General features: G+C 34.3%; 1 protein-coding gene and 1 non-coding gene across 2 annotated transcripts; both read left to right on the top strand.

The window, feature by feature from the left end:
* The first annotated feature begins 15,949 nt into the window (after nt 1-15,949).
* Nucleotides 15,950-19,367, top strand: LOC149532414 (cytokinin dehydrogenase 4-like). The gene is made up of 5 exons (XM_089804581.1): nt 15,950-16,836; nt 16,956-17,083; nt 17,193-17,471; nt 17,731-17,993; nt 18,588-19,367. Exons 1-5 carry the CDS (start codon nt 16,218-16,220, stop codon nt 18,925-18,927), a joined length of 1,629 nt encoding a protein of 542 aa, XP_089660707.1. The 5' UTR covers nt 15,950-16,217; the 3' UTR covers nt 18,928-19,367.
* An 11,915-nt stretch (nt 19,368-31,282) lies between these two features.
* Nucleotides 31,283-31,403, top strand: LOC149532413 (U6atac minor spliceosomal RNA). The gene has a single exon (XR_016358247.1). It is a non-coding gene; the product is annotated as a U6atac minor spliceosomal RNA (small nuclear RNA).
* Nucleotides 31,404-72,089: the final 40,686 nt, after the last annotated feature.

Raw genomic sequence — 72,089 nt, 5'->3', positions numbered from 1 at the left:
CTGATTAATTTAATTAATCATCTATAGTCCTAATTGATAAATCAAATAACCTATTATTTATCAATTAAATCCTATTCTTCTATCTAAATCCAAAATCTCCATTTATTAAATAAACCTATTTGATAAATAAAACCCTCAAATCTAATAACCCTTAACTTATTCCTAAACCCTCTTTTTAGCCTAATCCACCCCATCCACCCATACTAACTAAGCTTAGTCACTAACTCACCCACCCTCATGAATGCCATCCACTTGCAAATCTCTAACAAGCCTAATCTAATCCTAAACCCAAGCCTAATCCACCCCCTAATGTTGTCACATTCCCTAAGCAAGCTTAAGACTTTCTTAAGCCAAGGAAAGTCAACAATCTCAACTCCCTCCAAAATATCCCAACCACCCAACAATGAATGCTCTTACAAAAGCCATAAAGACTCTTACAAGCTCTTACAAGCCATAATGAAGGGTCTTTATGAAGATATTATCCTTTGAGCCTCCTTTGTCGACTCATCCTTCCCCTTTCCTCCATCCACTCACCTTGTGACATGTGTCACTCCCTGATTGGTGCTAAACAAGCACAATCCATGTGCTCCCTTTTGAGTGCATCCTAGCCCTCCTTAAGCTTTCATCTTTCCTTCCATCTTAGCCCTCCATCTCTCAAGCCTTTAGCCTATAAATTGGATCCCCTCCCAAGCCTTTTCAATCACAATCCATCAAGTAAAGTTATAATGCCATTTTGAAGCCAAATCCATACTTTTGCATGCATCCACACCAAAAATCCCAAAAATCTCCATTGAAGCTAGTTTGAAGCTTGAGCATACATCCCAAATCCTATCAAATAGACTCATCCCTAAATCAAGTGACTATCCTCATTGGGAGAGCCATTCCATGGCTCATATTCTCATTTGAGGGTTTCACTTTGTCTCTCATATATGTTATGTCTTTTATGCTAGTTAATGCTCTGTTTTCTTAATAGATTAGTATTACTTGCTAACATATTTCTCATATACAATCCCAGGTTGTGATACATCCTATTGGGAGGTGTTGAAACTAGTTAGCTGCATTGTCAACCAAGGTTTCTACAAACATCCTCACTACTACAACTTCATATTGAGGAAAAATGACACTGGATGCAGCGAAGAAAGCCACGATGTGCTCATCAATAGAGACCTTCCCATCACCATTGAATTTTGGGAAATTATTTCTAGAAGCTCTAGGAAAGTCATTATTGGTAGCAAATAGAAAAGGGCCAATATCATTACCCTAGGGAACAACCATTGAGGTAGGGAGGATTACTAATACAACCTAAAAAGTGACAATAGTAGGGGTAACAACTCTGTGAAGAGTGAGTACGTTGCACAATGATGGGATTTGAGTGCAAAAAATAGGAGGAGAAGATGAATGGCTATGTATTCAGGAAATAAGGTGAGGAGGTGGAAAAAGATCACCATGGATAGCTTGATATACTGAGTCCTAAGAGCATGTTCTCCCTCTTCCTATAGGATCTTCCAATATAGGGAACTCAATTTTCTACAATTCTTCAAACATAAGGTCAACTTTCCCTTTAGCATGAGTGCTGTGGGTATATGTAGAATCCAAGGTGAACTATCTTAGCTCACAATGGGCGCGCTCCTCTTAATCTTCTTTCCTATAAAATGCCCTCCCAATATTCAACATTTGCTTCCTCTCCTTCAAGAGAAAAACTTACTCTTCTACGTTGGTCAAGGGACTTTTGGCCTTTCCATGCAAGGGTATTCAACTACTTTATGATATCCTCTTGTTCATTTTGGAAGCCAAGATTAGGTTGCACTATGGGGATTTTTCGTTCACGAGGCAACACCATTTCTTCTTATAATTTTTTATACATGAATCAACTATTTGAGTGCCACAAAGATAATCTCTAAGTTTCTTAGTAAAGCCACAGACAAACTTAGTTAAGAGAACATAGGATGTATGAGTATCATCCCCAACAGAGTCACCAGAAATTGTTGGTTAATAATTTTTCTTCCTTGATATTTTGGTTTATACCTTGACTCTTATACTACCCAATGGCTTATGGAAAACAAAGAAGTTAACAACATTATGGGTCAATGTAGTAATCTATCAAAGAGCCCTAAATTAAAAGACCTACAACTTTCTTATGAATGCAAGATACACAATGAATTTGTCTTTTGGGTTTTTGGGGTATGCTCTTAACCAAAGAGTAGAAGAGGCAAAAACCAAGTTACTCAACACCTTAAACAACTTGGGTAGTTAAAAGGGGGACTAACTCACAATATGCAATCTATTCAGACCTACAATGCAATAGATGGACAAAAGCATAACCAACCACAACAATAGGAAGAAAGGAAGAGATGACAAAAAAGGTAATTCCTGAAGTGCACAATTAGCTGATGTTTTGACAAAACTTGGATTGTTTCTCTCTCTCTCTCTCTCTCTCTCTCTCTCTCTCTCTCTCTCTCTCTCTCTGCTTCTCCACACACTAGTTTTCAGCTTTCTCATGCAACTAACTGCTCTAAACACAAGAACAACAACAGACAACATAAAGAAAAAATGAGATGCTGATGTTAAAGAAAGTAAAACATACTATCTATTGAACGAAGGAAACAAAACCAAGTTCATTCACATTCATTCAACTTTCAACATTAGCATATTCATTCCATTCACTATGCATTAAATTAATGAACAACAAAACTTAAAATGAACTTAGAGTCACACACAATAGTCCTAGCTACAGGGGTTTGCCCAAAGTAAATTTTTTTCGATCTTATTAACATCACAAAAGGTCACATTTATAGGCCTTCTCAAAATGGTCATTTACATGGATGATTTCTTCACAAAGCATCTGTAAAAAAAGACTAAAAATAGGACAAGCTTGAATCATTATCCGTTACAGAGACTGACAAAATACCAAGAATGGATAAAATTAGGAAATAGAAGAAGGAGAATGACAGTTGTCTAGAAAAGCATTAGAGCCATCATGCCTTAACTGATTTGGCTATGTAAGCTTTCATGGCTTCAATTACTTTTTCTAGCTCTTCGATATATGAAATGATGATATTGTTGGCTCAGACCATCCAATAGTCATGCATCTCTGTCAGTTCATCTATGTTAGCAAGTCTTGACTAGAATTTCTTTGTTTCTCTTTTACAATTGCATCTGCTACTAAGAGTTCCTGGATCTTGGACACTTGGAAGTTGAGTGGGTCAACAACTTCATTAAAAAATAACAAAAACTTTGATTTCATTCTCTCAATGTCTACAAGCTTGCCATTAGTGGACATAAAGGACTCTATGTGCAAGGTCTTCAAATATTGAAACAACTTTTCAATGACCTTTTGTAGTAGGTTATACACATCCTTGAGCTCATTTGCAGATCTCATCGAGCTTTCTATAACAAACTCCAAGGATTATTTCGAGTGAAATAATGAATCCTCGCCCATCTTCACAATCCTATGAGCAATGGTCACATTTGTCTTCTTGTCAATTACTTCTTGTAGAAGGGCCAATTGCTCTGTCAGCTTGTCTGCTACTTTCTGTATGGTTTTTTGATGGTTTGAAGCTACTTCCTTGAGCTTGTGAGTATCCAATACTAGGCTTCCCAAGTTTTCAACTAGTGGGGGACCTTGAGCCTTCATTTGATCTACCCATGCTCGACCTACCTACCCAAATTGCCTTTCTTATTGCAACTTTAGGAGTAAGTTCTTGTTCTCCTCTGCATTCGGGTCTAATTGACTCAAAGAAGTGATCCTGAGTGCAAACCTTATGCATTCCACTAACTCTCTATTCAAGGTCTTCAATATCTCCTTCTCTGCCCTAAGCTCTTCTAGCTTGTCCTCAATTTTATCATTAGTAAACTTCCACATGTTCGCCATGGAGTCCTGAACTAGGATGCCAAGGTCCATTGTTCTAATCTAGAAACCATCCTTTGATAGCTCATAAAATCTTCCTTCTTTCTATGGCTTAGCAATCTCAACTAGCATATGGAAATTTTTTGAATCCGTAGCCAGTGCAACAATCGTCTTCTGCTTCTTTGAATTCTTGGATGGCTAAGAGGAGGTGACTTGTGTGATCAAGTCCTTTGATGGGGCTGCATCCTCATATCTCCTCTTCCTTCTATTAATGGTCTCTTTGAACCATGACTATGTAGAAAGCACATTGATAGCTGATGCAAGCTAGTGGGATCAAACAACTTCCTCAGGATTAATGGAGTTGGCTTGCTCTGAGAAGCAATAGGAAAGGCAATGACCTTAGTTACCGAAAGGGCTAAGGCATCCCCTTGCTGAGATGCATCCTGTTCTTGACCATCCACGGGGTTAGTGTTTCCATCCAAATTGATGAATTGAACAAGGGAAGATGGCTTGGCCACTGATTTTTCTTGTTGTTTCCCTTTATCCTTGTTATCCTCCTTCTCTCCAACTTTCCTAATGTTCGAAAGAGAGCTAGCTCTATAGGTAGAAGTGAGTGACATGATCTTTTCTAGAGACTAGTCTCCACCTTGGCGAATGGATTGTAATGGCCTTGCAGATGTTGATGTAGTGGCTACAGCTATGGTTGATTGGGTGGCTCTAGTTGATACTTTGCCTATAGAACTAGTACTTTCGGTCCTCTTTTTCCTCGCTTGGGTCCACTCCACCCATTTGTCTATTCTCTTGATTATCCCTTGCATAAGAACCTCCATAGAGTCAATGACTAGATCTGTAGGTGGGGTAGTAAAAATTGGGGTGCATCTGATCTTCTCATAATATGTGGGGTGCATGTAGGCTTCATCATCTACAAGGTAAGAAACATCAACATAATCATTATATAATTTGATATCATCAATGGTTAGTCACGACCAAAATCTCTCCCGAGTTTGGTACTCACTGAGACACCTAGACCAGAAGTCTTCTATATCTAGAACATGCTGGTAGGTATATCCCAACTTCAAATGATGCCTTACAAAGTTAATTGAATCATATTGAGGCCTGTGCACATCATAGTCTAACAACTTAATTTTTTTCTCAAAGCTATTTAAAAAATTTTGAGCCTCTGATATGGAGACACATGAATATGAGCCAACCACTATAGGGAATGGGATCTCAATCATCTTCTTCGCATTAGAACACATGGTGTTCACCTCAAGGATCTGTCAACACAGTTCAACTAGAACCACCTTGTCCTCTGGATATCTTGACAATCTCTTAGGAAATCTATCATAGGCTCCTATTCACAAAAAGGAGAAACTTTAAAACTGGATGAATGAGCATCTAAACTGGCTTATGGCCAAAATTTCCTCTAGTGAGAATCTTCTTTTAGGACATCCTTTCTATTCTCGACATAGCTTCATTGTGAAGGTATCGTTGACAACTACGTACTCCTCATAGCTTCTTTGCAATTGTAGATGTGGGTAAAATTCATAAACTTTGGTGTGCTCATCATAATTTGGGATGCTAGGGAGACCAGACCACAAGTGGTGAGTTTCCAAATCATAGATCAAATAAGAGGACATGTAGAATTGCTTGAATCCTTTGGCTGAATTTAACCACGAGGTGAGCTCATCACATATTATCTATGCCTCATCGATTTGCATATCCTCAACACATATTTCTTGTACTAGGAAGAAATGATGCTCGATGAACTCAAAAATTTCCTCTTTTCCTTTCAGTCTGAGGAGTGAGAGGATATCCACAATCTCTCATTTCATATTTGTGCCAAACAGAGTCTTTGGCATTTTTCTCTTCTTTGAGCGGGTAGTCTAGAGCTAGGTCCTCTGCATGTCTTTTGGTCTGAGGGTCTTCTTCTCATTGAACATGGATGTGAAGGACCTGAAATCGACATCACAACACTACTTCTTCACAGGAATGCCAAATGTGGATTGTATTAGTGCCTTGTTGATTGATATGAGAATAGACTGGTTGGAAAAAAAATCTAGTTTGTTTCCTGGGTTGTATCTCTCTATGCATTTCTTCACTAACTTAGGTGCATGAACTGCCATTGAAAAACTGATTGCTTCAACCAATCGACTCTCTTTATGTTTCTAAGTGGGTAAATGGGTTGAGAATTAAGTCTTCTATGAAGATCATCCAAATTGTAGAATTTGAAGAATGTGTCTATAAGCTCTTTTAACTCACTCTCCAAGCCAATTAACTTATCTTAACCAAAATATTTGATTACCATTTTCTATGATTGCACATGATGCAGTTCTCAATAAATAACTATTTAAATATACTTGAACAAACCAATTGCATGCAATTCTGATGAAATAGCTTAAGGAATTAGAATGTTGGTGCCACATGAATGAAATTAAGTTCAGCCAACGATTATAACGACAAGATTTGCATTTAATTCCATGAGTAACGACTATTTAAACTTTCTATTCATTTGCATATAAAATACTAAGTTTCCAAAAGCTTTCTTACTTTACTTAAAGTAAAGTGATATGATTAAGAATCACTTAATGACACAAATGCATTAGCTTTACGAAAAGTGCCTTACTTTGCTTCAGAATTCAGAATGCAAATATACTTAATAATATTATCACATGGTAGAGAGAGAGAGACACTTAGCTTTTCACAAACCCATTTTCCTTCTATTTAGAGTTGCATCACGGGAAGTACTCCTTTTGCTAGCTTGTGCACTCCATTCTTCCACTTTTTGCCCAAGGCTTTTAACATTGCATTTCCACTATATTGGGATCACATCTCCATCACTAACTTCTCTGGAAGTATCTTTTGAGCATCTCTGACGGATATTCACATTTTAGAGTAATTTGAACTTCTATTTTCAAGTCCTTTGGAGAAGTGGCCCTTTGCACTGCCTTGGGGTAGAAAACTCCTTTCCCACCAACATTTTCTGTACTGGAGCACAACAACAACACTTCATCCTTTCACCTCAATCTGATGGCCTCGAAGCTAGATCTTGAGCATGCCTTTCTGATTATGAGCCCATAAATGGTTCATTCAACATCGTGCTCATACTATTTGATCATTGGGATTGAGATTTGGCTCAAGTTCATACAAATTCTGAAACACAACTAAAAAACTTCATTTCGATGAATATGCAACTGAAAAACCATAGACCCGTATTCCCTCATAGCACTTGATCTTATGTCCACAAATTTGAATGAGATTCATTCTAGCTTATATGGCCTTTCTAGCATGACATAATCGTATTCTCAACTTGGTAATCACTGCCATTGCTTCATCCCTTAGATTCACACTTAATGTAGTTTTCTTAAGGGGAAAGTAAGCTCAAAAGCTCAGAATTTGTGGGACATGGAATGTTAGGGCAAGATAACAGATAATGAGGTGCAAAAAAACTTACTTCTCATCGAGAGAATGCCAGAACACATCCCAACCATGCCTAGATCACCTAGACCCCACATGCACTGAAAAAATAGGAAACCCTCTTAGGTGATGGGCAAAGGTAAAGGGAAATTGACAAACAAAGAAAGTAGAGTACTTTGGGAAAGATGAGAAGTAAGTTACCTATGGACACTTAGACATCACACTCACTTTCATACCAAAAGACTTTAAGCATTAAGGGTAAGACTAAAACTTGGCAAGAAAAAGTTACATATAAAATTAGGCAAGAGCCTTCAACACAATAGTAAATTGTCAGTCTCTTATATGGGAGATCTTAGGTTCAAGTCTATTCAAATTTGATACATAATTATAATTAATTTCAACAACAACAACAATAATAATAATAAAATAATAATACTAAAGGCTTCAACCCATTACGTATAAAATTAATTATATATATATGTATGTATGTATGTATGTATGTATGTATGTATGTATATATATATATATATATACATATATGTACATATATGTATATGTATATATATATATACATATATGTACATATATGTATATGTATATATATGTATATATATATATATATATATATATATATATATATATATATATATATATATATATATATATATATATATATATATATATATATATATATATATATATATATATATACATATATATGTATATATATGTGTATATATATATATATATATACATATATATACATATATATGTATATATATGTGTATATATATGTGTGTATATGTGTGTGTGTGTGTGTGTGTATCAAAGTTTGTTAAAAGAAATATATAATCTATAGACAAGATCTCAAAGATTGTTAGTTCACATCATCTTAAAAATATTAGTAGTTTAGTTACAATTGGACAAAAAGTAAATTTTTACTAAAGATAAATATTGATTTCAATTTTTCATTTTGACCAAAGAAAAATGAAACACACTATTGTAAGGTCATTATAAAATGAGTTATAAGAATGTAATAATGAGAACTACAAACATATACAATAATTTGTTACCTTCCACACTAATTTAACCATCTGTACACTATTTAATACATTAAAACTGAACTTATTATAAATTTAAAACATAAAACAAATTCATTATAAATTTAAAACATAAAACAAAGAAATAGCCTAGGCATATCATTACATAATATTAAAATATGAAAGATAAGATTAAATACATATTTTCCTAAATCCTACTGACACATTAACTTAAAAATATTAAATAATATAAAAGTTATCATGTGTCAAAATCTAATAATTGGGATTACATTTTGTAGAATGCTCATGTGACATGATTGCCTCCCTTCTCTTAAAATAACTATTATAATAGTTTGTTTGGTTCAAAGTACATAGATAAATATTTACTAATACTTAATCTTATAAGACAAGATATAAGGAATTCTTTCAACTTTTTAGTGTAGGGAACTATTCACATGCAAAACAAAAGATGGAAAAGGGTGTTCTTAATAATATAATGAATGTGTTATGACAGTAATATTTTTAAATTTATGTCAACTTGAAAAGGAATAAATAATGAGACATTTCACCTACCTTTAAATCTTCCCATCACAAGATTAACTACTTTGACTTATCCTACCTACCTTTTGATCTCTCCTAATTCAAATAAGAGTCCAGTCATGACATTATCTCAACTTAAATATGTCCCCATGGACATTTCGATGAGATCACCATATCCTCCCAAGAAATCACTAAGATAACTTTATTACTATAATCTTCTATATTCTAAGTTTTTAAACTAAAATTATACAATCACCTCTCTAAACAAACACTTTAGTTCTACTGAATACATCTTTTTAAATTTATAACATATTACAAAAGAAATAGCCTAGCCATATCATTGCATAATAAAGTATAAAATATAAAATTAAATGCACATACCTACACATTAATTTAAAATTATTAAATAATATAAAAGTGATTAAAAACTCTTTATATGTGTCAAAATCTAATAATTGGGATTACATTTTGTAGAATGCTCATGTGACATGATTGCCTCCCTTCTCTTATTATAACAACTATTATAACAGTTTGTTTGGTTCAAAGTACAAAAGATAAAAATTTATGATACTTAATCTTATTAAATAAGATATAAGGAATTCTTTCAACTTTTTAGTGTAGGGAACACTATTCAAATGCAAAATAAAAGATTGGAAAAATGTGCTCTTAATAATAGAATGAATGTGTTATGAGAGTAATGTTTTTAAATTTATGTCAATTTGAAAAGGAATAAATAATGAGACATTCCACCTACCTTTAAATCTTCCCATCACAAGCTTTAACTACTTTATCTTTTCTACTTTTTAATCTCTCCTAATTCAAATAAGGGTCCAATCGTGACATTATCTCAACTTAAATATGTCCCCATAGACATTACAATGCGATCACCTTATCCTCCCAAGAAATCACTAAGATAATTTTAATACTATAATCTTCTATATTCTAAATGCTTAACCCAGATTCATACAATCACCTCTCCAACCAAACAATGGAATTGTAATGAATGCATCTTTGTTAATTACAAAAGTGTCCAATCATAATCTTATCTCCACTGGAAAATGCCAAACTAATAATAGTTATAGGATTGGGATTTGCCTTATTCTCTAATTATCCTCAATGAATTGATTATAAACATAGGAAACATTCTTATACCTCTAGATTATTGACATGCCCACATGTTTTGGGAGGCGAGGAAAAGACAAAGAAGGAAAAAGAGTGATTCCATCACTACTAATAATAACAACAATAACAGATGTCGTAAGACGATGAGGTTAACACCGTCCCATAATACTGCCAAATTGGACCCTTCTCACCAACCGTCAATTTTGCTTTCATTTCATTGGTATTTATTTATTCTAAACACAGCGCATTTGCACATGCCATGGAGATTGTCAAGCCTAGCCATTTAAACCTTACCCTCCAATTGTTTTTTTAATTAATTAATTAATTTTTTTTTAACACCGTATGCAAATAAAAATAAAAATAACTTCGCATAAATTGCTCTTGATTGAGTCGGCCGGGGCGGCAAATGCTATGTTTCAATTAAGTTTGCCAAGTGTTGAAATAATGCGGTAATTGTTAGATTATTTTTTACAGTTATCTTTTGTACACTGGAATTTGCGAATCAGAATACAGATTTGTATATTTATCTTTGAAAAAACCCAATTGCTGACGCAAGCGCTTGTTAATAAATATTAAGAAATGTTTTTTATTGATGGGGTCTCCTGGCAACAAAAACACCACAATCATAGCCTGTTCGAATGACGTCATGCGGGCAGAGGCGGGCCCCACCGATTGTCGGCCTGCGATGTTAATAAAAATACGTGGGCGGGAGCGATCGTGTCCGCGATCTGATTTTTCCCGGTTTCTTAAATAATCTTCTACCGAAAGGGGCGATTTCACATGAAGGGCGGGGAAAGCGGGCAGCGGGCAGCGGGCAGCCTTGGCGCCGGCTTTATTCACTTTGAATGTTTGAATGTTTTGAGTTAGACTTAGTGCCAACAGTCAACGAATTAATTTCGTTTTCCCGTGTTCTTTTATTTTATTAATTTTTGTGTGTTCCTTTATTTTATTTTATTAATTTTGTAAACGAGTCTTTAATGGTGAAGATATTCCCCAGACCAACGTTAGCACTTGCAAACAAACGTGAGAAATGAATTTGTCATTTAGGTGTGGGAAAGACAATGTGAATATCTTGGGCGATATCTTTGTCCTTTTTCTTGATTTTCTGGAAAATATATTTGTTCATTTCTACCCAACCTTCCACCCACAAAAACTAGAATAATTTGTCCATAAGCTTCCGAGATGTTTTAGGTTATTGATGTCACTAAAAGACATTAGGAATAAAAGTATTGAAACCAACAAAATAAAATTTGATTCTACACTATATGGGGAATATAGAAGATTTTGGTTGTAGCTTGTAGTTATGTGAAATTATAATGGAAGAAAAATTTAAAATTTTGTAATAACAATGAAAAATAAAATGTTTCATAATTGTTGAATTGTCTATACAAGCATTAGAAAGGTATTAGATAAGACATTTTTCTATTTAGTTATATTCTGATTTTTTATTCATTTATCTAATGAAAAGTTGTCTTATTCAACATTCTTTTGATCCCTCTATAGGCATTATTCCTGTTTCATGAAACATCTTTTGATTTTACATAGAAAAATAAAATCTATTCAAAACAAATATTGAGTCCAAAAACTAAACATTGCAAATCCCAACGACACAATAATAATATTGGCACTTGTATGACATTTTTAAAATGAAATTAATATAGCATTAAAGTGTCAAACTCTTGAGAAGTAGTTATTTTATATATGACAAGTTTCCATTTTTTTATTTTTTTTAATGATGAAACTAATACAATAATGAGATTTGTTGTTTTGGAAAAATTAAAAAGCATGATTGAGGAGAACAATCTATTGAGTTGGTAATTTTCAAGCAAGATCTTTAGACACCTTTGGAGAAGTTAAGTTATTTGAAAGGTAAAGACAAACAACTTTTAAAGTGTACATTTTGCTTAAACTATATAATATTGCGAATGAGGAGAACCCATTCACTTATGAGTTGGTAATTTCCAAGTAAAATCCTTACACATGTTTGAAGAAGTTATTTGATAGATAAAGACAAACAAGTTCTTGAGTACTTATGTCTCTTAAATTATATAATATAAATAAAATCCTAACAAAAGATCCCATTTTTGATACTCATGATTGAGCTCATTATGGATGTAGAATTTTATAGAATGATACAAAACTTAAGCCAATAATGAAACACTAATAATTAACTTGACAATGATGAATCCATCATATACAACTTCAATGCCATTCTTCAATTATTAACATCAAAAAGTTGTACCCATGTAGTTATTGCAATTAGTTAGATAACTTTAGCTAATCATAATCGATTATAATTTTCTGAGTTATTCCAGTTAATTAGATAACTTTAGCTAATCATAATTAATTATAATTATTTGAAATTTTCTACATCAATAAAGCATTTGCCTTGCTCACTTCCAAGAAGCTTGCAAAGTTTGAAAAGATTGGGATTAAAAACACCATCTCCCAAACATTGATGGCTTCTCTAGTTTATGTTTGTTACTATTTGTTTCTATTTGCCTTTATCCTAAAGTTGATCATTCATTATGGTGTGTTGATGGGTCATGGTTAGTTGCTATATAGAATAATATCAAAGTATATTATAATAGATTTGAATGTCAATTTCACTGGTTTGATTTTCATAATTGACCTTAACATTAGTGTAAAAATGTAAAGAACTAATAGTATTAGGTGCCGGTTATGCTCCAGACAAAATGCACTAAAAGTCAAAAATAAAAAAAAACTTTTATATCTCTGAAAACATAGTAATTTTTTTAAAATTTTAATTTTTTTTTGATTATAAAACATAAAAATTATGAAAAAAAAATGTTAAAAATTTCAACAAAATTCATTGTGTTTTCAATTTTAATCAAAGGTAAGGTACATTATGTGGGGAGAATAGCCGCACCCACACTATCACAGAGTATTCTCATGCTAATATATATGATCAATAACCAATGCTTTGTTGATTTGTGGCTTGTCGACTTAATCAAGATGACCTCTAAGCTTGTTTAGAGTCCTTTCGAATCAGCGAATCTCCAAATCTCTGAGGAGTACAGGTAAACAGCAATATGGTATCTGGTGAAGATCTCTCGAGAGGCTCGCAGGCAAGTGGAGGAGGAAGAGGAAGACAAGACACGAATGGAAAAGTTCAGGTGTTGCCCAAAACTGGGTTGTTTAGGAGGAGCCAAAGGCGTCAGTAGATCATTCCTTTCTAGATATAGGCAGACAATTTTTTGTGTACGTTTACGAACAAAATATTTAGAGAGAGCAAATGCAAAATAGGGGCATGTGAAATAGTAGCATCAAGTGTCTATGTGAAATAGTAGGAAATGTGTAAGGGCATCGGGATATCCTGAGGTGGTACATGACTAGACGTTGTTTGTTTTTTTGTTTTGCTTGGTCATGTGTGTGTGTGGTGAATGCATGCTGTGAAAAATATTGTCTGCCCATATCTTGACCACATAGAAAGGCGAATCTTCTCTTGCCTTCTGCCTAGTGATATTCTGGAGTGAGGGCAATGGGAGAAAGCGAAGGTTTGGCGAGTGCGAGAGGGGCACGTACTGAAGGGATTTAGGGCACAAGGGTCTGAGATATGGGAGGAATATATGTGGTGCGTGTGGGCGAGGGAGGAAGCAGAGAAATGACAGAATGGACGTTTGTGTTGCCGTAAAATGGACAGTCCATTTGCGTTTTAAGTAGTTTGCGTTTGTGGCAGCGACATGAATGTTTTTATTCGCATTGCGGAGGGAGAGGGGAAGGAGAGTTAGTTGGGCTTGCAGGCCACGTGAAAAGGGTATGGCTCATGTCCCCACGCAGATATCCCATATCTTCCATTTCAAGATGATGTTTTTGTTGCCTTACATGGACCAAGTCCCTGACCCTCCCTCCTAGTGCTCCAAATAGGAGATGGGGGAGGAATCTGGACTACTTGCTCCCCTCCTCTCTGCTCTTCTTACCCTCCCTCCTCCTCCTGCTGCCGCTAGGGTTATAATGCACGCACGCTTTTTGGTCGCGGGCCCGAAAAATCCGATTCTGTTCCAGAGCCGTGAGATCAGTATATCTATCGACCCGTACGCCCGAATCGGACGGACGACATTCGCACCGGGGAGAGATTTCGTCACGTATCTGGATGGGATTCTCAAGAGGTGCCCCAACCCACCTTACTTTTGCATAATTCCCCGAATTTGTTCCTCAATAATTCCCCTGAATCTGGAAATGACGTAATCCAAAAGGGCCCCAGCCGGGAAATGGGGAAGAAAGTGTGGGAAGAGGATGTGATGGGCAGGCGAAAAAATCGTCCGTTAATGTGAAAGAGATCAATGTATTTGGGAACATGATGAAAAAGGATGGCCACTATGGCAATTAAGAGTTGGGTTAGAGGAAGATCTTATGACCCCACTACTAATTCGAAAGAGTTCTTAAAAAAGGATAATGCACTTACCATTATTCTATTATTATTTTTCAGCTTTTTAAGTTCATAGTTAGCTGATTTGAGTCTTATTAACATTTATTCAGAAGTAATGTTCAAGTGTGTATCGAGGGATACTTTGAAATAACTACTTTTTGACCCTTTAACTCTTGATGACCTCTATATGGAGTTTTGTTAATACCCATAAGCAAAGAAATAAATTGAAGTCACTTTGCATACAAAGACAACCCAGAAAACATTGTTGAAACTCGATGTATAGTTTAGGTTCTATAGGTGCGCAATGTTAGAGTGTGCGAGTCGTGGTGGTCTTCCCCTAGATTGTTAGTTTTGCAAGAAAAGAGTCTTTCATCAACTAAGATGTGAGATAGGTAGATGGATGGACTCCCAAGAGATTTGAAAAGAAAGATTATGTACTTTTTGTAGAAAAGAAGTAATCGAAGCTGAATGTCATTAGGGGAAGAGACCTAGTAACTCTTAGGGTGTCCAACGACCGTGAGGATTTTGTGATAGATACCCCCAATTACAAGATGAACGACTTAAACATCATATTCTAAGGTTTGATTTGTAGACTAAAAGTGTTAAATAGTCAAAGTTGACTTATTTTTCCAAGTTTAATTTCTTCCTTAGTGTGTGATGTTTAAGGGTGCCCCTTATTACCGCTCATAAAAAGTCCCAAAAATGATAACACGTGCTAATAGCCGATCACACATGCACTAATAGTTGATTATTTCTTAGCTTTTTTGGTTGCTGATTGGTCCACTTGTCCAACATATACTACTTTTTTGGAGCGATTATTGGGGGGTGGACATAATGGGTATTGGATGAGTGTTTTAAATGACACTTTTCAACCACTTCACACTCCACGACCTCTACAGAGAGATCTGTAAATGCCTAAACGCTTAAGCCTTAACTTTAAGCTCTTTAGTCACTTATAGAGGTACGATGAAAAAAATGCCATAATTTGACTTACATGTAAAAGATCTAGATACATGAAGTTAACCTCAATGAATAGTGGGTCTCTTCCCTTAGATGGTTTCCTAGAAATTTAAAAAAGAAAGAACATGTACATATAGTCAATGTACTATGTAAGAAGAAGATATTTGTGATCAATATAAGATTAGCTTAGGCTTTACAAAACTGCCCATGTCCATCGTAAGGATCCATGATAAATAGAAACTCAATTCCTAAAATGACTTGGCATATGATTTGTGGTCCCTTACTCTATTCATCCAGAAGATGCCCTCCCTCCATTAAAAACACTTAAGTAGGCTGACTAGGCCTAGGAGGAGGTCTGACAGCACCAATGTTGCATTGTGCAAGCAAGTCTACGTGTACTTCTCTCCAACTGCAGTCTACGGATTCTACTGGTCCCGCGTGGGATCCACCAGTGCCTTCCGTTCTGTTTCACCTTAGTTGACTTTGTCTTGTTCAATGCAGTGACTCTCCCTCCCTCCATTTGACATAAATAAATATATGCCCAATGGCAATGGCAATGGCAATGCCAATTTCTACCATATGCCCATGCATTCAATCTCTCTATAAATACCCCCTCCTTCCACCCACTCTTCCACACATTTTGCCTTGCTCTTCTTTTCAAAATCATATTCGCGTCGTTTGAGATGAGCTTGCTTGTTTGCCTTAGGAAAAAGGAGGATTCTTGCCTGTAGAAAGTGTAGATTTGCGGTCTGAGGCAAAGATTGTATAGCTTGCCCAATTCGAGAAAGACAGTGCAAACCCACATTCTGGCACGTCTTTTGAAAGCCTTTCCCAACACCAACACCCGTGCCTTTCTATAAACTCCCCGCCCATCGTTACATCCTGCATTCGCTGGTTCCCCATGGAAAACCTCCAAGTAAATTGGCTCATTGAAAACCGGACTTCTGTTCTGGTGTTGATCTTCGTGATCGCCAGGCTGATTTCGGCAGTAGGTTTGACGTTAGATTTAGGAGTCTGCGAGGGCTGCCCGCCTCTCACAATGCTCGATTTTGAGGGGTATATCGATTTCCACAACACCCATTTCGCTGCCACTGATTTTGGGAACCACAAGACAGCTCTTCCCGCTGGCGTACTCCATCCTCGCTCTGTAGCGGACGTTGCAACGCTCGTCAGATCGATTTACATGTCGGGCCCGGGTTCGAATCTCACGGTCGCCGCGAGAGGCCACGCGCATTCTCTCAACGGGCAGGCCCAGGCGGAAGGTGGAATTGTGGTAAATATGGAGTCTTTGAAGGGCGGAATCAGAGTTGACAAGAAGGGGATGTATGTCGAAGTGGGAGGAGGAGAGTTGTGGATTGATGTTCTCAATGCGACTTTGGAGGACGGATTGGCTCCAAAGTCATGGACAGACTATCTCTATCTCACCGTCGGGGGAACTCTCTCGAATGCGGGCATCAGCGGCCAAGCTTTCCGCCATGGCCCCCAGATTACCAACGTTCATTACCTCGAAGTCGTCACAGGTATTATATGCTTGCTCTTCAATCTTCTTGTTTAATTTTCTCTGCCCAAAACGTTAAAACTGAATTCTTGTTCTTTGTTCCTTGTTTGTGTTAATCTATAATCTGTGTCTGTTGTTCAGGGAAAGGTGACGTCTTGACATGTTCGAAAGGCCACAATGCCCAGTTATTTCATGCAGTGCTCGGCGGATTGGGGCAGTTTGGCATCATCACCAAAGCTCGGATTGCTCTGGAGCCTGCACCCCACAGAGTGCGTTCATTGTTGAGAATATTATTATTGTTCATGATGACATGCATTTTGAATGAATTGTCCAACCCAATATTGATGCCATATTTGGGTCTGTTTTTTTAATGGACAGGTGAAATGGATAAGAGTGTTGTACTCGGACTTCAAGACGTTTACCTCAGACCAGGAACATCTAATCTCTCGCCCGGCGGAGGGCCAAGTGACGTTTGATTACGTTGAGGGATTCGTGATTGTGAACAACGGAGGGCTGCTGAGCAATTGGAGGTCGTCGTTTTTCTCGCCGCAGAACCCAGTCAAAGTGAGCAGCTTGAACACCACTGGCCGCGTCTTGTACTGCCTAGAAATGACCCTCAATTACATGCACCACACCCCCATTAACAAAGTTGATGAGGTATTATTATTATTATGCCCACTTGATGACAATTAAACTCTCAATCTTCTTCTTGTCTATGGATAAACACCCAAGTTATGTCTCCATTAATATATATGCGAAGTTAGAAGCACACAAACAGTAGCTAGGTCTCCTAACTCTACAAGTTGTTGAACGGTGCAGATTTCTCTATGCGTTTAGATTGGAGATTATGGGTGTACCAAGAAACGAAAACTGCAGCTTTTTAACACTAGTTTTTCTTTTTTGGTCCATCTCGCAGGATGTTACGTGGCTGTTATCGCTTCTGCACTTCATCCCGGGGACGGTGTTCACGACGGATCTCTCATACGTGGAGTTCTTGGATAGGGTTCACACCTCTGAGATTAAACTCCATAAGCAAGGCCTCTGGGACGTGCCCCACCCTTGGCTCAATCTCATGGTCCCCAAGTCTAAAATCCATGATTTCGATGCTCACGTCTTCAAACACATTCTCCGCAACACCAGCAGCGGCCCCATTCTCATTTACCCCATCAACCGCAACAAGTAATAACAAACTTCTTTCTCTTCCTCCTGCTCCTCTTTCAATGTTCAATCCACTCTGATTCCTTTTCACTATGTTTGTTGTTTGGGGGGTCACCTTAGAACTTGGTCTCTTGGGAGGGATGTTATATAGAGAATAGCTAGATGATCTCTTGGGAGGGTTGTTATAGAGAATAGTTAGATGTTCACTAAGAACTTGCTCTATAGGGAGATATAATATTTGGGTCTAATGTTTGGAGAATAGTTAGATGTTCACTAAGAACTTGCTCTATAGGAAGATATAATAGTTGGGTTTAATGTTTCACTTAGAACTTGTTCTATAGAGAGATATAATTGTTGGGTCTAATGTTTCACTTAGAACTTGCTCTATAGAGAGAGATGTTATAGAAAATAATTAGATATTCCATATATGATGTTTCCCTATATTTTAAGAGAGAATAGTTAGATGTACGATCAAAGAAATTCATTGGAGATTATGAGAGTCTTACTATTTGTAAGGTTAGAGGTGAACACTTTGAAGATAGGAAAAGACGCAGGAGAAAATGAAAATAGCTAGATTTAAGATGAAGATCTCTAATACATGATGATGAATTGCAGGTGGGATGAGGAAATGTCAGCGGTGACACCGGAGGGGGAGGAGATATTCTACCTGGTGGGCTTGTTGCGGTCAGCACTTTGGTCCGAAACGAGAGGAGGACCGAAGAGCGAAGGGTTTCTGAGGGAGCAAAACAAAGGGATATTAGATTTCTGCAGGAGGGAAGGAATGGGTGTGAAACAGTACCTCCCCGAATACAGCAGGGAGTGGGAGTGGAAGAAGCATTTTGGGAGCAAATGGAACAAGTTCTCAGAATGGAAAGCAACATACGACCCCAGCGCAATTCTAGCGCCTGGGCAGAGAATTTTCCCACGCCCCGCTAGATCCCCGCTCGCATTATAATACGAGTTAATACCATTTGTAATCCTCTAATGTAATGTAATCATCATAGAGACCTGTAAATACAAAGTATACTGGCCAAAATTTGTCAGTCTTGGCTGGCATCGCTGGCAAGACGATAATTAATCATATACAAATACAATGACAGAGGGAGAGAGGAAAGGAAAGATGAAGATTTCCTTTGCAGGTCATTCATTTTTCTTCCCACTCGAGAGCATTACGTGAGACCCGTGCACATGTGACGCCAATCAAATGATTACGGTGAATTAGTGGGAAGCTGCCCCTTTGTTTCTACTGCTAATATCTTTGGCTTTTAGCTAGCTAGTCTCCGACTGCTACACCTGCAGAGAATCATATATATTTATACCTATGTGTGTTTTATCACATGTAATGATATCTAGTCAAAGAAAGACTAATGAAAAATCTCTTCTTTTTATTCTTGATATCGATGCTTGTGAAGGTTTTATCAGTCCAGTGGAATGACAATACACACGCCAGAATGATGTTGCACATTCATATATTCATGCAACAACATAACAAAATCTGTGGTTGCCGTGCAGGAATGGAATTGATATGAGAATGAATTATCTCGTGGAGTGTGTGAAAGTGCAGAGCGATTGGTGCCTTTTTTCCTTGCGACTTCCTGCTGACAAAGCAAGGAAAAAGGAAGTTGAAAGGCTTTCAGTTTTATTGCCAAATTGGACCACCGGATCTTGATGGAGATAACCCTGAGTGAGAGCGATGGTTGTTATATTTTAATAATGTATTAATTCGGGCGAAGTGGGGCGCCACGGAACTCTTTCCACCATCTCAGACAAGCTTCATTATCATCCAGTCCAGTCCACCACCATACGTAACAAGCTAAATAAAAGCAACCCAGTTAAATATTTGATCTCATCCAAAAATTTCACCACCATTATTATTATAATTATCATCTCAAATCAGTCACGCCTACCGTCAAAACGAGCACTCAAGTAAAGCATTTTGACACGTTCAAACCTCCCTCTTGTGCAGTGCAACAAATTAGGCTAGAATTCTAATTCGAAGTGGAAGAGAGAAAGTTTGGAACAAAGCCAAGATTACACGCAAGCAATGTAGCTTTTAAAAAGATGTGTTTGTTTGTGGAAGGAAAATTTGTTTACTGGGAAATAAATTTCACGAGTAAAATAATGGAAAAAGTTGATTTTTTCATAATGTGGGTTCCGTGTAATTAAGATACCTCTGCGCTGTCGTGAAACCACAACAACAATATCACTACATATATTCTACGAATCATAATATATTTAAAGTCAATCAAATCAAACACAATTTCACACTTATTTCTATATTTGATAAATTTATTTCTCTTAGTCATCATGTTTACAATCCCCTCAGTGTTTATTAGGACCCAGAAAAAAAAGATAATGTCTTTTATCATAAATGTTTAAGATTAAAGTTGATCTTTTATCATAAATGCTTAAGATTAAAGTTGATCGTGTTTGTAATTGGATAGTTATATGGAAATTTTTTTTTGTTAGTCGAGAAGTTGAGAAGTCCCACTTTCTTGTATTGCTGATCAATTTAGGCCACATTTGGTTGCAAGAATTGGAGCAGAATAGGGAAAGTTATATATTGGAATTCGCCAATTTAACGTTTGTGTGCGAAATATAAAAATGGAATTAGAATCCTCCTCTCCTCATTTTACCCTAACACAGGCATAGTAGAGCGCCTAAAAAAAGTTGGAATAAGAATACTCTATTCTTATTCCACTTTTTAGTAAAGCATATATAATTTCTTGTTGGGTCCGTGAGTTTGAATCCCATTTCATTTTGCCGCTCGATGTGATTTTCCATTTGTTCATTCTTCCGCTCGATGCAACAATTTTCCATCTGTTCCAGTCGAGCATTTGAGAGAGCTATTGATGCAACAATTTTCCATCTATTCCAGTCAAGCATTTGAGAGAGCCAGTCTTGTATGCCCTTTATAGCAGGTACCAATCTCTGCTTGATATGAAGTGAAGCCCTTTCACAGTTTCTTGGATTTTATACTTTTTGCATCTAATGGATTTTGGGTTTTGTATTTTTTGGCAGGACTTTTCTTGTTTCGCCAAACACACTGCATATTTTTAGGTATCTTTACCACTTTTTTTTGTTGTGCCCTAGCATTGTTAATACACTATTGTTTTATGTTAGTCTGAGCTTTTTCTATGGATGTTCTTTGCAGGTATGTCCTCACCGCTTTCCCCACACATTTTGTACGATTTCTTGTCTATTGAAGATTTCCCCACTTTCCCCACTTTCCCCATTTTCATTGCGTTCCCCACACATTTGGTACACATCTTTCCATTTTGTCTAATATGACCCCTTGGGTTATGAAAATGAGGGTTTTTGATATATGACTGTTGAAACTAGTTTTTTGACCTCCTCGTTTAAGAAGCCCCCAAAGAAAATTTGCTAATTTGTCTATTTGTGATTTTTTCATTTTTTCAAATTGAAAACATAGATTGAGGTTGCTATTTTAACAGATGTGAATGCATAGACAAAGTGTGTAGTAAAAACCCATCTTCTCAATCTAGGGTCCTATTGTTTCAAAATTGTCTATTTGCCATATCAAATAAGGAGACAAAACTAATCAGCACATGTTGTTGGACAATGTAAATCCATAATCCCGAATGTATGTATGCTTTATACTTATACTTATGTAGATGTATGTTTTGTTATATACTTACAACCTTCAAATTCACCAACTCAAAATCAAAATCTGATAAAATGCAATCAGACCTAGTAGGTTATTTTGCATTGTTCACTAAAAAATACCTGCAATACAATAGAGAAGGTAAAAGAAGGAAATTCGAATACATGGGCGTTTGCCGAATGCTCACAGACGAAGGGATTCAGCTTGAGTGCATTGGTTAGTTTGCCTTCAACTTTAATTTTAGGAGGCACTTCAAATCTTTTAAGTGACATTGTAATATTTTCCATTCATTTTGAAAAGTACCAGGAGACACCCATACAAACACATTTTTAACAAATGCAATGGTTTTGAGCTGATGATGCTTTAATACAAATAGGGATTTCACGAGAGTTTGTAATTACAACTGTCTTTATATACAGCCACACGTTTATAACAAGGATTACATTTCAACATCTATTACATAAATCAACTTAATTTTTGTTACTGTTTGTCATATTTATTACATTTGGGTTTGGCAGTGATTGTAGTAGCAAAAATCCTCTTTCAAATTATGTGCTTGATTGATGTTGATGTAGAGCAGTTATTATCTTCTGTGTTGAGATATCAGTTGTCACTTCATTGATGCAAATTAAAGAATAGGGGATATTTCTATGGCTTAGGATGACATCTTAGATGCATGATGCTTTCATATGGTCACAAATATAGTGCTGTGTATTAGAATATATGTACTCGAGGCCACAAGGTTTCAAAGCGTAGTTGGGTCAATTTTTTGCCCTTCTTTCAAGAATCTCGTTACTTTTATCTTATTTTCCTTCCAAAGATGCTTTCAGATAGAAATGCCATCTTTTACTACCAAATTCAACACTGAACTTCATTTGTGGTTATGTCTTGGGTAATGTATGGGCAATCTTGATCTCTTTGCAGCATAGTTGCACAGGTAGAGAAGTTTAGCTATTTAAAAGAAAAGATTCAACCACCTGCTTGCTGAACTTACATTTCAAAAAGAAAATCTTAAATGTTTAGTCACATCTTGACCTTTGTCTTACATTTATAAATCGATCAGATGAGATTACTAGACATAATGCTTGCTGATGATCTGATTATAACTCTGCTATTTACCATGATTCTTGGGTCTGCTTTATTGTCTTCTGTTTCTTATTGTTACGTGATATTGTTGAAGGTATATTCATAATGCTTGCTGATGACTTGTTGATTTGATTTCTGTATTATAATAATGCTAATTGTATTCCTTTTTCTTCCTTATGTTTGATGCTTATAACATTATGTGGTTGATTATTGGATTACTATATGTGTGCACATTATTACATGATTTGATTGCTTAAAAACAATGGACTTAGATTATGAAAGAATAATTGTACACCAATTCATGATGAGAGAATCCATGAATTCCACTTCCCAACATTATGTGTTGTGTTGGGTGATCCATGTAGTGGAACAAAATGATCACATTAGCGAGACATACTATATTAGACAATCAACATCTCAATTAATATGTTAAATGTTAAAACTACAATCAACATATCTAGCTTAAAATGGTTGGACACTAGAGCTAGGTGCCATAGTCCTCACAAGTGTTTCCATCACAAAACAAGGGTCAAACTAGTCTCAAGACCTTCCAAATTTCCTTATAATCAAATCTTATGTTGAATCACTCAAATAATGACCTAGCTGCCCCATCCTATGGGTCCATGGTGATAGGCACCCTAGCCCCTCTCTTTTCTTGATCATCTTTCTCTTTGTTTGTACCATGCTCAAGTATGCCTCTGAATTGGACCCGAAACTTATTTTTTAAGTTTGTAACTACACACAATAGAGCATTTAATCCATCCTGTTTGGCAAGAATCAGTTTCTTGAAATAGAGGTAGGGAGTAATAAATTCTAACCTATATTAACAAAGGCAAAAGCAAAAACTAGTCAACCTTTTTAATAAATTTAATAAGAAAGCACCTTATAATCTATACACCGCAGTGGATAATTCAAACACCAGTTGAATAGAGATATCAAGAAACTAAAAAAAAAAAACTAGCCCATGTTATCTAAATTCCATATATGGAAATACCAATACCAACTTAAGGTAAGCAATTGGTGAATGATTAATCTATAAGTATTGATACTTAATAGTAATTGAATATGTTTAATGAATTGTGTAATTGAATATGTTAATAAATTGTGTTTGCATTAGGAGTTGAGGTCCCAAAATTGGGTTGATGGGTACATTGTTATTTATTGTACCTCGAACTACAAATTTATATCTAGTCTACCTTTGTGATAATATGCATGTTTTATTGCATAGCCTATAAATAGTATATACTATTGGAATTTCATTACTATCATTTTTGGCTACATATAATTGAGTCACTTGCTCTTAATACAGATGCATATTATTGTTCTAGCCTAGAGCATTTGATCAGCTTGAGATTGTGATATTAATAGCATTTAAGACTTGCTTTAATTGTCTTTGCTTCATCTACTATTTTCTTTGGAATCTTTGGACCTCATTTGTGAATTGAGAACGTGTGGCTATTTTGACATTTCAATGGATGATAATGCCCTTCCAATGATAATTGTTAGCATGGTTTCTTAATTAGACAACCCAATACTTCAGCCATAAGAACTCAAATCCTTCTGCCACTGGACTAGGTTTCACTTGCTACATGATTAGGTCTAGAGGTGAACTAATTATAGTTATGCAAGGTGAATCTTAATGTAAGGTATGTCGTTAGTTATTTTATGGTGTTGTTTGAGTTCTATGTCACTATATTGTTGCACATTCACTACTGACATTTAGTTTCATTAATATAACAAAAAGTTGGGTGTATACAAAGCTGCCTTCTAAATATGATAATAACTTATATAACCTATTAAAATGTATAGGGAAAGCTTATAATTTAAAGGTTAATATTCATGTTAGTAAACTGATTTTTGTTTCAAATTTCTCTCTCCTCATCTTTGGTACTAATTTTTATCTAGATCATTGATGGATCTTGCTAATGATCCAATGATTCATGGTATCCTTGGTAGGACTAGAATCATGCTTGTGCTTGTAGCTGCTCTTTTTGCCATTGCAATATCCATTGCGACATCTACACAAAAGGCAAGAAGAGAGAGGCATAAATGCAAAAGAGATGAAATCCCATTTTATTAGAGTATTATTCATTAAAATAAGACTAATTGCCATGACCATCTTCGTATGACTAGAACAACCTTCTTTCGTCTATCCACTATTCTTAGGTAGAAAGAAATCATTGGAGATTCTTGGAACATCACTTTAGAAGAACAACTAGTGATGTTCCTCCACATACTTGGGCACAATTTGAGGAATCATAAGACTAATAATTTTGGGGAGAGACAATTGGTAGATACTTCCACAAGGTCTTAAGGGTTATCTTAGCATTCCATGCTAACTATATGTTGCCCGCTAAGCCAAATACTTCTCCTCAAATTCTTGGGAAGGATCATTTTGATCCCTACTTCAAGGTACATCTCGTATTGCCATATATTTGTTATGTTGATTATTACTCATAATAATATATATTTTAATACAAATTAATGATTTGTAGGATTGTATTGGAGCAATAGATAGGACCCATATACCGATTACTATTGATATCGACAACCAAGCTAAATATCGTGATAGAAAAGGCAACCTATCACATAATGTTATGGGTGTGTGTTCCTTTGATTATAAGTTTCAATACATTCTTGTTGGTTGGGAAGGGTCTATAGCAAACAGTCATGTTCTTGCTTCTGCTTTGTCCATATTAGATCCACTAGTAGTTCCCCCTAGTATGTGCAATCAACTTGTTAATGTTTAGTTCCTTTAATTTTATGAGAGACATGTCAAGGTTATATCAATATACTTTCGGTACATTTATGTAGGTAAATTTTATTTGGTTGATGCAGGATATCCAAATGTACTTGGATTTCTCACCCCTTATCGGTGTACATGCTACCATCTAAAGGAGTTTGGCAGAGCAAATCCGATTAGCTCTCCATGAGAGCTATTTAATCACTGACACTCTGCACTTTAGAATATAGTAGAGCGTACATTTGGCATCTGAAGCAATGCTTTCCTATCTTGAGGCATGCAACATTGTATCAAATCATGACACAGACTAAGATTGTCTTAGCATGTTGCATCTTGCACAACTTCACTATGATAGAGGATGACCTTCCTCGTGAAGTTGAAATTGAAGTGGATGAGCATGATGGGATAAATGTACCCATACTTGAGATATATGGGATGACTCAACAAGTATATATATATATATATATATATATATATATATATATATATATATATATATATAGACACTTGTGTGTTATTTCAAATGAATGAATTATATGTGACATTTTCATTATCATTATAATGTGACTATAAGTATATTGACTAGTCTGAGTTTGTATGATATTTGTTTCTTTGATTTATAATTCAATGCATACACTATTGTCTTGTGACTGGTGTCTTCAATGATATTGAGTTTTCATATTTGATGCAATCTACGTTGAATTTTTGGATACAAAATGTGGCTGTATGTATATTGATTGGTGCGAGTTTGTATGATATTTATTTATTTGGCCACCTTCAATGCATATTGTGGTCTCGAAACATCTTATGTATTATTTTAAATCTAATTTCTGATTATACTTTTAGTGCTCTAACTCATTAGTTAGTGCTACAATTTGCAACCCTAGCAACTTTTATTCTCTTTTTCCTCATTTTCTTTCTCAACTGAGTCTGCATTTAAGAAGTTAATTGTTCATCATTACTATCATCTCTAGCTACTACCAACTTGGTAAACACATTCATACATTCTTCCAGATTAGTAGAGGAAGTTGAGCTGAGGTACATCATTTCCATTCAAAATCTAGCTAACTACACTTCTCCTATGTTTTGGGAATAGCTTGGTGTACTTGTGTGTTGCGATCATTTGTGTTTGATTGAATTTTGACCCTGATTTAGAGATAAGGGAGCAAAGATTAGATTATCCATGACCCAACTTCCCATTCTCCAATACCCAAATGCTATTTTTTATTGAAATGGGGAAACCCAATAGACTATTGTCCCCATTACTTTAAGAAAACTTAGCTTCAGTAGGACAAAATATAGGTATCCTTATTTTGCACATTTTGTTCTTTGAATGCATGGCCTTTACTTGTGTTATACAATGTATTTTTAAGCATACCATGTTTTGGTACTCTGTGAAAGGAGGAGATTACCATGTTGGAAAGCATGCTGAAAGCACCTAATTCCTTGCCAATCATTATGTAAATGGGTGCAGAGTGTGGGGTAGTTGTGTGAAGAGAAGAATACTGTGTATATTTGACTGCCTGTTCCACCCACATTTAGTAATCCTTAGTGTCCTTGTGAGAAGAGTACAGTGTGAGCTAGACATGATGATTCTACATTTTGACAGATATAAAGATAATATGACACCTTATAATTTCAATTATAAAGTATAAACCAACGTAAGCTCTCCACCTTCTAGCTTTAGCCATTATTGTGTTAGTGAAACTCTAATCAATTAGCTAGAAGAAATAAAATCTATCATGCATGATTTGTAGCAATATGATGAGGAAATGATATAAGATAACAATTATATAGAATTATGCACCACTCAAAGTTAAATAAGGCAAGCCTTATCATGACTGAATTATTTTCGAGCTATTTAGACTTCATTGGAGTATAAATAGGTGGCAATCTGGAACTATAGGCTTTTTACCATTTTGATGTCCTCATTTTTAGTTAGCTATTAATAACCTTGAGGTAATGTCAATTAGCTACAATTAGTTGGCAAGCATAGTTGTAGTTTTATGAAATATTGTAAATTCATCTTTTATATATAAGTACTTAAATTTGTGACGAATAAATCCAAGGAGTTATATAGCAATTGTAGAGAGAATACATGACACAATCTCTAAATCATTTCATGTTAAAGTTCAAAAAGAGTACTTTATGATATTTATTTTTCATATTTGATGCAATCTATGTTGAATTTTTTTGGATACATAATGTGGATGTATGTATATTGATTGGTGTAGGTTTGTATTATGTTTATTTATTTGACCATCTTCATTTTTCCATACACATTATTAAGGTCTAATATTATATGTTCGAGTATTTTTTACCCATTTTTGTTATGTTTCTTAGCATGGCTCAAGAAACACAAGTCAATAATGCACCTTCTACGAATAGGGTGCTATGGACAAGGGATATGGAGTACAAATTCCTTGAGTTGCTTCAAGAGCAAGTACAACTAGGTCAAAAAGGTGAAGGTGGTTTCAAAAAGGAAGCTTGGACTACCATTGAAAGACGGTTCAATGATGAGCTAAAGAAAAATATGACCAAGGATAATTTGAAGAATAAATTGAAAACATGGAAAGCAAGATTTAGAGTAATGAAAGATTTAAGAAATACAAGTGGCTTTGCTTGGAATGAAGGTACACAATGTGTGGATGCTGAAGACAGTATTTGGAATGAGTTTTTGAAGGTAAAATGGTATTTAATATTCATTTTTTTTAAGTATAACTTTATATTTGTAAATTTAGTATTGAAAGACAACTAACCATTTCAATTGTTTCCCAATTTGTAGAGGAAAGAATTCAAAAATGCAAAAGTGTATAAAAGGCAGCCATTCCAATATTATAATGAGTTAGCCTTCATTGTGGGAAATGACATGGTAGAAGGTACTATAGCTGCCATGACTTAGGAGATGGAGGAAGGGAACATTATGGATGAGGCCATCGATCTTGACGATGTTGGGGATTTCAGTATACTAGTCGATGCTAATAGTCATTTGGATTAAGACTTTGCTCAATCCAACCAATCGAGTGCAAGTGGTAGTCAAAGAATATCACCATCTTCATCAAGGAAGGGAAAGAGAAAGAAGGTGAGCATGGCTGGTTTGATGGATACCATTTGTGAAGCCATGAATAGGATCTACAAGGGCATGTTAAAGCCTTACATTGTCAAAGTGGATGAAGAGGATTATGAATCTATTTGAGAGAAATATATGATGCCATCAAAGGCATTCCTAGGATTAGTGAAAATTCAATGATAAAGGCCTATGATGATTTTTGGTTGAAACTAGAAGAGCAAAAGGCTTCTTGAGAATGACTTAGGGGGAGAGAGTCAAATACATACAACTTAAGTATGGAGGACTCTAGAGTTTTTGTTAAAACTATTTTGAATTATAGTGACCTTTATATTTGACTACTTCATAGCATGCCTTATGATTTTTATCAGCTGCAAACATATTTTCATTTCTTGACCTTTATATTTGACTACTTCATAGCATGCCTTATGATTTTTATTAGCTGCAAACATATTTTCATTTCTTAGTGTGATTGTATACTTTTATCCTTGACTCAATTCCTAATTGATATTTAAGATGTTTATATGAATGATAATCTTTATGCACATGCTTGTTTCTGTGGTTAGCCCGAGTTAGACAACATGTAATTGTCTTCTGCAGTTTGTGTATGATTACAAGTAGCCATTCATTTGCAAATATATAGTTTAATTAGTCTTGAAAAACATTAGCTCTAATTTTTGGCTTGGTCTACTATTGTATGCTCATTGATGGTAGACATGGTATCCTTGAACTCATTGTTGCCTTTAGTAATAGGCATAGCTCTCATGGTATACGAAAATCACGTGACAGTACCCACTTGTGAAATCCTCCCTAACCAATTTGAACACAATTCATCATCCTCAGATGTGAGTGTAGTGTACATAACATATCTTCTTTTTTTGGGCTCTGAAACAGGCTACAAAAATCTTTTCTTCAGTGTGCCTTACATGACAAGAATTTTGAGGGTTGGTTTTCTTTTCCGTTTTAGGATTTTTAGTTTGAACTGCTGTAATCTAGGACATCTTATACAATTTCTAGAACATTTTATAACAAAGTATATAGTGACAAATTAAAAAATTATTTTACTAGCTCAATTAAATATTTTTGAATTGTTGGATGCTTTACAGTTGCACCCTAATTCCATATTTGGAATCTAATATGTTTACTAGACTGTGTTCAGTACTATGCACGCAACTGTATGTCTGCTTATATCACTAAAACCTACTATCTTACACCATCCATGGATTTTCACTCTGAATTTATCCTTTTTCATTGGTGACAAAGGTTTTGGTCGCTGACATGTTGTAGGATGGACCATTCCAATCACATTCTATGAGACTAAATCCCACCTTCATGTGGCACATTTTACACTGTATGTTTCTCATCTAAATAATATGCTTTTCCTGAGCATTCATCATAAAATGACATGGCATCTAACTGTTATATGAAAATGAGATGCCATCTAATTTCTCCATAATGAATTAGTGGTCATATCGCAATTACTTCTTGTGTCTAAAATAGTTTTTAGATTGAATTTTTAACATTTTATTCACTATTTATTATAGCAGTAATATCTACATCAACATTACTAATGTCTGCATCAATATTTCACTTTAATTCATGTTGTTTGGCTCCTATGGATAATGTCTTAATTTGGACAATGTCATATTCTTTTTTGGGCGTGCACAATGTTGTTATCTTCTTTCTAGTCATGTTTTTTCTCATATTGGAAATATCTGATGCAAACATTGTTAGAGATTATTTTCCACTCTGTTGTAGTCAGTTCTAAACTTTAGCATAGATGTCATGACAATAGATGGCTTGATTTCTTTCCATTAAGCTATTATTGATGTCTAAACTTAGATAGCTTTTATTGCTTTTTAAAAGTGCAAGAGTTTAGATTTTCTATTCAAAATATGAAAACATTGTTCTAGTTGGGTTGTCGGTAAAACATATGATCATTTTTAGAAACCTATTGTTTGATTCTTCACTCCCATAAATAATGCAGCAGTAGGAGATGCTATACTTACAATTTTTAGGATTTCATATCACTTGATGGAACAATCCAATCGAATTTTAATTTTGCACCACTGAAATAGATGTAGTGATTGATTTTGTTGTGAACGACTCAGCTACATAAATCGATATTTAAATAGGCTTTTAATAATGATTATAAAGATTTTGTATAGTGATTTAAAAGACTTTTATTATAGTATGTGTATTTTCATATAACTAATGTATTTTTTATGTTGCAGGGTTGATGGCTTTAATCAATGTGCCAACATGTCGATGTGGTGCTAGCCCTTGTTTGTTAAAAATCTCCAACACACCAAAAAATCCTGGGCATAAATTTTGGTGTTTCTTGAATAAGAAAAAGGTAGTTATTAATTTTGTTAGAAATTAGCGTAATGAATAAATAATTATTATAATAGGAACTAATGAAGATTTGCTATTGTAGGGACACGATGGATGTGGATTCTTTGAATCGGCTAGTGATGCAAAAACAACAAGTACAGTGCGTGATGATGGAGTAGAGTGCAAGTGTTGCAATAGTCAGAAGGCTAAAATTTACTTTTTACGATGTCTTGTTTGCCTTTTAATTGCATTTATTTGTTGGGAACATATGAAAAAAAATGCATAGCTATAATTTGTATAAGGATTTTTATCGATGACAAAATGTCTACTATCGGACTTGATATCTATTATAAACTTTTATTAAAATCATCTTTACAAATAAATCTTATCTTTAAATAACAGTATGTTCAAATATCTTATATTTTATTTTATATATATTTAAAACTGAAATGTTTGTATTTGTCGAAAAGGAGAGATGGTTGGCATCTCCCTTGATAAGGACAGGAATAATCTTTGGACTTTCCTTCACACATGGTTAAGGCTATCAGTCATTGACGGTTCTTACCCAAAAATAAAATAATTTTAGTTTTGATATTATATTCAAATTTATAGTTATATTTAATATAATTTTTTATATTCTTTATGCATACAATAGTATTTATAATCAAATTCTTCAAATGTAATTAAAATTTTAAAAAATGTTGTCAAATATTTATGATTAAAAATTGTAACTTTTGACTTCTTTAACGATAATCATATATATTAAAAAATTACGCTTATAATGGAAACAATTTTAGGCAATATTGAATATAATTTTAAAATAACTAGATTTAAATTCAATGAATTTAAGATCCAAAAATGTGGATATGACAAAGCGAATTGATTAAACTTGGGTTGCTTTCACTGGGAAATTAATGTGTGGGCTAAGCAAGCAAAAATATTTGCGGATAAGTGAGGTCTAAATATTGAAACTTTTTAAACTTTGAAACACGTTTAACTCAGTATTAAGTGAAATATATTTAAAGGTTGCGATATACCTTGTCTAAATATTTAAACTTTTTAAACTTTGAAACATGTTTAACTTAGTATTAAGTGAAATATAAAGGTTGTGATATACCTTTCTTACTGATAAAGTCAATTTATAATTGAGAGGGTAGTAAATTAATTTGAATTTTAAAAAATTAATTAACAAAAAAAATATTTTTTATAAATTCATATTAAGATTTAAAAAAAAACTTATTTTAATTCCTATTTTTATTGATGCAACCAAACACGGAATAGTCATCTACCGATTCCTCTTCCAGGACAACCAAACAACTCCAAATGATATTCCAAAATTTATTTTTAGAATGCACGAATTCCAGAAGAGAGCTTATTCTAGCATAGTTGAATTCCACATTGACCAATTCTTGCAACCAAAGGGGACCTTATGGTGATAATTTGATTACCTCTTATTATGTAATTAGATATAACAATGAACTTCAATATGTCATCTCTAGAGGACAAATGACTAAGATTAGGGGGTGGGAGTAGTAGTGAAGGCTAGAGGTTGAATGGATATAGATTTTGATTTAAAAATAAATAAATTATATGGTTATATATATATATATATATATATATATATGTCAATAAATTTTTTAATTCTCTAAATCTTAAGAGAAGAGCATATTAACACTTAACACCAAGCATGAGTCAAGGTCACAAGTGAATTCCCAAGAAATCTATTTAAAGATTCTAGATGTCCTAAAGACCTTGTAATGATGAATCATTTCAACATTGAAGACTTCCAAATCACCATTTACGAGTAAAGTTTGTGTATTTGGATCATATCACTTTACAACTTGTATTTGTAGTTGTTGTGTCACATTATATATTTGTATGCTATATTGTGTCTTGTCATGAAATGACCCATAATCTAAGAGTCTATAGATTTGTGCATCAAGGAATGTAAATTGATATAGCTCAATCACACTCAATATACCTAATAAGCTGAACTATATAGAGTTTGATAAAAAACCACAAAATTGAGCATGTAATAGTAAGATAATTTAAACTATCCAATAGTTAATGATACATTAGAAGTGAATCAATATTAGCTAAGGTCAATCCCTAGTTTTATAAATGAAATTTGTTAAACTACACATGTACATTCAAAATCATTCTGAAATAGATTTAACACAATTAGTTTCGAAAAAATATAACCATCTTATGGCAAAATTCTAAAATTGAATAACTATGTAAGGCCTAAAGGTTGGTAATTTAAAAAATAGAATATTAACATAATTCAACCTTTGAATATATGGCTCCACTATTATCGACAAGGAAACAAATTAGACATTAAAGGATTAGAATAGCTCCTTTTAAATCTAGAATCCTAAAGTTGCTAACTAAATTTTATAGATATCAATCTCTAAGAAGAGTCTATTGAATTCAGTAAAGGACTTAATCAAATTACAAAAGAATTATTCTTACTAAAATTTAAAACTCTTTTGGTTTATATGTAGATCATCTTTGCTAATCTAACACACAAATACCCAATTTTAATGGTAATTTTTACAAGGGATTGTTAATGTTTTATTTGGCATTATCCGGTTACATAAGCCCTTCAGGGATTTGACAATTTTGTAAATTCCTAAATCTTAGCAGTTCCATGACCTTGTCATTCTTTGTTATCGTTGACGGTTAGCAATAAGTTCCTACTTACATAAGTTATGTTTTGATCCTATTTTATCATTGAGGTAACCAACTCCATCGACCTTGTCTACCTAGTTTGATTGGTTAAATGCTTTTGACCTTCGTATTCACATAATTTTGGGTTTACCTATTGAGCTAGTTAAATATTACTAATACAAGCCCCTTAAGTCATATTTATCATCAACACTTCATGGGTACCTACTAAAGTGGGTTCACCCCTGACCATTTCCTTGTCTTTAAGCCCAATTTGAATCATTACACATTGAAAAATAAGAATTATTTTCCCTTGTGCAATTAAATGAACATGTTCACCCATGTTAAGGGCATAATGGTGAAGGGTTGACCCCATTTTACTATGTTAAATATGTCAAATAATTGAGAGGAGGTGGATAAGTTATTCCACAACACTTTATTAAACCTTTACTAAAATTGTAAACACCTAAAGCGTTTAGAAAATTATAACTTAGCTATATTTATGAAACACCAAACATCAACACCATGAACACTACAATCTATGTGAAAATGCAAGATGGGAAAAACCAAAAAGAAACTAACTCTCATGAAAAGAACATAGATTAAGGTGACAGTAGTTAAGATGGTTTTTATAGAAGGGCTCATTGTTGGTTTCTTTGTATAACCTAACTCACTTTTAGTTTGGGTAACTACCCAGGAATATAAAAGAGGTCAATTGCCAATGCAAATAGGCTCACTGCCAATGCAAGTAGGCTTGCAAGTAAAATATAAGAAATGAGAACTAAATCCACCACTAAAACCATTATCATGAACATATTGGAATACATAAATGATATAACAATATGATCTTACTAATTTCACCAACTCACCTATGTACATCAATACATTGATCATTCTTCAATGTTTGTTTCATGTTCAATTCAAATATTACTCACATAAAAGAATCACAACAACAAATATAATCATCACTCTTCATATATTGCCTCATACCAGAGTAAAGCAATTTGATATAGGCTACATGAAAACATTCCCATAGTGGTAAGTACTGAAATGTAGACCACATTGTTCAATACAACATGTGTCATACATATCAACATATACACTATCTCCAAGATATTTGGTACCAAGAGATATGATCTATGTACATTATATGACAATTTCTAGGGCTAAAGTACAAAAAACTTATTTCAAATAGGAATGAATCAAAACAAACAATCCATAATATATTGAACACAACATAGTACCAATATTGACACATATAAGGATAAATACTTAAAGAAAATCACCTAGTTCACACTTCTAGCAATACCAAAATAACCAAAAACATCTAAGCATTGGATATATCAACATAAATGAAAACCATTAATGGAAACACAGATGGCATCAACCTCACATTCGAACAATATCCCCCTTTTTCATTCATGATAACATTAATCAATAGTAAATAAAACAACTTACTTTCAAGATATTTTAGCATCAAAGTCCTATATTATTCTCCCCTTTTGACAACAATGTCAAAGGGACAAAACTAGCTTACTCTTCTCCCCTTGAGAGGAAGATGTCAATCATTAATCTAGAAAAGAATAAACATGCTATACATTGGATCAATGCATACACTGACCTACATTTATTGAATACTAGGAAGGGGAAAATTCCTAGCCTCCCATGAGATTCTCAAAACTATCCTAACATAAGGGTATGTGTGGGGTCATGGTATACCATGCTATGGCCTTAAGTGGCAATGAAAAATCAAAAAATTAGGATTGCTCAACTTGACGTTAAAAGTTGAACATCTTATCAACCATATGCAAAAAGTAGTAAGAAGAGAATCTTTAGGAAATTGAATGTAGTTTCTAAAATAATAATCCTTTTTTGAAAGAAAAAAATCTAATAGTTGAAATTTTTATATTTCAATGTAGCTGTACATAAGTTTTAGAAAAAAGATAAAAAGTGCATGTATGTCTGACCACCTTAACCACAATCAAATTATGATATTTTTCCACAAGATTCTAGGTATAAGTAGTAGATTCATGCCCAGATATGACACATTATTTTGTTTAATTTTCTTAAACTTAATAATTAATTATGTTTTTTCTGCTAAAACTTATTTAGGATATAGAATCTCTTGTGTTTGACCACCTTAACTAATTCTAAACTTTACAAAGTTGATAAAAAAACTTATAGTAGGCAAAGCATAGAATGTGATGTATGTTTCAGATTTCAAGAAGGTATAACCATTCAAGGATGGTTAGGTTCAATCAACATGGGGTCCCTATCTCCTTATGATGGAAGAACAAAGGAATGACACTAGGTCGAGGGGTAGGAATAGGAGATCATATTTTTAGATGATGAGGTCAAAAAAAAATGATCAATAATCACTAGTTTATAATAACCATATGTGATTATCTGTGGTCACGATTAAATGCAGAGGTCTTTTCTTCTCTTCCCTTCTACAATCAAGCATTATAATTCTATCAAATCCTTCAAAACATTAAAAAACTACATAAATTATATTTATAAAATTTATTTTTACTAAAGTAAATAATTTATATCACTTACAACATGCACATACCTAATATCTCCCATAATAACTATATGGTATCACTTGATTCATTTATGATTATGTAACAACTTCATTTTCCATAAAGTTCATATTGCACCATTCAATGAAATCATGTTCATCTCTTATACAAATTCTATGTTAATTTATTTGATACGTTTTTAGAGGATATTTGATGCAAGCACTTACACCATCATGTCCATCCATTCTTTTTCCACTCTCGAAGAGACACCAAACATGTGGTATCTTTTTTATTTTGAAGATAGACTACTATTAGAATGATTAGAATAACTTGGGGGACGGGGGGGGGGGGGGGGGGGGTGTTGAATCAATTTTCCTCGAGTCTAGATGTACCAATTAAACTTTTAACAACCTCAAACAGCTTATTCAAACTCTTAAATCCACTTGACCAATATAACAATTAATCAGTAATACAACTTATCACATTATCACTTATCTCTTTGTTTAGTATATGTCGAATAATATATAAACATATAATAGTAAATAAAATGAAATATGAAAATAACATTCACACATGTATGACACTCGGATTTAACGTGGAAACCCAATTTGGGAAAAACCACCAAGTAATATGCTCCCACTTTTCACTCTTCTAAAGTTGGCTCAGTTAAGAGCCAACCCTATTAAAGGTTACAAAATACACTGTTAGGTGTGACCCTGTAAAAGGATTTAATCATCTTGTTAGGAATGGCCTTGTTAGAGGTCTTTAGAAAATTCTATCGGAATGCCACCTTGATTAAAGAATTTACAATATGACTGTTAGGTCAACCTTAATTAAAGGGTTTTACTACCACAATCGTTAAAAAGTAACAATTATGTTGATCTGATAAAATACAAATCACTTTGGAAATTTAGATCTCCATTCGGCTCATTCTTGGTTCATTGACTGGACTTCATCACATTCTCCATCTCTGATATGCTTGGCAACCCTTCAAGCAATCACATTGACCAACTTCTCACTTTTCTTCTACAACTATATTCTTCACTTATTTTCCACAAATTTGCTAGTCCAACAACCACAAATCATCTCCTATGTCTGCTTAAATAGATAGGTTTAATTTTTTTCCTCTTAAACATAATCGTAGGTCTTAGGGTTTGATCATTTTCATTGAATCTATTCATCATTTTTTCCTTCTTCTTTCTTGAAACTTATGAAAACTTCACTTAAAAAACTCAATTCATGCATTAAATACTCTAGCTCATCAATCCTTATCTTTTACGTGTTTTCACCAATTTGTAAATTCAACTACATCGACCTCAAATCTCAATTATTTCATAAACTATTTAAATGTTGACACTTAGTCATCACTATGTTCTTCGGCTTGATCATTACTGGGTAGCTTAGTCTCTACTAATATTTCTCTCTTGGCTTACACTGGATCGCTTGACTACCTTTGCGCTCAGTGTCTACTATAGTTTCCTCTTCATTTCGCTCTATTATTACCATCACTCAATTAATACTATTTTTCTTGGCTATAACTTAAGTTCCTTAGTATTCTTCTCAACAATGCTTACTCCATTGACCATAAGATACTAGGTCAAACTTCTATTTTTCTTAACTTCATTAATTACTTCTGCACTTCATTGAAATGATGATACATTATCTTATCAAATTCTAATTGATCAAGTGCCCATTGTAATTCTATCATACGTACTCCTCTTTATTCAACAACTTTACTAGTTCATCTTGTTATCTTCCCTTTTCATATCCTTTTCATGAATCAACTAATATGGCAATCTACATTGTTAGCAAATATTTGCTAGAATGATTTAGAATAATTGAGAGGGGGGCGGATTAATTATCCTCAGGTCTAGATGTACCAATTGAACTTTTAAACACGTCAAATACTTCAGATCTAAACATTCAATAGCTTGTTATCTATAGTAGATAATCAGTAACATAAAATTGCAGTACATTGTCCCAATAGTAACAAACTTGCAAAAAGTAAAATATTAATAGTAAAACATCTCAGATGACATCCACACAAGTATGACACTAGGATTTAATTTGGAAACCCAATTTGCAAAAAATTCACCAGTAACATGTCACCATTTTTTCACTCTTTTGAAGTGATCTTTGTTAGGAGCCAACCTCATTAAAGTTTGCAAAACACATTGTTAAAGGATTTAATCACCCTGTTAAGAGTGGCTAGGACAACCTTGACTAAATGATTTCAAAACTGATACAATGGTTAGAAAGTAACAACAAGTTGATCTGACAAATACAACTCACTTTGCAAATACAGATCACAATTTGGTCCAACAACTGACTCATTGATTGAACTTCATTGACATCTCCATTACTGATTTACTTGGCATCCCTTCAAGCAATCATTCTGCCTCACAACTCTTCACTATTTTTCTTCCTGCTCATATTTGCCAATCAACAAAATCAATAACTGCTCCAACCTTGTTAAGGTCTTCACCAATTTTTCTAACCTCTCTAAGTTTATCCCTTATTCCTCCTTAAATAGGTAATTCTCAAATCATTCCATCATTTTATTTCCTCTGTTCTCTTGTAGAAACTTCTCAAAACTTCCCTTTGAATCCATGCCAAGAAATGATCAAATGGGGTTTCTCTTGAATTAAATTCTCTAGGTCATCCATCATTATCTTCAACATGCTTTACATATTGCAATAAATCAACTATGTCGGCTGGAAATCATGATTTCTCATAATCTATCAAATGCTGTCCCTTGGCCAACACTGTGCTCTGACACTTGGTCATCACTGGATTACTCGATCACTACTAATTATTTTATTCGACACATATATTGACACTTGATCAATAATGATACTCAATCGACACTATATTTCTTTTGGCTTATAGTGTCACTTGGTGAACTCTAGCATCACTTGACATAAACTTCAAGTTCCTTAATGTTCTTCTCTTTTGCTTCATTAAGCCTATGCATTTGGTCATTCTTTGATCACTTCTTCTAGGCTTTAGCATGACTATCTTCTTCACTTGTATTATGATGAACTAATCACTTTATCTTGTCAAAGTCCAACTGATCAAGTGCACTTTGTAATTCCTCATAACTCAACCTTTCCTCTAGGTCCTTTTGTTATGTGCATCTAAAATCCTCTTCATCAATCATCTTGATATGGCACTCTACTCAAAATTTTTTTTTTCTTACCAATAAGGTTTGGCATCAATGAAAATATATTTCCAATAATCTCCCTCTTTAGAATTGATGGAAACACGTCTAGTTACCATGCAATCCAAGACATGTAATTTCTTTGAGTATCTCTGTGTGTGCTCAGTATCAGACATTCATTAATATCATTAGTTTCATTCTGATTCTCCTCTAAGTGTCCAACAATCTATCTCCCTTTTTTAGTTTCACTCTGATTCTCATCCATGCATCTCTGATATACAACATATAGACTCCCTCTATCATATCAGATCATGAAATCAACCAACTTTCTTTGCATTGCTGGTGACACCTTCCATATATTCTCCCTCTTTCATGGTAACTAACATACTCTCCCTCTTTGACAATAATGCCAAAGACACTTCATCTTTCTCATTCATATTTATCATGTAGATATCTTCATGTCAACACTTCTAAATCTTTATTTCCCATTTGTCATATGTTCTTATGAGTGATACAACATTTTGTTCTTTTTCCCTCATTACTCTAGGAAACTCCTAAAGTATGACTTTCAACATCAACTTGTAAGATAATTTGATCAACATATTTGTGTATAAGGTAAAAATATGGATGAATAGGGTTTAGAATAATGCACATGAAAGAGACCCTAAACCCATATTTTTACACATACATATAAATTATTATGATATGGGATGTAAATATAAGAGACCAATATTGAAATGAAGAAATAAGGTACCTACCTTTGAAAAAGAATCAGCTAAACACCCTATCAGATAGTCTCAGAAACTGTTGATTTCCTCAATCTTAAACCAAAACTGTGAGATCTTGAAAACCCATAAATATTTTTCTTTTATGAGGTCAGGTCAACCTTGACCTAGGTAAACAAAGTTGACCTTGACCAAAAAATTCAACCTTGACATGTACTTCTCTGATAGAAATTTTGTTCACAGATCTTAGAAGTTTGCCGAAAAGGGTACTCAAATCTGCACTGATATTGACGGTCCCGCACCCTCTCCTACAAGAAAAAGGGTTTTTTTTTGTTGGATGTGGGGTCTTCCTTGGTCAAACCCTATTTTGGAATCAACTTTTAAATGTAATTGAAATTGCAATATGTATAAACGAAGTAAATGGAACTATTCACCGTGCTTATGTTGAAATCCTTATGGAGGATTCGAATCCTTGAATCCACAAGTATGGATGCTCCAAAAAAATGTAGAATAGGATGTAGGATCTCTCAAATAAATTTTCTTAGATCTTCAACACAAATCTTGAATGGATCTTGGATTAGAAAGAGGCTTGAATGGAAATGGAAGAATCTTCAACAAGAGGGCTCGATAGAGTTGGAATCCTTCAATGGCTTCTAATGGATCTCCTTGATGAAATGAATGCTTGAATGCTTGAAGGCTTGAATGATTGAAGATGGATGCTTGAAGGCTTGCTTGTACTTGAGAGCTTGATCATGAAAGTGGATGCTTGATAATGGATCATCCAATATCTCCTCTTTGAGAAAATGAGAGGACAAGGCTTCCTTTTATAGAGATCTAGGGCACAAAATCCCAGAGAAGCTGACTTATGAGAAATAAATTCCCATTGGGCATTTACCCCTAGAAATGGACCTAAATTAAATGCTATTTAAGAGTTTACCATTTTGGAGACTAAAACAGTTGACCTGGAAGTGGGAAAATAATTCTTTCTGAAACCCAACATCTGGAAATCATGGAACCTTGAAATCTAGACCTTGAGTCAAGGTCAAGGTTGACTCTAACCTAGGTCAGGATTGAGGTTGACCTTGATGTAAAAGGCTGACGTTGACCCTAAGGTAAGAAATCTCAAGATCTCAGTCCAAAATGCTAGAAAAATGCAGAAAGAAAGTAGAAAAAGTGAACACAATCAGGGGAAAAATCCATATCTAAGCCAAGGACCCATTCAAGGCACTTGACATGACCCCAAACCACTTACTCAAAGGGATAAACACTCTTAACATAGACATGCTTCCATTTTAAGACAATACATTAAGACCCCACTTTATCAAAAGTATGGAATCGATGCAAACTCTTGGTAAAGGAGATCATAAAGAAAAAAGAAAATCTTATTGGAATAAAAGGGACAATGAAATCCTCAAGCCCTTAGGGACTCAATTTTTTGTCAACTCTAAGATTACAATAAGAGAGACATCACTAAAAAAAAGAGAGAAGAGGGAGAGAGGAGAGGTTATCTCGCCAAATAATATGTGTGTATCTCACTATGAACCACAAAAAGAATAGGATGACCCACCAAGAAAGAACTTGATAGTCACCCCATTAAGTTATGCACCTTCTGGTAGCTTTGTGCATATATGTAGTGCGTCTTCTAACAACTTTTATAAAGTACCCATGGATCCATATACTTATATCACCATAGAATACATTTGTAAAATGCATATCTCTTTAGGATTTAGCAACTCATGTGCATTACCTTCCAAGGATTTAACATATTTGAAATTGGAAATGCACATCTCTTTAGGATTTAGCAACTTATGTATGTTACCTTCGAAGGATTTAGCATATTGAAAATTAAAAATGTGTGTCTATTCAGGATTTATCAACTTATGTGTGTTACCTTCTGAGATTTAGCATGCTGCAAAACAAAGTTTAGAACAAAAATGCATAATATAGAATAAGTAATGCCATATATATGCCCCCCTCCATAAGATGGAAAAAATACATACTATTTTGACATGTTAAGGAAAGAAAAGAACAAGGATAAAACCTTCTTCAACATGAAGACAATATCCATAGCCTGGAAGGTCACAGCTCCTATGAGGCCATGGAAGGGATGAATGCAAATAGATATCATGCAAGAAGAGAAAAAGTAACCCTTGTGAGGGATAACACACAATTCAGCTTCTAAGGTGAGAGATATATCAACCATGGAAACCCAATATCCAATAACGAAATAGGTTATGATTAAGAACATAGATTCTTAATGCAAACCAATTTTTTTATGTATGATTGGATATCACATAATAGATAGATACTACTTAACGAAGGAAAAGTGGATCCTGAAAAGATAGAAAATAAGGAGATGATATCCTTTCCCCTAAGCATAGGAACAAGGATGAAAGGGGACCTCTTATATCGCTCACAACACTATACAAGACAGCAAGCCCCCAAAGATTAGGCTAACATTGTTTACATAATGCGAAGTTCCATAATAGGAACATGGATGTTATTTAAAGAAAACAAGATTGAAATACAACTCATTTCCACATGATATATAAATAACCTTACCATCAATGAGATGCCAAATCTTATAATGTAAAGCTTGACATTCATTAGTAGAGTGATCATGAAATCTATAATAATTAAAAAAAGGAAGAGTCTTTAATTTTTTTTAGCTCTAGTAATCATTTTAGAATAAAGTAGTTTAGGCAAAAGAACTTCTTGGTCAAAATCCTTCATAGTTTCATCGCATTTTGAAGTTTTATTTGAAATGTTGTTAATATTGATTTGTTGTTGAGGATTAAATCCCAATCCATAAGAATACTTATGCCCCCGATTTTGTAAGGGCATTTGAATTCCATATTTATGCTTGCCACATGTTTGACCATTGAATCCTTGTTTAACTAGGAAATGATAACCATGACCATAATGAGAAGCCATATCAGAAGGAGTCAATGGAACTTTAGTAGTCACTATGTCATCATTAGTATATTTGACAGATTTATTGTGGATAGAAGCAATGAAAAAGTTGTTACAAAGAGACTTAGAAGTAAAAATTCATTGTTCAAAATCTCTTTGTGGCTTCATAAAATCAAGATTAGAAACCTTATACTCTCCAATAAATGTAGGATTAAAATCCAAGGTTCCCCAGTCATCACTAGGAAGAGCATTAGAGGAAGAAGGATTACTATTAGAACTAGGAGTAGTGTGGGTTTGAATTGTCAGAAAAGGATTTGTTGCACCATCCACATGAAGTGTATACATCATGTTGTTATGTATAAACTTGACTTTACGATGAAGGGTGGAAGGGATAGCATTCATCCCATGCAACCAAGGTCTACCCAAAAGAAAGTTATAATTAAGAGGTCTAGGCATAACATGAATAGGGGTATTCGGAATGACCAAACCTACTTTGATAGGTAAGGTAATGATTCCTAAAGTTCTCTTAGAAATGTCATCAAAGCCACATATAGAAATATTATCAAGTTGAATAGTTGAAAAATTGACATTAATTGATTTGAGCATGTCCATGCTACAAACATTAAGCTTAGATCAATTATCAATCAAGGCCCTACAAATGATATTTTTATTAATAGTAACAACCACCATAAGAGCATCATATTGATTTTGAACTTCTTTAGAAGGTAAATCCTTTTGAGTAAACACAATGTCAAGATCACTTAGGGTAGTATGCATGCATTTTAAGAAGTTATTGATGTTCTCTTGAAATGGAGGTGGAGTGGGAAGAGTTGATAGAGCTTTTTGTAGGGCTTCATAGTAGGTAGGTGAAGTTTGAAGAAGCTCCCATAAATAAATCTTGGTATAGGTATTTTGTAATTGGTTTATCAAATGATTCTCCTTGCTAGGAAGATGAAATGGAGGGGGAATAATGGGTTGAGAAGGTGGCAATGAAGTAGAAACCACTAGATTAAGTTGAAGGTTACTCTTTGTAGGATATGTGTGGGCTATAGAACCTTGGTCACTGAAAGACTCTAAAGACTCCATAGATTTTCCTTTGATTGTAATGTGAGGAAAAACTTTAATATTCAACAAAGGTTCTAGATAAACCATGTTAGTCATCTCAACACTACAAACAAATTCATAAGAAGGAAGCAAAGAAGACATCCTAGGAGAAGATGAAGTAGAATCTTATTTCTCCATAAGATCATCACTACGTGGGAGAACATTAAGGGAAGTCATATCATTTTTTGCTAATGCCTCATGGATAGAAGGAATCTCAAATGGAGGTAAAACATCTATAATGTTATCTTCTTTCACTAAAATGTCTACATAAGAAGAGGGTGTTTTAGCAAAAAGAGTTACCATCATGTATGAATATGTAATCCATTAATAAATCACCCTCTTGTATCAAATATTCTCCATAAGAAGGGGATAAATCAATGTCTTTATCCATGGGATCAACCATAATGGTTTCATGAGGAAGAGAGCAATCAACATCCAAATCCAAAGGTTCATCCCAAATAAGAGATTTATCATCCTTATCAATAAAGGACATTGTAGGAGTTCCATAAATCACTAAAGCTTGATCCCTAAATGGGGAAGAAGGAAAATTATATTCTAAAGTGGGCTCATAGAAAGGAGACATATTGGGAGAAGAATTAACATCAATCCTCAAATCATCTCCAAAAAGAGAAATATGATGGAGATATAGATTAAGGTCATCTTTGTGCTCTATTATATCCTTACAAGGTAATTCAAAAGAGGACAAAGCATCATCACACACACTAAACAAAGCCTTCCTAGGTATAACACAATGCGATGGTAAGGTAAGAGGTGGATGTTGTATAATCCTAGAAGAAGATTGTTTGGAAAACATTTGTAACAACTTTTACAACATGATAACGAATAAATAAATGCATTAAAAAAGATCTAAATGCAGTCAAATAAAATTTATAAGAATGAAAAGGAAATCAAACATCATAAATAGGATAGGGCATCTAATTCCAAAAAGCATAAAAAAATGTAAATGATTTTGTATTTGTGAAGAAATTTTGCAAATTTTTTGTGTTTTTGAAATATAAATGCAAGAAATTTAATCGTATAAGCATGCAAGATGTAAATCTAACACCAAAAAGAAAGAGTTGCCATAAACGAGTTCACCAAAATGTATTATGAAAGTGAACACACAAGATAATATGAAGGGAAATGTAACAAAAAAACCACAATAGGGCATCTAATTCCACAAAAGAAAAGAGGGTAAGTGTGTCAGGTTCACCAAAATGTATAGGGTAAAAATATGGATGAATAGGGTTTAGAATAATACACATGAAAGAGACCCTAAACTCATATTTTTACACATACATATAAATTATTATGATATGGGATGTAAATATAAGGGAATAATATGAAATGAAGAAATAAAAAGGTACTTACCTTTGAAAATGAATCAGCTGAACACCCTATCAAACAGTCTCAAAAATTGTTGATTTTCACAATCCTGAATCAAAACTGCAAGATCTTGAAAACTCAGAATTTTTTTACTTTTATGAGGCCAGGTCAACCTCAACCTAGGTAAAAAAAAGTCAATCTTGACCCAAAAAGTTGACCTTGACCCAAAACATCAACCTTGACTTGCATAGCTCTAACGTAAATTCTGTTCACAAATCTCGAAAGTTTGCCGAAAAGGGTACTCAAATCTGCACTGATATTCACTGTCTCGCACCTGATCCTTCAAGAAAAATGGTTTTTTTTTGTTGGATGGGGGTTTTCATTGGTCAAACCCCAGTTTGGAATCAACCTTGAAATGTAATTAAAATTGCAATATGTATAAAGAAAGTAAATGGAACTATTCACCTTGCTTATGTTGAAATCCTTGTGGAGGATTCAAATCCTTGAATCCACAGGTATGGATGCTCCAAATGAATGTAAAATAGGATGGAGGATGTCTCAAATCAATTGTCTTAGATCTATAACAACAATATTAAAAGGATCTTGGATTAGGAAGAGGCTTGAATGGAAATGGATCAATCTTCAACAAGAGGGCTCAATAGAGCTTGAGTCCTTCAATGGCTACTAATGGATCTCCTTGATGAATTGAATGCTTGAATTCTTGAAGGCTTGAATGCTTGAAGATGGATGCTTGAAGGATTTCTTGTACTTGAGAGCTTGATCATGAAAGTGAATGCTTGATAATGGATCACGAGATAATGGATTGTCTAATATATTCTCCTTGAGAAAATGAGAGGAGGAGGCTTCCTTTTATAGAGATCTCTAGCACAAACTCCTAGAGAAGCTGATATATTAGAAATAAATTCCCATTGGACCCTTACCCCTGGAAATGGACCTAAATTAAATTCTATTTAAGAGTTTACCATTTTGGAGACCAAAACAACCGACCTAGAAGTGGGATAATAATTCTTTCCAAAACTCGACATCTAAAAATCATGGAACCTTGAAATCTAGACTTTGGGTCAAGGTTGAGGTGAACACTAACCTAGGTTAGGGTTGAAGTCAAACTTGACCTAAAAGGTCAACCTTGATCCTGAGGTCAGAATTCTTAGGATCTTAGTCCAAAATTCTAGAAAAATATAGAAAGAAAGTGGAAACGGGGGCACAATTAGGGGAAAAATCCAAATATAAGCCCAAGACCCATTCAAGGCACTTGACATGACCCCAAACGAGTTCCTCGAAGGGATAAATACTCTTAACATAGAAGTGCTTCCATTTTAAGATGATACAATTTGATGCAGAGATCCAACTTAGCTTAAGAAGCCATATCTAGGATCACCCCTAATTTGCCTCTTAGATACTCGTGTGCATCCTTAGGTAAAGCCTTAGTGAAAATATTAGCTATTTGTTCCTTGGTGTTCACATTTTCTAATCTCACTTATTTATCTTGAACCAACTCTCTCAAGTAATGATACTTGATAGGAATATGCTAGGTATTTGTGTGCATTATAGGGATCTTTGATATATTTAAATAGCACTTATGTTATCACAATAGATAGCAACATGATGAATGATCTCTTCCTTCATTCCTTTCAACAATTGCTTGATCCACACAATGTTTGAATAATATACTATTGCTACTACATGTTTAACTTCTATAATTGATTGTGAAATGTAGTTCCTCTTCTTGCTTGTCCAAGAAACTTGTCTCTTTCCTAGAAAGAAAGCTCCACCACTTCTACTTTTTCTATCATCAACATTGACTGCACAAAATAACTTGTGTACACTTTCAGTTCAAAATTGTCATTCTTCTTGTAATATATGCCATAGTCCTTTGTTACTTTCATATATCTTCATATTATTTTCACTACCATCATGCGATTCTCCTTAGGACTTGCTGAAAATCTTGCAACAATCCTAATTGCAAATGCAATATTAAGTCTTTTGTGAACACCATATTGTAGTTTCCCAATCATTGATCTATACAATGTATGGTTCACATTAGTAGAATCACCATTCTTAGATAGCTTATGTCCTATAGCCATAGGTGTATTGATTGGCCTTGAATCTTCCATCCCAAAAGTTTTCAGTATCTCCTTGATATATTTTGATTGAGTAATATAGATAACTTGCTTCCTTTGATATACTTTTAAACCAACAAAGAAATTGATCCCTCCAAACATAAAAATTTCAAATTCCTTTTTCATCTCACTTGAAAATGATTTGCATAATGCATATTTTCCTCCAAATATGATATCATCAACAAATATTTCAGTTAACAATATCTCTTTACCACATTCAGTCTTCAAATATAGATTATTGTTATCTTTAGTTCTAGAAAATCCAATCTTTACCAATCAATTGTGCATCTTTTCACACCATGCTCTAGGGGCTTGTTTCAATCCATATAAAGCTTTGTGTAGTTTACATATCATGTTCTTCTTGCCAAGGTCAAAAAATCCTTCTAGTTGTTCAATGTAAACCTCTTCTTCTAGTATTCTATTTAGAAATGTAGATTTGACATCCATTTGGTACACTTTAAATCCTTTGTAAGTAGAATATGCAAGTAATGTTCTAACTCCTTCTAATCTTGCAATTGGGGAAAATGTTTCCCCATATTCAACACCTTCTTCTTGTACATATCATTTGCATACTAGTCTAGCCTTGTTCCTTGTGACTTCTCCTTTTCCATTCAACATGTTCTTGAGTACCCATTTTGTTCCAATAAAATTCTTGTCCTTTGGTCTAGCTAGCAATGTCCAAGTTTTGTTCTTCTCTATTTGTTCAATGTATTCATTCATTTATTGAATCCAATATTCATTATACAAATCACCTTTCACTAATTTAGGTTCAAATTCACAAAGTAAACATGTATCACTAATGAAGGATGCTCCCCTCAATACCATAAACCATGACAGAAAACAGAGAAACAACAACAAATGCGAGAACAAAATATGGAATTCTTATTTGCACTGCCAATGCAGAATTATAGAATTCATAAGTACAATATGCTAAACCACATGGGTGCCTTCATTACAGTAATCTACAAGACTAAGCTTTGAACTACTAGGTAGAGCTGTTCTAGACAATGTTCGAGCCTTTCTTAAATAGGCAATTTTATGTCCCCCAGGAAGGTTTTAGACAATGAAACTTAATACCAAGGGCTGATAGATCCTAATAATTCATATAGAGTTAGCCAAATACATCTTTAACAATTATTTTTAGATATTTTAGGTATCCCAACTCTAGAAGGCCATAACTCTCAAATCGTTGCTTTGAATGGCTATTATAACCACTTTCTAGAAATGCCAGCTCTTGATCTACAGGTTCAAAATGGCACAAGTGCCCTTCTATAAAATTTTTGGACCTCATGTGGGCAATCTAAAGCCTCCAATAGTGAGCCTGAATATTTTTCAACAAAATATTTCCACCAAAAATCCACAATAACTTCTCCGATACTTAAGCTGGAGCAATGAGATTTTTATGGTAGGCTTATAACTCTAAAATGAACCTTCATATAGAAAATGAGAATATTCCAAACTTGTATGACAAATTTACTAAAAGTAGAAAGTTCCCATGAATAGTAACCACCCTATTTACTAGTCCTTATTAAACTAGAAAGGACTGAAAATAAAATATTTTTGGGTGATACAAGATTGCTCTTACACCTAGGATGCTCCTACATTAGACACCCAGGGTAAATTGAGAAGTGATCCCGTCACATCTCAGGTGTTCAAAGGAAAACCAAGATGGTTAACCTCCTCCATTGATAGCCATGCTGAATCCTCTACTGGCCTCACTTTCCATTTGACCAGGTGTTCCTCACAAGTTCTATTCCTTGTACTTTTACCAATATGACTATCTAGTATCTCCTCAATCTCCATTTTAGCCGAACTAGTTGCCAGAATACTCCACTTTTCTTTTGCAACTTCATCTCCACCACCTCCTTCATAATACTTTGTCAAGTCTAAAATGTTAAATATTGGTGAAATATTCAATTCAGTAGGCACCTCCACTTCATAAGCATTTCCAGAATCATGCCTTTTCACGATCTTGCATGGTCCAAACTTCTTCATCTTCATCATATTATATGTACCCATTGGAAAACACTCCTTTCTCAAATGAACCATGACCTCATCTCCAATCTGAAATTCCTTATACCTCCTTTTCACATCTACCTTAGCCTTGTACTATGTATTCATCTTTATGATGTTCTTCCTCACCTCCCCATGGATGTTCTTCAAATGTTCAACAAATTTTTTTGCTTCAGCACTACTTATCTGTCCTTTATCAATGTATCATAATTTAGAAGCATTTCTAGGACTACTCCCATATACAATCTAGAATGGTGATTTAACAGTACTCTTATTGATAGAATTATTAGATGCAAATTCTTCTTGTGGTAAAATTATATCCCATCCTTTTGGCTTGTCACCAACCAAACATCTTAGCAAGTTTCCCAAACCGCAATTTACAACTTCTGTCTATCCATTAGTCTGTGGATGATGTGATGACCTAAACTTCAACTTTGTCTTTAATTTCTTCCACACTGTACGCTAGAAATACCCAACAAATTTGGTATCTTGATATGAAACTATCCTCTTCAGAAAACCATGTAAGTCTCATTACTTCTTTGAAAAATGATTCTGCCACATGAACAACATCACTAGTCTTCTTGCAAGAATATAATGTGCCATCTTTGAAAACATGTCAACCACCAAAAAATAGAATCATGCCCTCGTTGTGTCCTCAGTAATCCAAGAACAAAATCCATGCTGACATCCTCCCATAATTTCTTTGGCACAGGTAATGGCTGACACAACCCCATTTTTTAGTTCACTCCTTTCACCATCTGGCATACTCTAAAACTCTGTACAAAATTATTCACACCTTGCTGCAACTGTGGCTAGTAATAATTCTTAGCAACCAAAGCTATGGTTTTATCTCTACCAAAATGTCCAACCAATCCTCCACTATGCTTCTCCTTGATAAGATTCTCTCTCTTTGCACTTCTAGGAATGCACAACCAGTTTCCTTTGAACAACATACTATCCTGGATCATGAAATCCAACCACTTTTTCCTGTCAAGAGTAATAGGTTCTGTACAAGCCTTCCACACTTCACCAAAATTAGTATCATCTAGATACATAGTACTGAGTTCCTTAAACCTAACCACCTCTATTTTCATTTTTGTCAAAAAAAGTTGTCTTCTACTAAGAGCATCTGCAACTTTGTTAGACTTCCCACTCATGTGTTTCAAAAAAAATGTATAACTCTGCAAAAACTCAACCCACTTCAAATGCCTTTGGTTTAATTTTCATTGACTATTCAAATATTGCAAAGATTGATGATCAATATACAAGACAAACTCCTTAGGAAGAAGATAGTGTTTCCACTTCTTCAATGCTTGAACTATAGTATAAAATTCCTGATCATAAACAAAATATTCTCTTTTTGCATCACTCAAATTTTCACTAAAATAAGCAACAGGTCTACCTTCTTGGCTCATAACATCTCCTATTGTAGTACCACTAGCATCACAACCTACTTGAAACAACTTTTTGAAATTAGGAAGTGCTAAAACAGGTTGTTCAGTAACTTTCTATTTCAACAGATTAAAACTCTTATTTGCTGCTATAGTCCATTTAACTTCTTTCCTATCCCTCACATTATTTCAGTCAAGGGTCCACAAATATTGCTAAAACCTCTTATGAAATTTTTGTAAAAACTAGCTAGTCCATGAAAAGATCTTACCTGTGTTGCACTCCTTGGAGTAGGCCATTCAAGGATATTATTTAGTTTTTCTGGGTCCATTTTCAAACCTTCTGCTGAGACTACAAATCCCAGGCACACCAACTCCTTCATTACAAAATTGCACTTCTTCAAGTTTATTAGTAACTTTTCTTACCTCAACTTATCAAACACCTTATGAATGTGGATCAAATGCTCCTCTAATGTCTTACTAAAGATCAATATATCATCTAGCTATAAACAATGACAAACTTACCCAAAAAATCCTTCAGTACCTCATTCATGAGCCTCATGAAAGTTCTCAGTGCACTGGTTAGCCCAAAAGGCATGACTAACCACTTGTACAATCCTTCTTTAGTATTGAAAGTAGTCTTCCGCTCATCACCTTCTTTGATACGAATCTGATGGTACCCACTCTTCAAATCTATCTTTGTGATATACTTAGCTCCACTCAAAGAGTCCATAATATCATCCATCCTTAGAAATGGAAATTTGTACTTGATTGTGATCTTGTTGATAATGCAAGAACCTATACACATCCTCCATTCTCCATTCTTCTTTGGTGCTAATATAGCTGGTACATCACATGGACTCATAATCTCTCAAATCAACTCCTTCTACAACAACTTATGAACTTGTCTATTCAACTCTTCACTTTCTACTAGTGTCATTTTGTGCGTTACCTTGTTTGGAAAGCTAGCTCCTAGAACCAAATCCATCTAGTGATTGATCTTCCTCATTGGGGGTAATCCATGAAGTACATTATCTGACACAATATCAAAAAACTCTCCAAACATATCTGCATCTTTGACAGGTACCTCCTCTACTTCTTCTTTACTATCTTTTGGAATTATAGAAAAACACATATGCTCACACTTCATAGCTTTGAGAAACTCTTTTCCATCAATAAAAGGTATTCTGGCAGAACTACATAACTTTTCTTCTTTCTCCTTTAATGGCTTCAACTTATGTTTCACTCCATCCTTAGTTAGAGTGTAGTATTTGTGCCCATCATGTATAACATGCCTATCAACCTACCACAACTTACCTAACAACATATGACATATGCCCATAGGTATGATATCACATAGTACCTCATCCTGGTAGCTTCTAATCTTGAACTTCACTAAGCATTGGTCATTGACCATGACCTTGTGGTCATCTTGCACCCAAGAAATATAGTATGGATGCAAGTGTTTCTGTCTCTTTAGCTTCAACTTTGTGACCATCATTTTTGACACCAGATTGTCAGCACTTCCACAAGCAATGATTACATCACAACACTTATCTTCACATCTGCATGTTGTGCGAAAGAAGCTCTTCTTTGATCAAGTTAATTCTCACCACTCAACAAGACTCTTTTGTTAACTAGGACTTCTCCTCTTTCAACATATTCAAAATGTGAGGATCTAGCATCTTCATCAACATGTGCAACTCTAGTCCAACCTTCTATTCTTTGATCTATCCTTCCTTGGTGCTGGGAACATTCAAATGTTCTATTCCCTTCTTCTCCACAATGAAAATATTTCCCACTTAAGTCTCCTCTTCTAGATCCCTATCATTTGCCTCTTCCTCTTTGATCTCTATTGTTCTAATCATGGAAATGGTTGGATTTTTTTCCCCTCTAGTTCTGACTACTACTTTCATCCTCATCCTTGTTCTTTTGATCATCATTATGAACTCCATAAGATCGTTCATTATATCTTCCACCATGACCTCTTCCACTTTTCTTGTTATCAAAATTTTTGCTTGGATTCTCCTCAACCCTTAGGGAAAATTAATATGCCTCCTCATTATTGGTCCCTCAAAAAAGACTCATCTCATCCTAAATGCTTGGTTGTAACCCATTAATATAATGAGAAAATTTCTCCTTATCATCTTCTGCATGGTTGGTTCTAATGAGAACTCAGTAGAACTCTTCAGTATACTCTTGAACATATTTTCTCGCTTGCTTCAACCCTTTCATTTTCTTTAATAGATCAAGCTCATAATTCATGGGAATGAACTTTCACTTCATTTTAGCTACCATCCTATCCCATCTAGTGATTTTTTCCTTTCCTCTTTTATTTCAATCCAACTAGATCTCCTGCCACTAGATCTTTGCATGACCCTTCAGTTTGGCCTTCACAAACTTGGCCTATTTGGATCTTCAATATATTCATATTCAAAGTACTCTTCCAATTCATTGATTTAGTCAATCAATTCCTCTAGGTTGAGAATTCTAAAAAATGTGGGAACATCAAACTTAGGTCTTTTTTGCAATACTGGAAATGGCCCTAAAAAGATTTGTCTCCTCTGGGTTAAGAACTTCCTCTACTACCTTTGGGTCCATGTTTCCTTCTTCTTCTCTTTCATTGGCACTTTCATCATCTCTTATGGAAAGATTGATTCCTCTATGAATCTATTCTTGCATTGCTTGCATTTGCCTCTACAAGATTCTAAAATCCTTAGGTGTAACATCTCGACTCTTCCACCATGCTCTCTTCATGGAGGTATTTTTGCACTTTTACTAAAACCCTAGTGCAAACTACCTCACAATTGGTGATTTTTTTACATGCTCATCCCAAACTACAGTCCTGGTGTGAACTACCTCGTAGTCGATGATCTATCCATACACTTAGGAACTTTATCTTTGATACCACTTGATGAACATTGCTCCCTTGAATACCATAAACTATGGCATAAAACAAAGAAACAACAAATGCAAGAATAAAATATGGACTTCTTATTTGTGTCACCAATGCAAAATTATGGAACTCACAAGTACAATGTTCGGGCCTTTCTTAAATAAGCAATTTTATGCCACTTGGGAGGGTTCTAGACAGTGAAACTTAATACCTAGGGCCAACAGATCTGAACAATACATATACAGTCAACCAAATACATCTTTAACAATTCTTTTAGATATTTCGGGTAGCCCATCTTCGGAAGGCCATAACTCTCAAACCATTTATCTGATTGGCTATTATAACCACTTTTCAAAAATGCCAGCTCCTAATCTACATGCTTGGAATGGTGCAAGTGCCCTTTCATCGAGTTTTTGGACCTCATCTGGACACTCTAAGGCCTCCAATGGTGACGCTAAAGATTTTTCTGTAAATGTTTCCATTGAAAATCCATAATCACTTCTCTGATACTTAAGTTGGAGAAATGAGATTTTTATGGTATGCTTATAACTCTAAAATGAACCTTCATATAGAAAATGAGAAGATTCTGAGCTTGTATGACAAACTTACTAAAAATAGCAAGTTCCCATAAATAGTAACCACCCTGTCTGCTAGTCCTTATTAAAATATAAAAGACTGAAAAGAAATATTTTTGGGTGATGTAAGATTTCTCTTACACCTAGTATGCTCCTACATCAATCACTTTTTAGTCTTTTCGTAGTCATAACTCTGGATTGTTTATTTCCAATGATTTGTTTAGATGCATGATGTCTTCTTACATATTTTGCTAGTATAGGTTCTTTCCTTCTCTCTTCTTCAGATTCATCTTGAAAATTGATTTCAATTTCTTTTTGTATATCTGCTTATGGTTCTATTTCAATTTCTACTTGCTTGACATGGTCTTCCTAATGTTCAACATCTTCTTCATGTATCTCAAAATCAATCTTCTGATGATCGACACCTATAGTCTATTGCTCAATAGCCTGCCACTATCACTCAACATTTACATTTTATTGTTGCTTGGTAGCTTTGTTCTCTAGTTTAGGTAAGGTGTAGAGAACACCTTCATTAACATATATGAATGTGTTATATCAAGTTCTATCTTGCATTCAAATTCATTGTTTTTTGCTTATTCATCAACTTTCACAACTTTGTTAGTGTTAGAATTCAAACACTTATAAGCTTTAATCTTAGTAGAATATCTTAGAAACAATAGTCCCAATTGTCCACCAAGATAATTGGGGGAGGGGGTGGTGAATCAGTTATCCAACAATTAAAACATTTATCTTCTTTTAAAAAACTTAACTATTCAACCAAACTAGATATGTTTACTAGGGAAACCCTTGATCAAAGGGAAAACCCTAGTGGGAATGATGCCGACAAGATGATGTACTAATATAAATATTCATTATTAGAGGATAGACCCTATTAGGACTCTATTAGAACACTTAGTACAAATGAGTCCCTATTAGGAGACTTTTAATCCCTGTTAGGAGATTCCAAACTTCTCAATAGTTGTGGTATAATGTATGCAAGAAGAGCCCACTGCCCAAAAATGCAATTTTAACTACCAGAAGAGCTCACTACTTAAACAAGTAATTTATTGGTATCTTCTTCTTTCTTCTATCCTTTCCTTTGTCTTGTCAACCAGACCAGTCACTTCCAAACCTTGTAGAGTAGGTCACTAACCTTGGATCACTTAGCAAAACCTCAGCAATGAAGTTTCCTTCACTTCCGCACTCCTCAGCTCAAATTTGCATTTCACACTCTTTGCTACTTATCATCGATCATTCAATCATCACATCACACATCATGATAAAAAAATGTCCTTCCTTTATACTAGGTCCAAAAAAAATTGCTTGAGTTGGCTATTAGTCCTTCTCCATTAATTATTATAGGACCACATTAAGAAAAGGTTACTTAGTGATAACATTAATCTTCTGCTTTGCAACTTGAATAAATTTTTGTATACACAATATTATGATGAGAAAGCTTGGCCACATCATCCTCAACATGTCTTCTTCATGTCCTCAACCTTGATCCTCAAGATATCACCTTTGCTAAGAGCTAAAACAAGTTTACTAGAGCATGCCTCTGTAAACTCTATCTCAGAATAAACATCACCAAAAATTACATAACTTGTTCTAGACTTCTCATTTTTTGCTTCTGACATTAACTACATATACCAAATACTCCAAAGTATCTCCCATAACCTTAGGTGGTTATCATGCTTAACTAGCCATTTGTACCAACTTAATCTTTTCGCTATTCTTCTATAAGATATCATAGAAGACATCAAACATGCTATGTTGACATCAATGAAAAACTCAGTCATGAATGTAACATATCATCATCAAACCAATCTCTCCAATGTTGTCAATCTTCCAACAATCTTCCCCTTTGTCATTGATGGCAACATAGATTAAAAAACATCTAGTTCCAAGAATACCAACAAGAGACAGACAATCTTCAAATCCTCTTCATCAATCATACTCCCCCATTGATATACCTCAACGTTCTCTGTACCAAACTATTATTACAAATTCATGCCAAACTTCTCCTCTTTTTCATGCAATACTTCTCCCCCATTAATCATAATGTTTTTCATGTGAAACTCTCCCCCATTGACATCAATGTCAAAGGTTTCTGCAACCAACATCTCTACATCAAACTCTGCAACAACTGATACTTACTTAGCTTGAGTGTCAAAAGACACTTTTTAGAACAATATCAACAAGAGTTCTAAATGACTCTATCCATCACAGATACGCCCCCATATAGGAAGCATCAACATCCAGTCTAGATAAACAATGATGCTTTGTTACCCTGGACTGATACACTCTCGCATCTTCTACTCTAATATAGGAAGGGGCATAACCCCATGAATACCTTGAAAATACTCAAAAGTATCTTTGGGAAGAGGCTTAGTGAATATATCTGCAATCTTCTCTTATGTGCTCACATTCTCTAATCTGATTTCCTTTTTTGCAATTTTTTCTCTCAACATATGATACTTAATAGAAATGTGCTTAGTCCTCAAATGAAACACTGGATTCTTAGACATATTTACTGTGGTTGTGTTGTCACAATTTATAACAATAGGTTCACTAATTTCTATCCTTATATCCTTCAACATCTGCTTCATCAAAATTAATTGATTGCAATTATTTTTTGCTACAACATACTTTGCTTCTATTGTACTTTGAGATGTATAATCCCGCTTCTTGCTTAACCAAGAAACCAATCTTCCTCCTAGAAAGAAGGCTCCTCCACTAGTGCTCTTTCTATCATTTATACTGCCTGCCCAATCTGCATAAGTATAAGCACTTAGAGTAAAATCATTAGATTTGTCATACCATAATCCAAACTCAGATGTTCCCTTCAAACATTTGAATATCTTTTTGACTGCTACATAATGTGCTTCTCTGGGATCAACCTGGAATCTTGCAACAATTCCAACTACATTTGCTATATCCAGCCTTGTGTGAGTCAAATATTGCAATCCTTCGATCATAGATGTGTACTCTTCTACTCAAAAATAGGTGTTTCATCCTTAGTAGATAACTTGTTTCAAGTTACCATAGGTGTTCCAATAGGTTTACATGTTTGCAGACCAAACCTTTTCAATAAATCCTTCAACTACTTAGTATGATAAATAAAGATTCCTTCTTTATTCTGTACTATTTGCAATCCTAGGAAATATTTCATCTCTCCCATCATACTCATTTCAAATTCTTTCTTCATTTCTTCTGCAAACTTCTTACTTTCTTCATCATGTCCTCCAAAAATTATATCATCAAGAAATATTACCAAAATTATCAAACAATTATTAGTTTCTTTCCAATATATATTACTATCTGCCATACCTTGTCTATATCTGAGCTTTGTCAAATGCTTGTCCAACCTTGTACACCAAGTTCTAGGTGCTTGCTTCAATCCATACAATGCTTTTCTCAGTTTGCATACTATGTCCTTGTCATCTGTTAAAGGACATCCTTTAGGCTACTCAATGCATACCTCTTCTTTGAGTTCTCCATTCAAAAATGCTGACTTGACATCCATTTGATATACTTTGAATTTCTTCTGTACGAAATAGGCTAAGAATAATCTTACTGCTTCTATTCTAGCCACCAGAGCATAAGTCTCCTTATAATTTATTCTTTCTTACTGTGAGTAACCTTTACATACCAATCTTGCTTTGTTTCTTACAACTTCTCCTTTCTCATTCATCTTGTTCCTGAATACCCATTTGGTTCCTATCACATTCTTATATGCTGGTCTGGGGACCAATTCCCATGTCTCATTCTTTACTATCTAATCCAATTCCTCTTTCATAGCTTGCTTCTAGTAATCATCTTTACATGCTTCATCTGCATTCTTCAGCTCAACTTGAGATATCAATCATAGTTCTTCATTTACTCTGCTCCTTATCATCACACCTTTGTCTTTGCTTTTGATGATCTATTCATATGGGTGATTCTTTATCATATTCTTTTCTAAAGTGGGAGTTACTATCTCAACTCTGGGTTCTATTGAAGGTTTTGAACTTTGTTCCTACCTTGGCTCTCCTCATTTTGAAAATCATTGTTAGCCTCAAGAAATACCTCATCATTCCTTGTCTTAATAACAACAACATCATCATCTGAATTGTAATCAATTATTCTCTCTTGTACTTTGAATTTCTCATCAATTCTCACATTTGCACTTTCCATAATAGTCACTAAAGTTGTTTCTTCTGATACATGCTTTGCATTAACCAATCTAGATTCATTAACATAGTCTTTCAAGGATCTTTCTATACTTTCTCTAAATTCCTCAACTTTATCAAAAAGTAGTTTCTTCCTAGTTTTTTTCAATCTCTTAGGACATTTACTTGAAAAATGGTGAAACTCTTTACATGTCTGGACAACAAACAAAATTTTTCATACCTTCAGGTTCTCTCTTTGTAAGCAGATCAATACCTTCCTTTATCTTTATGTCATCTTCTATTCTAGATCTAACTTCGCTTGTGCTACTGTTCCCTTGTATACAATAGAAGGATTCTAGATCTATAAGCTCAATACTTTGTTCTTTACACAAATTTGATAATTCACCAAGAATTTCCACAACTCCGGTGTCAAAATTTCTTCTATCAGATGTAGGACTATCTTCTCTGAACATGTACACCATGGATCTCCTAAAGCTGTTAAATTTTTTCAAGAACCTAATGCTCTGATACCAATTGTTAGAAACAATAGTCCACCAAGATAACTGTGAGGGGGGATGGGTGAATTACTTATCCAACAATTAAAACATTTATCTTCTTTAAAAAAAACTTAACCATTCATCCAAAGTAAACAAAAAACTTAATAAGATGCACATACATAATTACATTAGATATGTTGACTAGGGAAACCCTTGATCAGAGGGTAAACCCTGGTGGGAATGATGCCCACAAGATGATGTAATAATATAAATATTCCTTATTAGAGGATAGACCCTGTTAGGAGTCTGTTACAAAATTTAGCATAATGAGTCCCTATTAGGAGATTTTGAATCCCTGTTAGGAGATTCCAACCTTGTTAGGAGTTGTGCCCATGCTATTAGGAGTTGTGGTATAATGTATGCAAGAAGAGCCCACTGCCCAAACATGCAATTTCAACTACAAAAAGAGCTCATTACTCAAACAAGTAATTTACTGGTATCTTCTTCTTTCCTCTATCCTTTCCTTTGTCCAATCAACTAGAACAATTATTATCAGACCTTGTAGACTAGGTCACAAACCTTAGATCCAAATACCAAACCTCAGATCACTCAACAAAACCTCGGCAATGATGTTTCCTTCACTTCTGCACTGCTCCGCTCAACTTTGCATTTCACACTCTTTGCTACTTATCATTGATCATTCAATCATCACACCACACATCATGATAAAGGAAAATTTCCTTCCTTTATACTAAGTCAAAAAAAAAAATTCCCTGAGTTGGCTGTTAGTCCTTCTCAATTAATTAGTATAGCACCACATTAAGAACATGTTACACTTAGCAATAACCTTAATCTTCCACTCTGCAACTTGAATAACTTTTTGTACATGCAATATTATGACAAGTGAGCTTAGCCACATCATCCTCAACATGTCATCTTCATGTCATCAACCTCAATCCTCAAGATATCAACTCTGCTAAGAGGTATAACAAGTTTACTAGAACATGCCATTGTAAATTCTATCTTAGAACAAACATCACCAAAACTTACATAACTTCTTCCAGACTTCTCCTTTCTACTTCCAACATTAATTGCATATACCAAATACTCCAAAGTATCTCCCATGACTTTAGGTGGTTATCATGCTTAACTAGCTGCCATTACCAACTTAATCTTTCCACTATACTTTTGTCAGATACCACAGAAGATATGAAAAATGCTATGTTGACATCAATGAAAAACTCAATCATGAATGTAACATATCATCATCAAACCAATCTTTCCAATCTTGCCAATCTTCCAATAAAATATCTTAGGAATATGCCTTTATCACTTTTAGCATCAAGTTTCCCATTCCTATTTTCCTTTAGTATGTAACACTTGCTTCCAAAAAATTTAAAATACTTCACATTCAGTGCATACCCATACCATAACTCAAAGGGTGTAAGATTTATACCTTTCTTGACTTGCACTTAGTTCAAAGTATAGAATTCTATAATTATAGCTTCTCTCTAGTATTTCTATGGCACATTCTTCTCCATCATTAGTGTTCTAGCACAATCCATGATTGATCTATTTCTCCTTTCATCTATTCCATTTGTGGAGCAGTCCTAGGTGCATACATCTTCTTTTTGATTCCTCTATCATTGAAAATTATGTTGAATTCATTAGAGATAAATTCTCCTCCTCTATGAAATCTCAAGCACTTTAGACTTTTACTTGTCTCTATTTCAACTCTTGCCAAATACCACTTAAACAATTGAAAAGCATCAAATTTTTCTTGAAGAAACGTCAAAATCATCATTCTAGAATAGTCATCACAAATAGAACAAAAATTGTCTCCATAATAGCTTTGCATTCCAATGAGTCTACAAAGGTTAATATGAACCAATTGAAAAATATCATTAGATGAATATGTCTTGCTCTTGAAACTAGATTTGGTTATTTTTCACAATTGACATTCTATATACATAGCATTATTAGGTTTCTTCAATTTGGGTAATCTTCTTACTCTTTTCATCTTATTAATTCTTTCCAAATTATCAAAGTTTACATGACACAACCTCTTATGCCATAACCATATATCTTCATTTTGTGCAAACAAACATGTCTCATCAGATAAATCTAGATAGAAAATGTTACCTCTTGTCTGATCACCACTCCCAATTAGTTCACTAGTAACATCAAATATTTTTACCTTCTTGTGATGGAATTTAAATTTATATCCTATTTTGTTGAACTGTGAAACACTCAACAATTATAGTTAAGTCCTTCAAACCAATAAACATTGTTGACACTTGATCTTATCAGTCAATTATATTGATCCTTTACCTTTCACAAGACATGGTTCATCATTACCAAACTTAACACAACTACCTTTATATTGTTTCATGGTTTAAAACTTACTTTTATCACCAATAATGTGATGTGAGAAGCCACTATCAATTATCCATCTATCACCTTTACTCATATATGAAATTAATGTAGTTTTCTCATCTTCATCAGAATCTTCTTTCATAGAAACATAGATGACTTCTTCATCATTACTATTAGACTCATTGTCAATTTCTTCTTCAGCAACATACTAATATTTCTTTGTAGTCCTTCTTTCTTTTTTTGTCTCTCTCATCTCTTCTACCTTTGTACTTGCTTTCCCTTCTTTCATCCTTGTCTTCTCTATTAGGACATCTTGCATCAATATGACCAACTCTGCTACATGAAAAACAAATTATATGAAGTTTACCTTTTCCTCTTGGAAGTCTTCTTTCCATAAATGCCCCAGTCTCATCAAGATCATTGTTAGAGACATCATCGTCACTATTCACACATTTTGCTTTTCTTTTCATGGTAAGAACCAATTGAGACTTGAAAGTAGATTCAATAGTGGTAGGAGTAAAATTATCAAAATTTGACAATTCATAAACAATAAGCCTACCAACTACACTTTCCAAAGTTAGGTTATTACCAGGGGTACATCTCAATTCTTGTATTGAAAAAACCCTAATAGCATAGAGAGGAAATAGAGTGATCAATAAATTGCTAATCACAATCTCATCATTGATCTTTCTATTTGATCCTCTTATAGCATTTACCACCTCTTTGATTCATCCATAGTATTGTACAATATTTTTTCCTTCTTCCATTCTTATTTCATCAAAGTTTCTTCTCAAGATTTTTAATTTTGCTCTCAAAACATTTTTGTCTTCTCCATAGACGGTCCGCAATGTAGCCCACATTTTATTGGCTATAGTGCACTCCTTTATGTCATGAAACTCAGTGTAGCTTAGGGCTGATGTAATCTCCAACATTTTTTGATTGTGTTCTTGCTTCTCTTTTAGTTGCTATGTTGTTAAGGGTTTTGGTATCTCCACATATGCATTCTCCACATAGTGTATTGCTCCTTCTCCAATTTCTGCTAGATGTAACTTCATCAAACTCTATCACGAAGTGAATTTTTCCTTATTCAACCTTGGCACCTCCTTTTTATATATCTTGATCTTTAGCTTCAAGTACCTTCAAACTATTCTCTACAAGCACCAATGCTTTGATACTAATTGTTAGGATGATTTAGAATTACTTGGCGGGGGGAGGGGGTGGGGGTGAATTAGTTATCCTCTTTTCCAAATGTACTAGTTGAACTTTTAAACAATTCAAATACTTTGTATATATATATTTAATAGCTTGGTCTCTATAACAGATAATCAATAACATAAACTTGTAGTCCACTGTCCTAATAGTAACAAACTTACATAATGTAAAAAGTTAACAGTAAAAAATCTCAAATGACATCCACACAAATATGAAATTATGATTTAACATGGAACCCAAGTTGTTAAGAACCAACAGTAACATGTCACCAATTTTTCACTCTTCTGAAGTGAGCTTTGTTAGGAGCTAATCCTATTTAAGGTTACAAAAAACATTGTTAAATGTGACCTTGTTAAAGGATTTAATCATCTTGTTAAGAGTGGCCTTGTTAGAGGGCTTAATAATATTCTATTAGAATGTCTCCTTGACTAATCAACTTATAAATGACTATTAGGTCAACCTTGATTAAAGGATTTCAAAACTGATACAATGGTTAGAAAGTAACAATAGGCTAATTTGACAAATATAAGTCACTTTACAAATACAAATCAAAATTTGGTCCAATAGCTAACTCATTGATTGGACTTCATTGACATCTCCACCAGTGATTCACTTGGCATCCCTTCAAGAAATCACTCTTCCTCACATATCTTTACTATTAAGCCTCTTGCTCATGTTTGCCAATAATCAATAACTACTCCAAGCTTGCTAAGGTCTTCACCAATTCCACTAACCTCTCTATGTTTAGTCCTTGTACCTCCTTAAATAGGTAATTCTAATATTTTTCTGCTTAAACATCACTATATATTTTAGGGTTATGTCATATTCATCGAATCCTTCCATCATTTTATTTCCTCTTTTCTCTTTTATAAACTTCTCAAAAATTCTCTTTGAATGCATGCCTAGAAATTCTCAAACATGGTTTCTCTTAAATTAAATGCTCCAGGTCATCCATCCTTATCTTCAACGCACTTTACATATTCTAAGGAATCAACCATGTCAGCTCAAAATCAACATTTCCTTGTAATCTAGTAAAAATGTTGTCCCTTAGCCAACATTGTGCTCTAACACTTGGCCATCACTATATTACTAAATCACTACTAATTGTTCTATTTGATTGATATACTAACACTTGGTCAATATTGATGCTTGGTCAACACTATATTTTTCTTAGCTTATACTATCACTCAATCAACTCTAGCATCACTTGACATAAATTTAAGGTTCCTTAATATTCTTGTCTTTTGCTCGATCAAGCCTATGCATTTGGTCATTCTTTGATCACTTCTTCTAGGCTTTAGAGCAACTATCTTCTTCACTTGTATTATGATTAAATAATCACTTCATCTTTTTAAAGTCTAACAGATCAAGTGCTTGTTATAATTCCTCATAACTCAACCTTTCCTCTAGGTCCTTGTTTTATGTCCTTCTTGTAAAACCCTCTTCATCAATCATCTTGATATGCCACTCCACTTAGATAGTAAACTATCTTACTAATAAGGTTTGACATAAATGACTACATAACAATTGTTCCAATTATATTTTCCAAAAATGTCTTACTAACAAGGTTTGACATTAATGCCAACATAACAATTATTCCAATTATAGTTTCCAACAATCTCCCTCTTTGGCATTGATGGAAAAACCTTTAGTTACCATGCAATGGAAAAATCTCATACTTCCAACTCCCTCCATATTTTTTATCAACTCTTCATTAATATCCTTAATTTTATTTTGATTCTCAACCATGCAATCTTTGATATGCTATCTCATTGCATGTCTTTAAACTTCTCCTTCTATAATACCAATTTTGAATCTTTATTGTAATACCAATTGTCTTAGCTCCCTCTGACATATATCTCATGATGGTAACACATATCTCTCTCACACATCTTTAGATATTGGATGGTAGCTAGCATTCATAGCTCCCTCTTGATTTGTAACTTTTACTGAATGGTAAATTGGAGGGTGACTTCTTAATATAATTCTCCCTCTTTGACAACAATGTCAAAGACATCATCCTCTATACACATCATCTCCTTCTTTATCACTTCCTGTACTGACTAATCTTTGAATAATATCTCCCTCTTTCATCTTTGTCCTTGACTATATCACTATGTTCTTACTTGCAGATTTATCATCTCATACAACTTTCCTACTTTTTTGTTAGCATGAATGTTGATGATACTACATTGGGGAAGTATCCTAAGAATTGGAGAGTTTTGACATCTTGCATTCATGAGTATGTTTTTCATTTATGTCAACATAAATTTTTTTTTTTGTCAAGACTAGATGAGTTAAAGATAAAGATCTTGATGATATAGACAATGGTTTGATTTTCTGGTGATGTGTAGTTATGTACATGTTCAACATAGTGTCTTGATGACATGGTCAAGCGCACAAAGTCTAAGTTGAAGACATACAGAAGTTGTACCTAATTTACAAAGAGTAGTTCATAGATAGAGTATTGGGAAAGTAGTTCCCGATGTTTGTTGACTATCTTACATCTAAGATGTAATGAAGTGATGTGTAGTTAGGTAGTGATAGTGGATAGTCAGCTAATAATGTCTGTGAGTGCACAAGCCCTAGTATCACACATGTGAATTTTTGTATAGACTATGAGCCAACAGTGCTATTATAATTATAATTAATTAATTATTTTATTATAATTAATTGGGAAAGCCTCAAGGCTGACTCAAGGAATTATTATGAAGATATGGTATAAAGGAAAGATGTTTTTCTTGTTTGTAATAAGATGGATGAAGTATTGTGTTCATTGTATGAAGTTGGAAGTGCAAAAAGGAGAAAAGTACTTACTGAATGGGTGTAAGTGATCCAAGGGATTATTGGATGCAATATTTGTGATCTAGTTACAAGATCAAAAGGAGAAAAGGTCCAGTTGATAGGAAAAAGAGCTAGGAAGGAACAAAACAATACCATTATATTATTTGTCATGAAATAATATAGAGATCATTTGGATAGTGGGTTTACTGGTCTTTCCCTTGAAGATATTTGGGTAGTGGGTCCAACTATCTTCCACAATTCCTAACAAGGTTGTTAAAACTCCTAACAATGTTCAAATCTCCTAACAGGGATTCAATGTCTCCTAACAAGGACTCTTATGTACTGAATGTATTCATAGACTCCTAACATGGTCCATCCTCTAACAAAGAATATTTATATTAGTACATCATATTGTGGGTATCATCCCCACCAGGGTTTTCCCTCTGATCAAGGGTTTCCCTAGTTAACATATCTGGTGTTACTATCTATGAGTATCTTGTTGTGGTTTCAATTTATATTACTCATATGGTTAAGGTTATCTAAGGTTGATAATTGTGATAATAGTTGGATAACTGATTCACACCCCCCCCCCCCCCCCTCTCAATTATATTAGTGGACTATATATTCTAACAATTGGTACTAGAGAAATATGTCTTTAAAGGATAAGCTTAAAAACTTTGGGAGATCAGTGAGGAGTTATTTTAGAAAGATAGTCCTAAGTTAGATTGAGGAAATTTTGACACCCAGAAGATGGAGATTCTTGGAGGGTTATCAAATTTATGTAAAGAATAGAACATTGAGTTTCCAAATCCAAAATCCTTTTGTTACATACAAAATAATAGAGGCACAAGTAAAGATAGATCTAGATTTGAAGAAGACATGAAGATCAAGGAAGGTGTTGATCTTATTATGAAAATAGAGCCAAGAGGTGTGGAAATTTTTGTTTGTTGGACATGTAAAGAGTTTGGTCATTTTTTGTCTAGATGTCCTAAGAGAGTAAGAAAATCTAGAAGCAGTTCACTTTCTAATGAAGTTGAAGAATTTAAAGTAAGTATGGAAAGATTTTTTAATAAGTGTAATGTTAAAGATATTGAGCTTGAATTGGTTAATGAAGAGGAAGTAGTAGAAGAGATAGCTTTGGTAACTATTGTTGATCCAAAGGCTAACCATGAAAATGTGGAAGTTATCATTGGACTAACAATGATTTGTAGAATGATGTGCTAACTATTGAGCAAAGAGGAGTGCAAAGATCTAAACATAGAGAAGAGATAAGAGTTGAGATGTCAACTCCTACTTCTAACAAGAATTTGACAAAGAATCACCCTCCTGAGCAGATAATTGGAAGAAAAGACAAAGGTGTGATGACAAGGAATAGAGTAAATGTAGAGATATGTGTGATATACCAAGTTAAACCTAAGAGCCTAGATGAAGCGTGTAAAGATGACCACTAGATTCAAGCAATGGTGAAAGAATTGGATCAGATAGTGAAGAATGATGCATTGGAGTTAGTTCTCAGACCTAAAGATAAGAATGTGATAGGAACAAAATGGGTATTAACAAATAAGATGAATAAGCTAGGTGAAGTTTTGAGGAACAAGGATAGACTTGTATGCAAGAGATATTCACAAAAAGAAGGCATAGACTATGAGGAAACATATGTAGCTGTAGCTAGTATGGATTCAGTAAGAATACTCCTAGCTTATGTAATGGATAAGAAGTTCAAAATTTATCAGGTGGATGTTAAATCAACCTTTTTGAATGGAGAACTTGAAGAAGAGGTATATACTGAGCAGCCTGAAGATTTTCCTTTATAAAAAGATAAATACATGGTATGCATATTAAAGAAAGTTTTATATGGTCTGAAGCAAGCACCTAGAACCTGGTATGCAAGGTTGGATAGTTATTTGGAAAAGCTTGAATTTGCTAAAGGTATGGTAGACAATAACTTGTATTTGATAGAAGTTTAAAATGGTTTGCTGATTAGTGTAATATTTGTTGATGACATCACTTTTGGAGGTCATGATGAAGCAAGTGATAAGTTTGCTAAAGAGATGAAGAATGAGTTTGAAATGAGCATGATAGGAGAAATGAAGTTTTTCCTATGGTTGTAGATTGTATAGAACAATGATGGTATTTTCATTTCATAAGCTAAGTACTTGAAAGACTTGTTGAAAAGGTTTGGTTTGGAAAATTTTAAACCTGTTGGTACTCCTATGATAACTAGTCACAGGTTATCTAGAAAACATGAGACACCTGCAATAGAGGAGAAGAAGTACAGATCCATGATCAGAGGTTAGCAGTATCTGACTCACACTAGACTTGATATAGAAAATGAAGTTGGGATTGTAGCTAGATTTTAGGTTGATCCTAAGGACTATCATTTTGTAGTAGTAAAGAGAATATTTAGATATTTGAAAGGGACATCTAGCTATAGAATTTGGTATGATAGATTGAGTGATTTCACTCCATATGCATATACTGATGCAAGTTGGGTAGGTAGTATGGATGACAGAAAGAGAACTAGTGGTGGAGCATTCTTTCTTGGAGGAAGATTGGTTTCTTGGTTAAGCAAGAGGCAAGATTGTATTTCATAGAGTACTATTGAGGTAGAGTATGTTGTCACAACAAATAATTGTAATCAAGTTATGTGGATGAAGCAGATGCTAAAGGATATTATAATTGATTTTGAAGAACCTGTTATCATTTATTGTAATAACACAAGTACAATGAGTATGTCTAAGAATCCTGTATTGCATTCTAAGACTAAGCATATAGATCTATTAAGTATCATGCGCTAAGAGATAAAGCAACAAAAAAGGAGATCATATTGGAGTATGTGAGTACTAAAAGATGAAATTGTAGATATCTTTTAGAAGCCTTTTCCTAAAGATACTTTTGAGTACTTGAGAGGTATGCTTGGGGTTATGTCCCTACCTACTTTTGAGGAGATGATGTAGAGAGTGTATTAGTCTAGTGGTTTAGAGCACTATTGTTAGTATAGACTAAATGTTGATGCTTGCTATATGGGAGAGTATCCGTAATGATCTATGTCAGTAAGGACTCTTGGTAGTTAGTATTGAATAGGTTCTTTGGACACTCAAGATGGTTGATGATTTGGTGCAACATATTGGCAATTGGTATTTAACAATTGGTATGTTGTAACATTAACATTGAGGTCCTTGAAATTTATGTCAATGGGGGAGAATATGAATGAAAAACACATCTCCTAAGGTATGGAGGAGAGCATCTCTTAAGGCATGGAGGAGAGATATCTCTTTAGAGAGATTTAGAAGGATTCATGAAAGGAAGTAGGAATATGCACCTGATGTATTATGAATTGTTTAGTGTGAAGTAAACAATTGATGTCTAAGAAGAAGGAATATGAAACTATGTGCATCTATTATGTTTGATATTCTTTTTAGAATGTGGACAAATGTTGCTAGTCAACAATAGCAATAGAACACTATTTGGTATTCTTGGAACTTAGATGGTCTGTTCATCTATGTTGCCATCAATGAAAAAGGGGGAGATTATTAGCATGAATGATAATCACACTACATTGGAGGAGTATCTTAAGCATTGGAGAGTTTTGACATGTTGCATTCATGACCGTGTTTGTTATTGATGTCAACATAGCATGGTTTCTATAAAGAATGGTTGAGTAGTAGAAAAAGATCTTAATGGTACAGGTAATGGTTTGATTTTCTGGTGATGTGTAGTTATGGACATGTTCAACATAGTATCCTGATGATGTGGTCAAGTGAGAAGAGTCTGAGTTGAAGATGTATAGAATTTGTACCTAATTTACATAGAGCATTTCAAAGATACAGTATTGGGAAATTAGTTCTTGATATTTTTTGTGTATCTTACATTTGAGATGTAATGAAGTGATGCATAGTCAAATAAAGACAAAGGACAATTAGCTGATGATTTCAATAAGTGCACAAGCCCTAGTATCACATGTGTGAATTTTGTACATACTGTGAGCTGATGATGCTATTATAATTGTAATTAATTAATTATTTTATTATAATTAATTGGGAAAGCCTCAAGGCCAACTCAAGGAATTATTATGAAGATATGGTATAAAGGAAAGATGTTTTCCATGTTTGTAATATGATGGATGAAGTATTACATTCTTTGTATGAAGTACAAAGTGCAAAAAGGAGTAGAGTTCTTACTAAATGCGTGTAAGCAATCTAAGGGATTATTGGATGTGAGATTTGTGATCTGGTTACAAGATCAAAAGGAGAAGAGGTTTGGTTGATAGGACAAAGAAAGAGGGAGGAAAAAAACAATACCATTCTATTATTCTACAAGGAATACTATAGAGATCATTTGGATAGTGGGTTTATTGGTCTTTCTCTTGAAGCTGTTTGGGTAGTGGGTCCAACTATCTTCCACAACTCCTAACAGGGTTGGAATCTCCTAATAAGGATTCAAAGTCTCCTAGTAGGGATTCTTATGTACCGAATGTATTCATAGACTCCTATCAGGGCCCATCCTCTAACAAGAAATATTTATATTAGTACATCATCTTGTGGGTACCATCCCCACTGGGGTTTCCCCTCTAATCAAGGGTTTCCCTAGTTAACATATCTGGTGTTATTGTGTATGAGTATCTTGTTGTGGTTTTAGTTTATATTACTTATATGGTTAAGGTTGTTTAAGGTTGATAATCTTGATAATAGTTGGATAATTGATTCACCCCACCTCTCAATTATATCAATGGACTATATATTCTAGCATTTTTATAGTTTTAGGTAGCTCTTAAAGTGTGACCTACTACATCAATTTTTAAGATATTATGATCATAGTAATTGATGCAATATTTCATCTCTACCTAGTTTTCTTTAGATAGGGGAATGAACCATGAATTACCTATTAGATACATAAACGAATCCTTAGGTATTGTCTATTGGAAATATTAATGGGAAACAAGATATTGAGAGGGAGGGGCAGGGGGGGGGGGGGGGGTTGAATCAGGATCTATAATATTTATAACAATAATTCAAACCTAATCCATCTTAGATCTCAAATCTTATACCATATAACATAAACATGTATTGTTGAAATGAAATCTATCTAAGCATGACATCCATGAAAATCATCAACACTGAAATGTCCCTTTTCTGATTTTATATGCTATTTCCAACCTTTAATCAGATCTTCAAGATCAAACAACTAATATCACAAAGATCCTCCAAATTTCTCAAGAAACCCCAAATCGGGTATGCCAGAAATGGTGCCAAAAGCTTTACAGCTTCACCTATTATTAATAAATCTGAAAATGGCCATTTTTACAGAAATTTCAGCAGCATAACAGCCTACAAAATGACATTTCCAGATCTATATAGCCTTTACACAACAGCTCACAAATGTAGGACAAAAACTATGCTCATCAGGCTCCCGAAATTAACACAAAAATGCTCGAAAATACCACAAAAACACTAATAAACCATCTCAGAAGTTTAATCATGTCCCAATACATATATTCAGCTCTATTTTAACAGCTTAAAGTCTGAAATACAGCAGCAACCAAAACTGATATGAAATGCTCAACTGAAAACACCAAACTCATGCAAAAAACACACCCAAAAACCCACAAATCTACACTGTTCAGCACAAAGGTAAACTCTGTATGAGCATGCACATGGAATGGATTCAAACTCCCATCCTTAGCCTTCCTAGAAACCTGCAAATTCCCATTCTTGGGTCTCCCTGGAAACCTGCAAACTCCCGTTCTTGGGTCTCCTCTACAGGTTTGGCAGCCTCTGAAGAATAACAAAGAATGAGCAAAAATCAAGTTCTGGAATCCCCCCAAAATGCCTCCAAACCTCTTAAAAGAGGGCATAAATGTAACTCATGTCCAAGAGAGGTTAATGAAACATATTTTAATAATAATTTTCATTTATTAGTCCAACAGTTTCCAAAGATTAACCCCCTTTTTTCGAAACTTCACTTTCTTGGGCCTACCTGCCTTAGCAAAGATTATTATTTTTTAATTATTTGAAAAGGGGACATGAAAAGTCCTCCCCTCCCAAACATTTCTTGTCCTCAAGCAATGGCTGAACAATAAACCAATCAATCCACCTAGATCCCAAATGTAGTCATGAACTATACTAGTACCAATTAACACAGACTCCTGCAATATCCTCTGCAATATGACCAAGAGGAATCCATAATCAAACTGGCAATTATAGCTCAACCAAACTCCAAAATCACCACTACCAAAGTCAAAAACCCATGAGACACAAACTCTTAGAACATCAGAACCCAAGTAAAGTGGACAAATCAAACTACCAACATAGTAAATACCATCAACGCATCCCACTGGCCTATACGGAATGTACAATCCAACTCTGCAACAATGGTGAATGCTCTCGAATGAAACTATACCAAGCATGGAGAATCCACACACTATACAACTCCTATAGTCAACACAACTCTGCAAATCACTAGCCACTATCTCATAACCATAACTCCCATGCACTACTGATGGTGAAAAGACATTACAAGATAAAGAGTAAGAAATGGAATCCAAACCAAATTTGCATGCCATCAACTCCTCAAAACAAGGATAAAATGCTAACTGATGTACATACCCCGCAATATAATGTCGATTAAAAAAACCAACCTCAGTCAACAAATCACCATGAACAAGTGATACAACCCACTGTGACTGATCACTAGCTAAGTCAGGAGATGTCATAGCCAAAGGAGTAGAATCAATAACAACACCCACTGAAGCATCACTCCCAAACTCCTGCTCTAAGTCACATATTATCAAGCTATCAACTGCAGAACCTATC

The sequence above is a fragment of the Cupressus sempervirens genome, chromosome 10, assembly GCF_028749045.1.
Source record: "Cupressus sempervirens isolate cs-2001-9-10 chromosome 10, ASM2874904v1, whole genome shotgun sequence".
NCBI lineage: Eukaryota > Viridiplantae > Streptophyta > Pinopsida > Cupressales > Cupressaceae > Cupressus > Cupressus sempervirens.
Note: the sequence above shows the minus strand (reverse complement) of the source record. Positions and strands in the feature narration are given on the sequence as shown.

Bases quoted from the DNA above. Each gene is read 5' to 3' on its own strand.
- LOC149532414 (XM_089804581.1), top strand. From the start codon at position 16,218: ATGGAAAACCTCCAAGTAAATTGGCTCATTGAAAACCGGACTTCTGTT. The intron at 17,084-17,192 runs GTGCGTTCATTG...TTTAATGGACAG, and splicing joins TGGAGCCTGCACCCCACAGA to GTGAAATGGATAAGAGTGTT. The intron at 17,472-17,730 runs GTATTATTATTA...TCCATCTCGCAG, and splicing joins CCATTAACAAAGTTGATGAG to GATGTTACGTGGCTGTTATC.